This window comes from Coturnix japonica, chromosome 12 (genome assembly GCF_054131305.1).
Source record: "Coturnix japonica strain WE chromosome 12, WE-NBRP24, whole genome shotgun sequence".
NCBI classification, from domain to species: Eukaryota; Metazoa; Chordata; class Aves; order Galliformes; family Phasianidae; genus Coturnix; species Coturnix japonica.
The window spans coordinates 6,172,394-6,234,782 of record NC_140674.1 but is presented as its reverse complement, the minus strand read 5'-3'; the positions used below and the strand labels follow the sequence as shown (position 1 = coordinate 6,234,782).

General features: G+C 36.9%; 3 protein-coding genes across 8 annotated transcripts in view; all 3 read left to right on the top strand.

Moving 5' to 3' along the window:
• Positions 1–2,766: 2,766 nt before the first annotated feature.
• On the top strand, positions 2,767–27,307 carry NMNAT3 (nicotinamide nucleotide adenylyltransferase 3). 6 transcript variants are annotated; one of them, XM_085512844.1, is made up of 8 exons: positions 2,844–2,993; positions 5,149–5,195; positions 7,840–8,001; positions 8,612–8,647; positions 10,375–10,509; positions 19,462–19,645; positions 22,813–22,922; positions 25,925–27,307. In XM_085512844.1, exons 5-8 carry the CDS (start codon positions 10,395–10,397, stop codon positions 26,341–26,343), a joined length of 828 nt encoding a protein of 275 aa, XP_085368970.1. In that variant the 5' UTR covers positions 2,844–2,993; positions 5,149–5,195; positions 7,840–8,001; positions 8,612–8,647; positions 10,375–10,394; the 3' UTR covers positions 26,344–27,307. The 6 variants fall into 6 exon arrangements, with proteins under 6 accessions (XP_015726785.2, XP_015726784.2, XP_015726782.2 ...); XM_015871296.3 differs by lacking the exon at positions 7,840–8,001 and having other exon boundaries at positions 2,843–2,993; XM_015871298.3 differs by lacking the exons at positions 7,840–8,001; positions 8,612–8,647 and having other exon boundaries at positions 2,841–2,993.
• Positions 27,308–27,436: 129 nt separating this feature from the next.
• Positions 27,437–44,035, top strand: RBP1 (retinol binding protein 1). Its single transcript, XM_015871302.3, has 4 exons — positions 27,437–27,958; positions 28,515–28,693; positions 40,071–40,172; positions 43,774–44,035. The coding sequence occupies exons 1-4, from the start codon at positions 27,886–27,888 to the stop codon at positions 43,825–43,827; spliced, it is 408 nt and encodes a 135-aa protein (XP_015726788.1). The 5' UTR covers positions 27,437–27,885; the 3' UTR covers positions 43,828–44,035.
• Positions 44,036–57,587: 13,552 nt separating this feature from the next.
• The window catches only part of RBP2 (retinol binding protein 2), an 11,039-nt gene continuing 6,237 nt past the window's right edge, over positions 57,588–62,389 (top strand). Inside the window, exons 1-2 of the mRNA XM_015871315.3 lie at positions 57,588–57,718; positions 61,923–62,101. Coding sequence (XP_015726801.1) covers positions 57,646–57,718; positions 61,923–62,101 — 252 coding nt within the window. The 5' untranslated portion in view covers positions 57,588–57,645. The remainder of the gene's footprint in view (positions 57,719–61,922; positions 62,102–62,389) is intronic.

The window sequence follows — 62,389 nt, the reverse complement described above, 5'->3', positions numbered from 1 at the left end:
AGTCCTTTTAAGTTGTTTTTTTTCTTGGCTTTCAAATAAAGCTTTGTGTGCTGCCCTGTGCTTTACCTCTGCTCATTCATCTTCTGCAGCTCCAGAGAACTAGAGTATACCAAAGACTGCTTTGCTTTGTTTCTGTACAGCATTTTAGCCTTTTGATTTCCACTGTCTGCCTCAGAAATAATGGATTTGCTAATGTTTGCCTTCAATTCTAATAGCAACCAGTAACAGAATGTCTTCCCTTTACAGGCAGTAAACATTTTCTTCTCCACCCTATTTGTAATTTTTGATGTAATGTTCAAACTAGGGGTAACTGCAGCATTTAAGTAATATAAAAGTTTGAGTATTTACTTCATAGATTAAGCTGAGTGAATGATTGCCTTGTTGTCCAAGCCAAGACTTGAAGCTAATGCTTTCCAATACCATTATGGAGGGTAAAGGTTAATGAACATTTCTCTCATGTTTCTCTTCTCCATCTCTTCCCAACTGATGTTTTTTCTGCCCTGAAATACACATCAGTAAGGGCTAGATGCCAAGAAACAGCAGATTACGCTGACTTGCTGTGCTGCTCTTTTGGCACATTTTACAATTAAAAGGCCTAATTCTACAGCCTTGGTGTGTGCATAACTTATGTAAGGCCCTGGGAGTTTTCTGTCTCAAGAGCTGCAGCTAATGCCAAATTCTGGTAGAGAAGCTGATTCATAGCATCTGGAGCAACTTTGGTTTGGAATTTCATAATCACAGTTCTACACCTAGATGTGAGCATTCCAGCTTATGTTCCACTTCATAGTAATGGGATAGTAACAGAATGGTGGGGTTTCTTCAAACCCCCACAGGAAGGAAACCAGAATTGAAACCCATGGAAACACACCTTGTAATAGAGTGGGATCGACTGTCTTTGAGTAATTGTCAGAACATTGTATGATTTTGTAGCAGTAACTTTTTCTTAATTTACCTGCCAGAAGACAGGATTTAATTAGTTCATCTTTCATAGCTGACTTGGTACTTTCTATGGTTGTTTGTTGTCCCCTTACAGAGCAGCATCTGAATGCTTCTGCTCTTGCACATCTTCTGGCCTGATACTCTTCTCTTTCCCATATAATCTCTTTCACATCCAGGCACTGCAGACACAATATTGCAATTCCTTTGATGTCAGGAGGGCACAGTAGAGAACACAATTAGGATCAGGCCAACTGGTCTTTGCGCTTACCAACAGCAAATTATTCCAGATACACTCAGTTCAGAAAGCATTCTATTTATTAAACAGCCTCTAAAATTAGAAATGGGAAGCTTATGTTCAAAGGCAACAATGAAGAAATGTTTACTTTAACAACTATGACAGCTTGCATCAAAAATGGTGAAGCTCCTCAGCAAGCAGAGTTACCACTGCCATCAGTGCTGCTGCACTAACTGTGTTAACTTGAGTCCTTGCCCTCAGTTTTCAATCTTGATGTACAAGATTTAATCTTAAGATTGATTCTCTTTTTTCCTTTTCTTGTAAATGAAGCACAACGTTTCCCCTTATAGGAAACCTTATTTATTCCCCAAATATATAGCAGTAATTTAAAATATACAAAGAGGAGGTTTTAATGCTAGCTATTCTTGTTTTGAATAAGCATTATATGTTCAGTAGGCTTGCTCAGCAGAAATAAATGATCAATTTTGCTTTGGGATGTCAGCTTTATGAAGTTTTTAACTGGCTTTTTTCTCCCTCAAAGGAAGTTGGGAGAATTAATGTTTCTGTAATGTTGTAGATTTAGCCTTAGAAAGAAAGGCCTGGAAACATTAGAATTTATAAATGCTTTAAAGCAACAGACAGAACACTTTCTATACTTAACTACATTTTTAAGCTTGTGCCTTTCCTGGGGAATCTAATTTATGAATTCAAGCTTCCAAAGTGCGTAGATACATACTCTGCTTCCAGTCACAAGTCAAAGTTCCAAATGCTGAAGCCATCCCTGAGGCAGCATTAGGCAAGGCCAGACAAAGACATGAAGGACAGTTTCTGTTCCCACTGCAGCAGTGAAGTGCTGCCTTTTGCGTGTGTGTTCCAGATAGCAAAGTTTTAAATTCATTCCACAATCCCATAATCTTTTTAAATTTATTTTTACTATATGTCAAGTAAGAGGAGTGTTTGTGCTCCCTATTAACATCGTGGTAATTAGAGATTTTGGGGTAGATTACACAACTAGAGACATTCTGGCATCTTGAGATGCTTGAGATTTTAATATGACTGAGATTTTAGCATTTCCATCCCCAATACACTTAAAGACCTTTGTACCACTGCAGATCTCTGCATTCCTAGAATCACACAATGGCTTGTGTTGAAACAGACACTAAAGACAACCTCTTTACAACTGCTTGCGTTGGGAAGGGCTTCCATCCACATGATCAGACTCCATCCAACCTGACCTTGAGCATGTCTGAGGATGTGGCAGCCACAACCTCTCTGGGCAGCCTGTGCCAGTGCCACACCATGAGGGAAACCATCTCCTCCTAACATCTAGCCTAAGTCTTCCCTATTTCGGTTTAAAAGTATTACTTTTCGGAAAGAGTAGTCAGGCATTGGAATGCACTGCCCAGGGAGGTGGTGGAGTCACCGACCACGGGAGTGTTCAAGAAACGCTTGGATGTGGTGCTGAGGAATATGATTTAGCCAGGAAGTATTGGTAATGGTTGGACTAGATGATCTTCTAGGTCTTTTCCAACCTTGATAATTCTGTGATTCTGTGATTCTGTGAAAAGCATCCTGCCTTGTTCTATCACTATAAGACGGTGTAAAAAGTCGATCTCCCTCCTGTTTATAAGCTCCCTTTAACAGCAACGCCATAAGAACGCACAAACATTTCGGTTGTAACCCGACTTGGTCACCCCGTTGGTGCCAAGCAGCGGCCCGCAGAGCTCTGCTCTCCCTTACAAGCAGGAACGGCGGCGGGCTGCCAACCGCAGGACACGGCGCCGCAGGGACCGCGTGGGCTGCAGCGGCCGGCAGTGCGGTAAGAGCCGAGCTGCGGGTACTGTGCGACCGGGGGCAGCCGGGGCTGGGGGCAACGGGAGCGGCGGGCAGCGATGGGACTGAGCAGCAGCTGCTCCGTGTTAGAGCCGGAGCGGCCCCCGGCACAGCAGGGGATGTGTGTTGCATGTGTTGCATGTGTGAGCGTGCAGCTGATCGGCTCGGGCACTGACAGTACGGCGCTGTCCCTGAAGAATACAGGAACATTACACATCCATGTATTTTATATATGGATATTTAGAACGATAATTAATGCTGATAAATGAGCTTTGCCTTTTGTTTGTTTTTCCCCAAACGCTGTCAGTGAGTTAAAGCAGACGTTTTAATCCCTAGCTTTCCCTCTGTAGCCGTTCTCCTGTCTCCTCTCCTTCAGTCTCCGAGGCTGTCTCCCCTCTCACGCAGCAGCTGGTGTTTGGATTTATAAATGATCCCTGGAGTTGCATTATTCAAAGACGTCAGCAGGCATCGGGCCATGGCATGGCTGTGTGTGTTTTCCTTAAGCTCTGTGGCAATACAGTGTACAGTCAGTTCATTCCTGATCGTTAGTAGCTGCAGTTTAGGACTGGTCACATCGCACAGTTCTAGCAGTAAACTAACTTCGTGCCTTTAACCTCAGAAATGCAAATTGAAGAATTTAGCTTAGGTTTGGTAAGCTAATGAGCACTCAGATGGTCTAGAAATACTTGTGAAGGACTTCGGGGAAGCCCGGAGGTGTCCAAGGGGCACCGAGGGCACAAGGTGACAGTCCTGTCAAAGGCAAATTGGAACTATTTGAGGTTCTGCCTTTTCAGGTACTTTAATGAGATAAATCACATGTCACTGCAGTGATGATTTCTAAGGTCTTATTTTATAAAACGCTTGAGCAACAACTGCAGCATTTGGCAGGGCAGATTGGAGCAGCTGGGGGAAGCTGCCCACCCTGTGGCCCTGAGGCTGCCAGATCTCCAGAGTGATTTCACTGCCTGAGTTTTTCCTGTATTAGTTCCCTGTAATGCATCACTGAAAAATGCTGTAGAAGCCTCTCTATCCACCAAGCATTCTGCATTTTTCTTAGTACTAAGAAAGAAACTAAGAAACAAGCCATGAGGCTTATGCAGATCTCAAAACCCCTAAGAAATGCCATAATGTGTCTGACCAGAGGTCTGTCCAGCACAGTGGGCGTCAATTCCAGAGTGCCACTTTTTTTTCTTTGGTTAGATAGAAATCTCTGTACAGATGGAATATTCTCAGGAGCAAGCAAAGCATTTTGAGTGATAATAAGTCACACACGTTTGTCTGTTTGGTTTGAATTCTTTGACTGTAAAAGGTGAAGCAAGTAGAAACTCTAAATTAATCAACTAATAGATATATAAAGACAACAAGGAATGTGAAATCCTGTGCATAGGAACCATTTACTTAAAACAACTTAATTGCCATGCAGTCCTTGGTGTCACTAGACAAATTCATGTGTTAGTGTAAGAAATGTATGCATTCCTTCTGATGGCTTAAAAATTTGACAGCTTTTTGGTCACTGCAATTTGCTGGGGAAGTTACTGCTCCCACAAAGCAGAAGGGAAAATGGTGACTATCCCAATATTAAGCTTATCTTCTGTTTAAGCACAATAACTCCATACACCACTAGGGACAGCATTCGGTGTGTTTTGGATCCTTTTCACAGATACGTGAAGGGAGAAGAAAAGATGATTTTTGTCAAGTTGCATACGCTGTTGCTGTGGTGAATCCTGCAACAAGCTTGGAGTTGGTTTGGTTTGGAGGTTTCTTTGAAGCCGATTTAGAAAAGGCGACGAGACTTGCAGTTTTTAACTGCAACTCTAATGTGGAGATTGAAATGGAAAACTTCATCTTTTGCATAATGCTGAATATGATCAAAAATCATGTATCCTACCATGTACTTTGTTAATGGTTCTTCAGTGAAAGTCAAGAAATGAAGTACACCCGAGTCACTGGAATTTAATAATTATGTGATCCATTACGTGGCCCTGAAAAAGCCATTTTAGAGGATTTGAGTGTCATATCAAGCTGTGAATAATATTTATAGCCATCTTGTAAAATTCTTCTTGGCTGGGGTGAGTAACTTTTTGATAAGCAAATAAAATATCACCCTATATTATACATTTTTCATTTTTTCTCTTACCCAGATATTTATGTTATCTTCATTACTGAAGTGGAAAGGTTGGATATACAGGTATGTATGGAGGACTGCTTACACAGAAAATACATCCTGGGAACATAGAGACTGTACTAACTTCTGTTATAGCAATGGTTCCCATTAGTAATAGCATGAGAAAAATCTCAGGTACCTGATCATATTTTAAGAGTTATTTGTGTCATATGGTCTGCTGTGATTTTAGTTACCTGGTAAAAATGTACTTTTTTCTCAGACTTTGAGAATGTCTTACAACCATAACATCCTTAGCGTCACCTAGTGTAACTCAGATGGGCTCAGTGCACCTACATAAATTTATATAAAATAACGATGTGACCCCATGAAAGAAAGGATATGAGCAGCTTTGAACTTGTTAAAATCAAAATTTTATATAAATTAGTCTAGATTTGCCCTCACAGGAGGAGATAACACTTTCATCCTCTGCTGAAATTCAGTTTCTTTCTGCTCTTTATAGAAATCTTACCTCAAGGGTGAGCTCGCCTCACAGCATGCACGTATCAGTGTCTTCTCCTCCAGTTTACTAATTTAACAGCTCATGAATCAGACTGCACTGCTCAGCACTCCATTGTGCTTCTGATAATTAATCAGATATGGCTCTAATTAATGATTTTCAGCAGAATTTAACTGTGGTCATCTGTAACGTCATGTGTTATTGATGTATTTTAGGAATATAAGCAATAGGAAAAGAACTTGTAGGATTTTTTTAATGAGAATTATAACCGTTTTTTCCATCATATAATCTATTGCATTGCTTGAATGAGGCTTCCTCATTTGAAGCTATCTGTGCTTCTATGCACAGCTGCATGGTGTGCCATGTTGTTTTCTATGGTGCAGGCAGTACCATAGCAGCTACCGTGTAGTAAGAAGGCATCTGTTTGGCAAAGGTTACTGGGACTATCTCAGGGCGGAGCATGTGCAGCTCTGAATCAGAAGAGTTCACCAGGTGCCAGACAGTTGCTGCAGGAAATGCAAACCTGGTAATTGTCTTCTTTGAGCCCTATTCTTGGAGTAACCCCATTTGTCATTAAAAGCAAAACCTTCACGCTGTCTGTTCAGAGCTGTGCTTGTTTCTATTATTTTTGAGTTTTGAAGACATCAAAGATGGCAAAAGCTGTGTAATGTTTCAGAAGTACGACAAAAGGCAGCGTCTGTCATGGCAGGAGGGAAGCCAAACTGGCAGGAGATGTATTTATAAAATTCACTCATTTTGTGCAAAAAATCAAACATAGTTGTTCCTTAAATCCAGAACTGATCTTAAAGAATATATATTAGTCTCAAACAAACAGATTAGCATACTTGTTCTGCTTGATAAATGTGATGTTAAATGACCTGTTCCCAAGCATTCTATTAAATGTTTCACAATTCTTGAAAGCTGAATATGAGGTCCTGCTGCAGAACTAGCACTGACAGTTATAAAAATGTTTTATCAGTAATGCTCGTACAGCTCAGTCTTGTATCTGATTCTTTAACACATTTTTCACTAATGCCTTATAAATGCATCCAGTTCTGAAATACAGGTTTGTGGATGGGTTTTTCATGGTTTTGTTTGTTTGCTTGTTTTGTTTTGTTTTTCTAATGGGATTTCAGGTGCTTTGACTTGTTTTGAGGTGCACACACAGAGATGGCACTAACACAGCAAGAACTTGAGTAGCAAAGCAGACTGCTAAAACCTTGCTGGTTTTAAGCAGAGTGGAAGCAAGTCACTCTGATCACATGAAGACAGTTCAAAAGCACAAGAGCTGTTATGGTGGAAGATTACAAATGTAAAATATATGTGGTTGTCTGCCCCTTTTCTCAAAGAACTGAAGACTTGAAACTGCTTTGCCGAGTGGTGAATGTCCAGTCAGTACAGAAAGTTACTGCACAATTTGCTATTTCTGCTTTTGGAATATGGGACTTTGGCAGCTACAGCAAATTACGATTGTGGGAGGCTTAACTCTTAAAATCCAAGCAGTTATAAAAAAATTAAAAAAAAAAAATTGATTACTATTATCAAGAGGGAGATCCTAAGTTTCTTTTTAATAATAAACTTGATTTAGTAACACTGCTGCTTTGTAAACTCAATAATAGAATGCTGGAAAGAAATTGATGTGAAACAAAGCACTTGTTCTTGGAAGACTTGTTAGGATTCCTCTTATGGAGCCTGTGCTTAATCAATGTCTAAACATACCAGGAAAGAACACAGCTCACCTGGATCAGACAGAAAACTCATGTCCTAAAATGGCATGTGCATAACAGTGCCTTGTTCCTTGTAATGCAAAAAGTACATTAATCATTTAAAGTAGAGTTACTGGAGTTTCTTCAAAATAAACACTACCTGATCTTTTCTGAGTTTGTTGTGTAGTTGAGGTTTGTGGTGGCTGGTGGTGATTTTTTTCTTTTCCTGTATTCACCTCAGTTTCTGGCTAGGTAGAGTGTTTTGATGCAATAACAATTATAAGTAGAAAAACAATTCCTTTATACAGCTAGTCATTCTCAGGGGGTTGCTGAGATTATTTTTGTAATTATTATGGAGCATTTAACTTGTTTTATCACAGACCTAATAATCAATATTAGGGTGAAACGCAAAGTAGGAATCTACAAATAAGGTCACTTTAATTTTGGTACACATGAAGCCTGGAACAGCCTCTGGAACAGTTGAATTCGGTTTCTTTTCTCACAGTTACAGAAGTGGAAGAGCAGAAATGAAGACCTGATTTCTGCAAGTGTTGAACAATTGCTTTTTCTGCTGATTAACAGCATCACGACATAGAAGAGCTCCTAAAGTTTAGTTACCAAAATCCCTAAGAGACTTGCTTTCTTGGTTGCAACCCAATTTGAGATGGTACAGTCTGTCCTTTCCTTCCTTCCCAATTTACAGATATTATATGTTTTTCATATTTCTTCTTCTCTGTTAGAGGACAAGAGACATACTTGAACTAATTAGTATTTACTTCATCAGAATTACCACAAAAGTAGAACAGTTGAATTATCTGTGTACTTTCGCAAACGTATTTCACATTTCAGCTATGCTTAGGAGCTGCATTAAAATATTATCTTCAAAATAGAGGAGTATTCACTCCAGCTGGAATTCCTTTCCAGTCATCCTTTTTTCTCAGTCTAAAAGAAGAGAGGTACCTAGAATGCTTTCTTGGGAATGCAGCTTTTCACTCTTTCCAGCTTGAGATGATCCATACCTGATAGTCTTCTAAGCCCAGATTTACCTGTTTTGAATAGGCAACCCAGGGAAGAGCAGCTGAACCTGAAAGGCTTCTTTGAAATCTTAAAAGCTGTACTGTACCTGCTGAGTAAGTTAGGATACACTACATAGGGGTACTGGGAATAACAGCGTTGCTGTTTTGATTATTATTCATATTTTTCATTTCCATATAAATATATTTTGGAATGCCTCTTAGCTTATCTCCTGTTTGATCTTTTCCTTTTTATATATATAGGAGCTTCAATCCAACAATCGAAGGCATCTTTTTCAGGTGAGAAAAAAGTGCATAGAATAAAAAGCTGCTTTTAAAGTGAACAACAACCAAAAAATCTTTCAGTTTATAACTTTCAACATGGCCAAGGAAAGCAGTGCAAAGGAAGCATAAACTGCATGTCAGCAGAACAGGGAAGAATGCTGAAACGTTTTAGTAACAGATTGTTTTTCAGTCAATCAGGTATCTTTCTTCCTTTTAAACAGGTTAAAGAAACAAGTCATTCCTAGTAAAACGATGGTGGACTTACTGAATTGCTGGCACCAAGCAAAGAGCACTTTTGAGTTTGGTTTCAGGTTCCTTCTGAATAAGAAGCCTGTAAAGATTGCGTACAGCCTTTGTGTATGAATTTGTTAGTGTCTGGGCAGGGTTAGTAAACCAAGGAAGAGGGACACAGAGCTGCACTGTGTGCTTCCTACAGCTACTATAATTGTAGACCATAACATTGCTGTAAGCTTCTAACGTCTCTCCAGCCACAAGGTGATCTTGCCTGTGGTATATCTTTAGGATGGTAGGGGATATGTGACAAATAAATTAAAAGCGTATGGGGCAGTCTTAATGTGTATCCAGTACTAGGTAATGAAATCTGAGCGCATGCTTCAAGTAATTTTCCCTATGAAAAAAAAAAATTTCTAAGTGCTAACATTTCAGAAGTGAAAATCTCAAAAACTGTTGCTCTGTGCCTTGAATGCTGCAAATAGTACAGTTCTAGTCTTCAGAGTTAAGTCCTGAAATAAATTCTATAAATCAAAATGATCAAATTTGTAACTATTGAGTTTCAGTGTGGCTTTGTTTTAACCATTGTTTTTAAATGCTAAGACTAAAAAAAGGGGGGGAAGAATCAAGGGAATACAAGGGCTTGGATTAGTGCTGTTGGGTGTGTATGTGAAGTTCAAATGCACGGAAATGAAAACACACCTAAAAATCACACTTGCAGATACGTATGTAGGACGTAACTGTTGGAATCATGTCCCATAAACTGTAGACCAGTTGTAAAAATAATTAAGCAAAAAAGTAGTGCTAAGCAGAGTGACTAAAACTGCTTTTGTATTGAGATGACTGAAGTTGGCTAAAATGTATAAAGATTATTTTACAGTTCAAGGATTTCTTCCCACCCATTCTCTATAGATTTTAGTGTTCCCTGTGTAACAGCTATAGCTTCTGTTCCCTATCACTGAGCTGTCACTAGTCTGCCATCCAATGAAAAAACTGTACAGGCAACTGCTAATAAAGTATGTGCAGACTGGCTGCCTGCCCACCTCTGAGGAAACCAGGTTTGGGTGCTGCATGTGGGTTTTTGCCATATGCTGCACAGGTCCCAACTTATTTTAAAAATTAGGAATTTGATTTTGACAGGCCCACAGGTTTTAAAGTTATTAATAGGAGGCTGACAGAAGGTCAGTATGAGGAGTTGCTTCCTGACAAAAACAGGTTAAAAATAAAGTCAAAACCTGACAGTTCTTGATAATAATAGTACATGAATTTCTCAAAATAGTCTGTAGCTATTTCTGTATATACAGAAGAATTTTTTAATTAGTGTCAAAAAACCTGCATTTTTGAGCAATTTCTTTGTGTGTTGTGATGATACAGCAAACCAATCATTTGATACTTTACCAGTGTGTCCAGAATGTGTGGCTCTGAAAAGTGTGCTCCTTTTGTTTTGAGGAATGATGTGAAGACTGCACTTAGTCACGTTTGTCTTTCACTTTATTCTGTTTTTTCTTTAGGGTGCAGTTTCAGTATCTTCATGTCAGTGAAGAGCAGGATACCTCTCATTCTTCTAGCTTGCGGCTCCTTTAACCCCATCACAAATATGCATATGCGTTTATTTGAGCTGGCTAGAGATCACCTGCATCAAACAGGTCAGTAATGGGCTGTTAGGAGTACACAGTGTTTTGCTGTGGACAGGAAGATACTTCTAGTATAGATAAGCTGTAACTCTACAGATGGCTTAATTTTAATTTCATTATTGGTGATTCAATGTGAAACACTTGTGGCACATTCAATATAGAAATTGTAGCACTAAATTTAGAAGAGTAGAATTGTTCATGCAACTGAACTGTAAACTTTATCACCAGTTTCAGAATCATATCATGGGATAGACTGAGTTTTGTGGAAGACTTTAATAGTTTTGAAACTGGAAATAAACATTCTTTCATTTCATCCTTATGTGATGTTACAGTTGGAAGTTTTGACAACTGAGTGAAACTGGAGATACAATGAAATGTTAATTATTCATTATCCATCTTCTCTAAGAGAAACAACTTATCTCCTCTGGCAAAACAATGTCTTTAGCAATGAGATAAGATAGATTTCAGATGACTAGAAAGTTTCAGCAACAAAGGAGAGAAGTGGCTAACACCAGGAACTTAAGCAAGAATAAGAAAAGCTATGGAGGAGCGTTGTGCTCCATGCTTGGTAATGTCTTTATTGTTGACACTTATCTTCCTTCTGGCTGCTAAAGCATATGCATATGGAATTGATTTGAAGGGAATCATAGCTCATTGGAACCTGACAGAGACCTTCCTAGAAAGGTGGTGCAATAGGAACCTGAGAAGGGTGGTAGAAAGGATGACTTGGGAAATGTTGTCCTGTTGGCCTCACTGCAAATCAAGGAAAATCCAGGAGCAGGTCCTGGAAGCTGTACTAAGGCACATGGAAGACAGGAAGGTGATGCATGACAACTAGAGGTATGTCCTGCCTGACCAATGGAGCAGCCTTCTGGGATGGCATAACTTCATCAGTGGACAAAGGAAGAGCCACTGATACCATTTTTCTGGACTTCAGTAAGGGCTTTGACACAAAGCCCTTCTGACTCTAATTTAAAGATATGAATTTGCTTGTTCAGTGGATGAAGGGGCTGTGAGATTGTGTTCAGAGTAATGGCTCAATGTCTGGATGGAGACCAATAATGAGTAGCATCCCTAAGGTCTGAAGAGAAACCAATGCTCTCTAGAAGAGAGTAGGATCTAGAAGGATAAACGGTTTCAAACTAAAAGAGGAGATAATTAAACTGGATATAAGGAAAAAGCTTTCTACAATGAGGGCAATAAGGGCATGGGAACAGGTTGCCCCGAGATTCCTGTAGGTGTTCAAGGCTACACTGGACCAGGTTCTGAGCAACCTGATTCAGCTGTAGGTCTCCCCGCTAATTGCAGGGAAGTTGGACCAGATGAAATTCAAAGGTCCCTTCTATCTCTAACAAATCTATGATAAAAACGAATTGGGTCCTCAAATGTGAAGAGAGGTGGGATGCAGGAGGGAATCTGGTAACCCTCTGGTACAGTTCTGTAGTAAAAGCAGCAGCTGTGTAAACATCATACAGGGTGAAAATACTGACATAATGACATATCTGGCTCTGAGAACTGCCTCTGATGCTCTATTGTCCTGGAAAAGTAAGGTGATCTTGTTTTGAAGGAGTAGAAACAAAGGCTTATGTGCTTGAATTTCCTTTTCCTGCTTTCATTTTATAACTCCTTCAGGTGTCCAGGTGTGTGAAGAGGCAAAAGGAAAGGTGAGACCAACTGTTGATTCTCTTCGTCATATGTTATAATCCAGTCTCTCAGTTATTTCTGAATGCCTGGAAAAAGTAGCTAGCTGAGTATGAGATCAGCTACTGTGAGGAGGTGATGCCCCAGCCTTGATAACATTGCCTACTGCTGGTGCCTCTTCAGTACTTCTGCTCAGCTGCTAGTCAAGCAGAATTGACGACCTATGCAATATTTTGGCTGCAGTTAAGTTCACAATCGAGTTTTCCTGTTCTGAATGACGTGACTACCCCAGCATGCATCCTGACTGACATCTGCAGTAATTCTGCCTGCCAGCATTTTGCCTGTCATTTCAGTTCCAAATGCTGTCTAATCTTATAGTAAGGATGTATGAAAAAATAAGTAGGATACTTCATTGACTTTTTGATACTTTAAGTAGCATCTGCAATTTCATTACTGCATGTCAAGTAATTCATTTTTTGCTATTACCAGTCAATAATTCTTGTAATGCCACCTTCTAATTACAACAGACATGTCTACATGTAAATGATTATCTTTTGTTTTGTATCTGAATTTTGTCTCTAGTCCATATCAGTTTGGTTCTTCACACATCCTCACACATAGCTAAACCTTTCTGAGATTCAATCCTTTGTTTCACCATTTTCTTGAAAGTTACACTGACTGTGCTAAACACCTTTTCAGTCTACGGTAGGTAGGATGCTTTTTTCTTTGAGGGTATGTCTCATACTTGACCATAAAGTCCAAAGTGCTAAAAAATACCAGTGTAAGGTGTTTTTAGAATCTTGTTTGCTGAGTATTAACAGTGGAGAACACACATCACATCAAGTTTCCAGATAAAACAAAAAAGGATGCAGGCCAACAAAGGGAAAGACATTTCTGGCTCTGACAACACAGGTACAAGGGAGAAGTGAAGGTAAATGAGTTACTCTCTGTATGGTAAAGAACTAGTTCTTCTAGTAAAAAACTTCCCCCTAACATCCAACCTAAATCTACCCTCTTTCAACTTAAATCCATTTCCCCTTGTCCTGCTATTATCAGCCCTTTCGAAGAGTTTATTCCCTCCCTTTTGGAGTCTCTCCTGTGAGCCTAGACCATCAGATGGGTGAGGACCTTTACTTTTCCTTTGAAATACCATCCTATCAGCACTAGTCTCTTTTCTATTCCATTCCTGTATTGCCCTTCCACTGTGTTAATTTTTCAGATTGTTACACTTACAGAAATGTGAGGCGTTGGTCGTCAGATGCAGTTCTGGGCAGTACAGTTGAGAAATCTGAGGAGCTACTCATCAGTCTTGGGAGTTCACAAGCTTCTGCTGTTCAAGGGTTGCATCTTGATAAAAGGGACTGATAAGAAGTGGATGAGGTCAGATTGTAACAGCAGCAAGTCAAATAAAGCCTGTGCATTCCTGCTGTTTTCTGCAATGATTCTGATAACCAGAACTTGAAAACAGCACAAAAAAGGGTTTGATCCTACTGTTTGGGTGGTGTGTATAACATCACAGATATGATTGGAATAGGATCAGATCTGCAGTTATTATTTGTTCCACATGCAACTAAATTCAATAGAATTTAGAATTCTTGAATTAAAGGAAACAATTCGTTGTGGGTTTTTTTGGTTTGTTTTCATTACAAGGCTTATAGCAATTTCTCATTAAACAGAGTGGCAGGAATTTGTTAAACGGTACTAGGCTCTGTACTAGAAGGCTGTATGGAGAAATGTACGTGTGGTTTAGCTTCAGTTCCTTCTATGCACTATTTTTGCACCATGCAGAGGTGCAAATCAAAGCAGCTGAAGCATAAGTCTGAATGCATTTAAAGATACACCACATCTCTGAAGAAGACACTCTTAATATGTAAAACTCTGAGTCCTTGTTGATGTGTGTAGTTTAGCTCCTAATCTTTTTTTCTGAATTTAAGAAATGCTTTTATAAGTTTTATAACTTCTCCTGTTGCAGAAGTTTTGGTGTCTTAGTTTAAAATGCAGTGAACTAGGGGGTGGGCATCCCCTGATATTCAGGTTATGCCCTGCATTTGAGGTTCTTCTATAACTAAATGGCAAAAATATACTAAATATAATAAATATACTAAATGGTAAAAGGCAGCATGGATGAACGATTTCAAGATGGGATATCCTATGTGCAGGACTTACAATCCTGCATTAATATTCACAGTATTAGCTTTCTGCTTCCTTTCAGGAGGAAACAGTCATTTGTGAAGCTGTCTAGACACTGCTTTTCTTTGGGTCCAAACACAGTGAACTCTAAGTAGTACTCTGAGGTCTTGAAATGAAATGTTTATTTGAGGTGTGATGTGTGGAGATGATACAGCATTTGTTTGAGGGCTGATCATTGTACATCCCCAGGAACTCTCCTCCAGTAGAGGAGTAACTGAAGTCTCAGTGTATCAGAGAGCAGCTGTCCAACTATAGCAGTGAATGTGCATCTTCAGGCCCTGTTGTTCATGCAACCAGGTGGATATGATAAATGTTTGTCTAGGTACTCCTGTGGCATCTGTCACTACAATCTTTGCACACCTCATCTATTTCAGTGAATGCATCTTTAAGCACTTTGAAGTGGTGAAGGTAAAGTCATCCATTCTATGAAGAGCTATCACAAAGGACTGTCTGTTATTGTTCTCATGTATTTATTGTTTACTTTGACTTTCAGTGCAATGACAGCTAAATTGCTTACCCCTTTGATTTTTCTTTTGTTGAATTCTCCTCACAGAAGGTTACTGAACAAAGTAAAAAGTCTTGACTATTTTCTTTTCTTTTTTCATGCTTGGCAATATCTACATACATGTGAAGGGAAGGTAAGCATAGGATTATATCCTTTCGATGTTTTATCTGTGAACAGTTATGAAAAAGTCATATATGGGGTTTCTTTATCTAGTTATTTGGTGCTTTCTTTTCATTTTTCTGTGCTTCATGGCATCAAAACAAAGATGTTAGACATCCCACCCCAGTTAATTTTAATATATAAGTAAAGCTAATGCTTTGATTTTACTGGAAAAGTTAGAAAGCTTTTTTATTGTGTTTCACTAACATTAATAGTCTGAGAGCTCTGGGAGGATAACTGCTATCTCTTGTGATTTCAAGGAAAACAATTACTATTACTTTGATACAGAATGGTATTATGTGATTTTAATATATGCATACTCAACAGAAGATGGATTAAATAATTCAATTAATCATATTTTGAAATGCAAATGTCTGGTTTTTAGTAAAGAAATTTTAGCTTTACTGTAAGCTATTGTTGCATTTTAGGTGGCTTCAATGAGAGACTAATTATTTTCAATACTTCACTTCTGATATTGTTTTATATCACTATACTGCATTTTGAAATAGCTGCTGTTTTTGTCACAAAGCAGACCTTACTTAATCAGTGATTTGCTTTATGTATTTAATGTTGTGTAAATACTGTGGTAAAATTCAAACTGCTTATCAGACTCATTTTGTTCTTAAATATGTGGGTAATATAGGTCCAATAAAGCATAGAAAACACTAATTTTCTGGGCAAACCTTCAGAACTTTGGACTAAAAATGTGCAGTCCTGCATCATGCAATTGTTCATGTTACTTCTTGAGCATCAGCCACCATTGATCTCTTAATGAACTTGAAGAACCCCCTTCATAGTAAAAACTGGGAGCGGTTAAGCTCAGTCCAAGGGTATTTATAGTACAAATAATCATGCTGATAAGTTCATACAAGCCACTAAACTGTCTTTCTCAACATGACCTGGCAAAAATAGAATTGGGTAGAATGACCCAGTGTATTCTGCTGGATGACACATTTTTAAAATTGGTTGAACCTGAATGTGTGGTTTTTCTGAGCTTTTCTGCCCTGTGCAGCTGCTCTGTTTTTCAGGCGTGCCTACATCGATCTGTGACCTCTGTGATCAAGAGCATTGGTTCTTTCAGCCACTGAGGCTGAATCCTGCCCTTCACACTGGTGGATCATATCAGTCAGCTGTCAGTCCTGAGTTGCTGTTAAGGAAACTGGGGCAGTCTGGGGAAGGGAAGGGAAGAAAAGCCAAGCTCAGAGAGTTTGTTTTGGCTTATGCTTAGATAAGTAATGAGTGAAAATTTCTCAGCTTAAAAATTTTGTATAGGCTGAGATCCGTATGGTCTTTAACATCTATGTACACAGGAAGTGAAAATGTGCATATTTCCAGGCTTTGAGTTGTTTAAACAATGCCACAAATGCTAACAGAAAACCTGTTCTTTTCCTGTTATAGAGTGTAAACTGATAAGGAGTTTCACTGCAGCCTAGAGATGAGATTAGCAATAGTCCATAATAATTTTATGTAAGCCTACATCAGCAAAATTTGTAAAGTTTTGCAGTTTTAACAGGGTTATTAAAATAAATGATTCATCTGCTGTTTTCAGTCATATGAAAGCATAAAATCTTACAGTAAAGCTAACATCAATTCCTTGTAACTATTATATGTTGGCACTGCCTGTTTATATTGGTGTCCTGTAAATCTTAAGTCTTATCCTGTAGACTTTAATTGGGGCAGTTAATTTGATGTAACTAATGAGGCTGGCTAAATGGATTTGTCTAATTCTTAGTTGTAGAAAAAGTAAGAGGCTAAGTTTTGCAGGACGTGTGCAGCAGAGAGTGAAGTTTACAGAAGCTGTTAATGCTAAAACAGTGCTACCTTTAGTAGCATTTCGGGAGAGGAATGAGATAAAAACAATGCTCAGACTGTCCTGTTGCAGCCTGCTCCAGAGGTGATGAAAGGGAGAACGGTGATAGGGTCATTTCTGCTCACTGAGTAGGATAACACCATGAAGCTTCAGAGCTTCCAAGCCTGTCATAGATTTTTGTATGATGCTGAGAGGAAGATGGGTAATGACATAGTTTCATACTTTATCTTCAAAAAATGTTTACCCATATCCATTTAGAAGAGAAACTCTAGCCATGTAATATCTTGTTAAAAGATAAAAATTCTAACAGAGTTAAACTGTGTATGGGAAACAATAAGTTTGCTTAAATCCAATAATAGAAACACCAAGAGTCCTTTAAAGCTCAGAAGGCAAATGCATACAGCATAATTATCTGAAGTCTTCAAATGTTCCTGCTTTAAACTGCCAGTGAAACATGTATACATGCTTATATGGAGACATCTAGACCCCAAAGAACTAAGGTTCTTGAACCCTAGAGAATTTTTCTCATCTAGTCTGTTATTTGTAGCTAACTGTATTTTCATTAATGAGTAGCTTTAAAAATAGATTTTAATTAAACATCAGAACAGGCAATAAAACAAATTTCAAAATGACAATTGATTGCATTCAGGAAGTACGATGTGAAGGTAATTCTGAGTCAAGACAAATTTGAAACTGCCTGGAATGATTGATGGGGCAAGAAAGAAGGTGGCAGAACTTAATGATTTCTTCTTTGTGTGCTGCCAAGATTCAAGCACATCTGAACACATGAACTCTTGAATTACAGAAGAGAACACACTAGAGCCAGTAATTTTGGGCTGTACAGTTGTTGTTTTTTTAGGTTTTAGATTCTCTCATGTTATGCTTGTGTAGAGGTGCATTTTTAATCACCTCTAACTGTTACTGTCCTTGATTTTCAGTACCTGAAGTGTTAGCAGTCTTGCTTTTTTTCCTCATTCAGTTGGTTTCATTTCTAGTGTTGACCAAGCTGATAGAGCATCAGAGGGTCTCATCCCATCCAGTTTATCCAGTTGTAGGCCAAACTTCAGACAGAAATGTTCACAAATCTCAAGGATATGGTAGAGTTGCACTCATTAGCCAGCATGACCACACAATTTTAATTTTTACATTTAATATATATATTTGAAATACAGTGGAGCAATGAGTGTCTGTGGAAATTGGCTAGTGAGGAACTGAGATGTAGAAGATGAAGTCGTATAAGGACCCTAATGGAAGTACTGTAATTGCTTTCCTCTCTAATATGTAATTTATTATAGTGTTGCATCTTAGCAATATATCAGAGAATAATCGTTATTCATATGTCAAGTGGAAATATTTCCTGTTTCAGATTGATTTATTTCTATACACATCTTTGCATGTTCCTGGGAAGTCTTACCTTACTCTCTTGACCATTTTACCTATCCTGAAAGTGTTTTTAAAACAGAGGATGGGTTAGGCTGTCATTTTCATAGGAGACAGGTTAGTAAATCCTATTGGAATTTAATGTTCGTTTTTAAATTTCAGCTCCCTCCTTTTGAAAATTGTATCCCTATTTTAGAAAAATAAATTTGTATTTTTTAATTTAAAAATATTAAATTATCATGTCCTAACATCAAAAACTATGAGTCCAGGGAAGTCATTTTCATTACGGAGCACCAGAGGGAACTTGCTGCATTCTGAGTTTCTTTGCTGAAACAACAGAATTAAAAAACAAACAAACAGACAAACAAACAAACTTGAATATTATATGTATGGTAGTTGTTTAAAATATGTGTGTTGGGGTAGAAGTCCTCCATTTCATTTCTGTTTATTTGAAACACCTCTTCCCTTCTCATGGTTGAAAGGATACAACTTTCATTAATACTTTTTCTCTGATTATTAAGATTACATGTTTCTAGTTTCTTGAGAGAAACCCAGAGTTACAAACTGTAACAAAGAGCTGGTATGAACTTCTATATTAGAATAGTGGAAAAATATAGGAATATTTTCAAATTTAGTTCATGCTGTGAGACAAAAGAGCTGTTTAATGTAATCTCAGCTGATGTTTGGACAATAGATTTCTAAGTAAACTTCAATCCTGTTATCCCACCTTTGTTTTTGAATCATCTTATTTGTATGACTTGTATTAATTACATCTCAATATGCTGTAATTCTTGCTTTAGTGCTCTGAAGAGGGACAGTGATTTTGATTACTAACAAGCAGCAGGCACTTAAGAATGAAGCACTGGTCAGTTAAGTCATCCAGTATTCTGACTGTCTAAAAGCTGTACTGATACAATTATTGAAATACAGAGTTTAATTCTACTTAGCAATTTGGACAGTCTGCAAAAGAAATTATAAGTATCTCTGTTTGCTTGAAAACTGTGTGTTTGCCTCTCCTTTTTCTGTCTAGTAGGATAAATATTTTGGTAGTGTTTGTGAGCAGCTCAGAGGAACAGGAAGGTTGTTTTTCAACTATTTTAAATTGCTATTTTCTTATAAGAAATGACTTACATCAGGTTGTTCATGGCTTTCTGTAACTTTGAAGTTAACCATGCTTTTAGGAAGAGGTTACACTAGGTGAGCTCTTGATATTCCATCTGCTCTAAATTTTCAAAATGCTTATGAATGACAATATGACTGCTCTTTTTCCTTCCAAAAGGAAGATACCAAGTGATTGAAGGCATAATGTCTCCTGTCAGTGATGACTACAGAAAGAAAGGCTTGGTTTCAGCAAAGCATCGGATAGCAATGGCCAAACTGGCACTGGAGACATCTGACTGGATTCGAGTTGATCCATGGGAGACTGAGCAGGAGTCATGGACAGAGACAATAAAAGTGTTAAGGTAATTAAACTGTTTTTTCTTTCTTTATGAATTTCTTGACTGCCAGAAATCAGTCAGGCTGTCAGATCAACGCATGTAATGTGCTCACATAAAACATCCAAGCAAAGCAGAATATATCCGTTTATGGTATCACCTCTTAGGAGGCAAAGTAGTATATTTGTGACAGTGGAAAAATCCGTGTCATTTTTCTTCATAAGGAATGTCCTAATCATTATTTCCCCTTTTTGAGTCTTTCATTTCCTACAGCAAAGCAGACAGGCTTTGCTCACACCAGCACTATACCCCCAAATACAGCTCTTCTGCTCTCTAAGTCATTAGATACTGTGTTGAAAGCCTTTGACAAGAATGGGCCCTGCAAAACTGCAGTCATTAAAAAGGGTTCAGCATGCAGAGCGCTTGGCTCTTGTGTTATTTCTGTAATTTTTAACTCTCTAACCAGGTAATAGAGAGATCTTAATCCAAAATTACAGGAGTTCACAAACAGATCTATTAAGATAGCTAATTCTAGATTAGCTGTCTTGGCAATATTATGCCTACAGGTTTATCTGTTCACACTTGATTAAAAAATTCCTTATAAACTCTAATGTCACATTAAACACAAGTCCATAATGGCTCTTCAAAGTGACTGAGTTTGCAGTTATTGTGCTAGAAGGAAAAATGAAAGAATTTGTCTGAAACCTGCCTTGAAATATATATTTTTTTCCCATAAGCTTTATCTTGGTAACTCATGCAATATGGGGCAAGGTATAAAAGCATAAACTTCCTTTGCTGATTGTCTTTGGAAGCACATGTACTGTGAAAGTCTACAGGTACTGTGAAAGTAGAAGACTTCAGGAAAGCAAGTGTGTTGTAAGAAGTATTAATTAGTTTTCATTTCTGCACACATTTTCTAGCTTGCTTTCTAACTGGAAACAGTGAAAACAGAATTTATTCTAGGGAAAAAGCTTAGCATTAAGGGAAGCAGTACCTTAATGAAATGGCACGGGTAAGGGATTGGGTCTTATGTTGTTACTGTTACACTTGAATATTTTCTGAGAATGCCTTCTGTTACCAGTGCTTTGAATTGTTCACTTCACCAGAACTGTGTGTCCCGAAAGGTAGTCAGGAATGGTGTTTTCCTACAGTACTTCTGAGTGTGAAGAAATGTCACATTCCATCAAAATCTTCGGATTTTGCAGAGACTAACACATATTTTTGGCTCGCAAGAGTTTTAAGTCCCAGAGCTGTATCCCACTTGTGGCAGTGTCATTAGTTGTCTGTTACTTTAAGTGAGTATAAAAATTTTGGAGGCTATCCCAAGGCTGGTTTTTGTTTCTTAAAACAAGAAGAGGTAGCATGATAGAGGTATTTTCTCATTAGCTGCCATGGCTGAATATTCCTAGGCAAGAAAGCAGTATTTGTAATATCTGAAGAACTACAGTCATCCCTCTTGCAATGTAAACTTAATTGCAATAAAGATAGACATTTTTTAATTCCAAATTAATTCATACTGTGTCTTGCCCCACAAGTTCTGCTGAGTTGTGCATGTGATTTAATTACATAGAAACTGAAAGCTTCACACAGACTTCAGAAAATGCTTGGTAAACTGACAGATTGGCTTGTCCTTTTTGATATCTCTTTCAAATAACATAATTCTCCCCACCTCAGCATTTGAAACGCCTGCTGAACAGACCTTTTGGCAGCTAAGATTTTGCATTGCTTGTGCTGTGAGTCCTGCAGTGTGTTCTTTGCCAAAAAATCTTGGTTTTGAATTGAGGCCCAAGAATGTCAGTCCATGATATGAAGTTACTGTGCTTGACTATACATAGCATCAGCCTGTTTACAAGAAGGCAGGATTAAAAATAGAAATGTAGGAAGGCTCAGGCCAAGCTACTGCTACCTACTTTCTCCTGCCATATGTCCCACACCCCTTGTCTATTCAGTTCCCTTAGCATTGGCTGAGCAATGAAAATGACTGCAGGTAATTATGCAGCCTGGCTAGCTGCATATTCTTGGCATTCATGCAAATTATTACTGTGGCTCCAAGTATTTCTGTGATTTGAAGAGTGTATGCTTAAATCACTAAACTAATTCCTTAGGCCAGGCATTCAAAAGGTTATCTATAGTTTTGTACACGTTCTGAATTCAGACAAGTTAAGGGCAAAGCTGTACCCTAATGACCACAGTCTTTGCTGTGATAGAGCTGTATAAGACCTCATAGTCACTTTGGATATGTAAATACTAGGCAGGCATGTGATGCTGGCATGAGTCCTTGGCTGTGCCAATTAATGTGAGCATTACATAAGCATGGCTTATGACAGGGCAATCCAAGGCCTGTTTTACACAGGCAAAGCTATGCTGATTTGAAGGAAGAGAGTGGAGATGTATGGATACAAAACTGGTGCTTGTCGTAAGAAAGGGGCCATTACTATGAGATGATAGTACTAGTACACAGAGGGACACCAAGGGTTTGGAGCAGCAAAAGAATAAAGTGAAACCTGGAACAACTGATGAAAGGATCCTTACACGTCCTCGTGAGCCTGAATTCAGTGAATTAAGAAGCATACTAAGTGTGCAGAAATCTTATGAGAGAACTGTGCAATTTGAGTTTCTCTGAATTGTGATTAATATAAAATATAAGGTGGAAACTCAGGAAATGATTTTGTTTGTTTGTTTGTTTTTGTTTTTGGTGGTTTGTGGTTTTTGTTTGTTTGTTTGTTTGTTTTTTGGTGGAGAATAGGATGAGAGAGAACAGTATTTCCTTCTGAACACTTTCCAAGAGTGTTACAGAAATGTTCTATGTGAGGGGTTGTATTTAATCAATAAATTAAATGCAGTGGTACAAGTGCCATTTCAAGTGTGATTTAATGTGTTTTCAAGCAAAAACCTACACAATGTTTTAAATTCAATGTTTCTATAAAAAATTTCCATAATAGTAGAACTTCAAAAACAAATTGAAAACCAGAATGTCATTACACGGATTGCTCATGAATTCTGCAAAATTTAACTACATTTCTACTAATCTCATAGTAGAAAGAATATAGTGATTTATTATTTTTTTTTTAACACATTGTATTCAAATCCAAAGTGTATAAAAGCAGACTGTTCTTGAATCTGAAAGTGCCAGGTAATCGCTTTGTGCATCTCTGAGAGGATTATCTCACACAAAGCCTTTATTTTACTTGCAGGCACCATTACAATGAGTCAGTCAGACTGCTCCAGTCCAGGAAGGAATGCATGAAAAACAAGCAATTCTCAGAAAGATCTACAGATAATTCAGTTTCTTCACAGAGCTCAGGTTAGTTCATAAAGGTAAGCACAACGTTGTTTAGCATTGAAGACAATGTGACTTTATGGAACTACAATGAATTAATTGGACAGGGCAGCTGGGAGGTTTTGATGGTTGGGGTGGCTGGGGCTACCTGCCAAGAACAAGTTATGCCAGCATGTCTGCTTGTGTAGTTACTTTGTAGTAAATACCACATAATAAGGAGATTTCCACAACTCTCCCGCAATAAGATTTATTTGGGGTTTGTATTACTTTTTGGTTTTATAATACATCACTTGAGCTGTGTGAGAGATATACGCTGTAACTCTCCTGTTTTACAGTATAGAGCGTATTAATAAAGAATATAAATATAGGAATTATTCATAATTGCAGTTGTTACACAATTTACTTTAGTATTTGTCTGCAATACCAATGATCCTAATGCAAGGCTTTTTTAAATTTGCTTTGTTTTCTTAACTGCATTTCTAGATAGAAAAGCTTCACTGGCATCAGACTTATGACAGATTCTGGAAAGTCAGCTTTGGCTTTCCTATTTTACCTGGTTCCCTAACTTCTTTAAAGTATGGGCTGATATATATTAAACTACTCCTTTAGTGCTGTAACACTTGGACATGAATAATCTATTTGTTATTTGTGGTCACACTTAAGTTTCCAAAGTATGGGCGGCTGCAGCGTTAGAGATGGATGAGAAGCAGTCTGTGGTGTTTAGGCAGCAGCTGAATCTTGCCCAGTGGAATTAATGGTCAAAAGTGCAAGTCACATTTTTCCCCTCATCACGCTAAGAAAAATTAGTGTAAAAGTAGATAAGACTATTTTGATTCCCCATCATGTAAAATTTCTCATCTGGGTATTTTCTTTAGCTTTTCAAGTTTTGCAGCATTTTCTGTTCAAACTAGTCTTTTTTTCCTGTTAAGTTTCTTGGGTTAGAATCAATCAGTCATCAGCATAGGTTTTTTCTTTTCTTTTTTCTGAAGTCAAAAACAGAAGCTGGGTGAAAAGAAGGACTGGCAAGAAATAGATCTCCCTGTCTAGAACACAGTGCCTGGATGTTTTTCTTATTTGTTTCTATATGTATTTTACCTGACAGCTATTTCCAGAGAACAATCTGTTACTGTGAACAGGAAGAAGTCCAGCAACCTGTTGCTTCTTTCCTTTTCGGCTTTCAGCACCCTGTCAGACTGAGCCACAATATGGGCTCAGTTATATTCAACACACCATTGAGGAGGAATGGAACAGATTTTCTGTGCTTCCTCTGGAGGCATGCAAAGTGGTGGAGCAAAGGGAAAGATCAAGTGCTATTGAAAACTCCAGAATGGGGTATAGTTTCTTTCTCAAAAATGTGTTGGTTAGCACAGACTTCCTAATGGCAGGCAATTGTCCCCCAGTTTCCCTCCATCACAAAAACTTCTCTACAAAACCACTTGAGGGATCAGGGAAATCTGCTGAATCAGGCTTTTCTCTAGAGTTTGCAGGAAAGATCTCCTATATAAATGAAGCTTTTGCAAAGACCAGGTTGAATTTAATGGTGCAAAATTCCATTACATACTATTTTCCTACTAAATGTATTCTTAATGATTGCCTTGTATGGTGCTGACTCATGATTTTTTTTCCCCCACATACAAAAATCAGGTAATTTTAGTATATGGTGCAAATAAGAAGGTTCATTAAGGACATGTATGGAATGTCTGTTATGGCTTTTTAAACTTAGAGTAACTTACTGATGCTATCTATTCAGAACAATGATGAAACAGAGAAGACTTGGATTTTTTTTCTTTTTTTTTTTTTTTTCAGTATCTGAGCTCTAAATATCAGAAACAGCTAAAACTAGTTTCTTATGGTTATTCTTCTGCTGTAATAGTCTATAATGCCTACAGCTCTCTGTTAAAGTCCCCAGAGAGTTCACACTTCTTCCCCTCTTCTGAAAAATTTGTTATAGGAGAATAAAACTTGGATAGCTGTACTGAAGGAATTAGGTGTTAGGTGTCTGTATTATCACTTGAGTGTTCAATGTTTTGGTTTTTTTCAAAAGTAGCTTACTAACTAGTGTAAGCAATGGCTAAGCAATTCAAATGAAACTGCTGAATTACAAATTGCTTTGGACAGACTTACAAGAGATGGTTAACTGTTTTCTTTTCATTTATTATTGATTTCTCAGCTCCTCAAGTCTTAGTTGGCCAGCTTTGCTGTCATTGTGCAAATGATTTTCCCTGGTGCAATCCAACAGCAGTTGTCCTTCATTAGACCTTGCTCATTCTAGGGTCTGGATTCTTTGAATTTTTTCAACTTTGGCTTATATCCCCAACATTCTTGATTGAGCCGTGCTGATCAAAAAAACAGCAAAAATTTCCCTGATTAAGATATGCCATATCCTGAAATTAAGGCTACAGTACTTATCTAAAAAGAAATGAAGAGCAACTATTTGGTTTTTGCACCCAGATTGTGGAAGCTGCAAATCATTACTTAGCAAAGTGTTCTTAAGGGCCAAAGACATGTTCTTGTTGGCACAGATGTGGAAGTGCCTTTTGTAAAGCTTAGAATCTCTTAATTTAGTTTCTAGCTTAAAGAGGGCTTTTTGTTTTGAATTTCTGCACTGGGCTGAATCGACTGTTATATAAATCCTGTAAGTTTCTGATCATTCATCAGCTATTGGAAGTATAGACATTATTTTGAATTTTCACTCTCTTGTTGCCTGATCTTTATCCTAAAATCATTCTCATGTTTGTTAGTTCCTTGCCCTTTTTAGATTGGTTGTGTAGAGGAATCATTTTCCCCTTTAATGCAGCTTTGAGTGATGATGAAGCAGGTATGGTAATTAATTGTGACCAGACACATAAAAGCCAAGCTAAATGATTCCTTTGACCTTTTGAAGGAAAACTGAAATAAAACATAAATATTTGATATCAAAACAATTCTAAGTTTAATGTCCATTATCGTGTTCCATATTATTATGTTGTATCAGAAGATACAACAGAGCAAGTATAGAAATCTCTTATTTCTTTTTGTCTTTCTAGTTCTACCAGAAGTAAAGCTGCTCTGTGGAGCTGATTTTCTACAGACGTTTCAGACACCCAATCTCTGGAAGAAAGAGCACATCCAAGAAATTGTAGAACAGTTTGGTTTGGTCTGTATAAGCCGTGCTGGCTCTGATCCTGTCCAGTACATCAATGAATCAGAACTTCTAACTAAATTTCAGCACAATATATTTCTAGTGAAAGAATGGATTCAGAATGAAATCAGTTCAACACAGATACGCTATGCCTTGCGCAGAGGATTAAGTGTAAAATACCTCATACCAGATTCTGTCATAGACTACATTGCTTACCATAATATTTACACAGAAGAAAGTGAACGGAAGAACGAAGGCGAATTGCTTCAGCCTCAGAAATTGTATAAAGCAGCAGTAAGGTTGCTAAATGACAAATGTCCATAGTTTGTGGACAGACGTGGCCTTTTCTTCAGGAGAAGTTCATGAAAGATGTTTCTTCTTGATAAGGGGAAAATACATCAGCCCAAAACTTCCTGAGTTCGTGGTGTTTTAATTAATTTTTATGTCTATATTGTGCATCATAAATTCAGCGCAATTGAATACCATAAAAATAGAAATGAGGTTTTAGCAATAAATAATAATCTCAAGTAATATTTAAAGGTTTAACATAGTACTTTCTGGATTTGAAATTCCTTAATCCTATGGAGAGTTAAAGGATGAAGATGTATATTTGTTGTGAAGCAGCAAATTGAAATGCATAGTAACTTCTCTACTGTTCTTCAAAATAAAAATACTTTTAAATGTTGATTTCTTAGGACCCCAAGTAATTTCTTTTTCTAAGGAGTCTAATGTAAGCTACAAGTGGGTTTTTTTGGCAGATTGGAGAGGTTGAAATAAAGCAAGTGCTTAAAAATTAACACACCACTCATCAGTTTTAAGCCTCCTGATTTAAATATGAAAGACAGTCCTTGTCCTGCAACTTGAAGTGGATTTCTTCTCTGATAAGAAGTCTATAGGTAGGATCTATTCCAGAGACAACTGTGGAACATTAATCCTCTTTTTAAGCAGTAAAGAAAAAAAAAAAAAAAATGCTACTGATGTTCTTGGTCACAAATTAGGTACATGAAAATGTAGTTGTTTTCCTTTGATGAATGTAGTGTTTTCTTGCTGCATTTTACATGTCTAGCAATGCAAAATAAAAGGAAAAAAGAAATACCTCTGAAAAACAACCAAAGCCAAACACCAAAACCTAAAAATGGCCATTTTCCCCAAGTAATATTAAAATGCATACACTTTTTCATAGATCAGTCAAGCTCAAATTTGTGTTGTATAAAACATGTAAATCGTCTTTTTCTACAGGTGACTTCGTTTTTGGATGATATGGAAAGGTATTACCAAAGAAAAGAAACCAAAACATTATTTGTTCTAGTTTGAATATAAACCTCAAGTTATTATAAGTCATTCTTTTCAGAAATGTTACTTGGTCTAGGTACAGCCCTTTGTAAAGAAAACCATTAATTCAGCATAATCTTTTAGTAAATGAGTAAGATGGAAAATAATACAGGTCTTGTGCCAAAATGGAGGGGTACTTTGATAATAAAGGCATGAAGCTCAGCATGTACCATTTGAAAGGACATGACAGAAAACATGACATACCTAAGAGACTTATGCTCTTGTATAGCCTTGGCTAATAACCTAAACTAAAGCCATTTAAAAGATCTTATTTCTTAGTGGCTTTAAAAAAATAAGTTGTTATGGTTTTGTTTAAATCAAGTCATCCAGCTGTCAGTAGAAATCTCAGAGGTTCAGCCTTGTGGAAGGATTTAAAGGCAACACTTCAACAATAATCGGATTAGAAGGACTTGCATAGCTACGTGGTCTAAAAACCAGATAAAAGAAACTGGAGTTCAGATGTGCCTCAAAGAAAGGCAGTGAGCTGTAAGGTGCAGAACCTGAGGCTGATTTTGACAATTACCTGAAGTAGGGATGCCTGCAGATTTCAATGGTTACTGGAAAATGATCAGTAATGACAATTTTGAGGAGTATCTCAAAGCACTGGGTAAGGTTGCCTTCATGTTTCTTTAATAAACAATCAATAAATTCAAACTATCTTAATTTTCACATGATTCTATTTTACTTGTGTAGTCATAGAGCATTTTTGTGCAAAACAGTTTCTTCAGGAGCTAAGAATTCTCTGTCAAAATTCTCTTAAGCAGTCTACTTTTTAACATCACGGAGTTTCCATTTGTAGTGACTAAACTACGTAGGTGAAAAAGGTAAATTGCAGACTTCAAATTTAAAACCCAAACACAATTTGGAAAAGAGGTGGTAATGTGCTTGATGCAGTTTTGTGTGTTTGCATGTGATGAAATATGCAAATTGCCAGTATTCCTGTAGAAACACTAGTACCCTTATTAACTCAAATACAAGTAGCAAATCAAGACATGTATGCAATTAACAGAACAAGGCAGTGGACTCTTTCTTCATAAACAAGCTGTCCTTAAAGATCAGGACATTTCATTGTTCACCTCATTTCTCCCAAGAGTTACAAGCCTCTTTCTGTGGTAGATATTTGTGGATTAAAGTAACTCTTTTTTTTTTTTTTTCTTTTTCAGATGTAAATGTTGCTGTAAGAAAAATAGCAAACTTGCTAAAACCTGACAAAGAAATCCTTCAGAATGGAGATCATATGATTATTAAAACGCTAAGCACTTTTAGGAACTACATCATGGAATTTGATGTAGGAAAGGAGTTTGAGGAGGATTTAGCTGGAGTGGATGATCGCAAATGCATGGTAAGAATTAGAACTGTAACAACTGACAAAATAAAAACAAGGCTATTAAGGTTTTGCATAGACCACATTTACAGCCATTTTTTTTTTTTTTTTTTGTGGCTATTTCCAAAATTACACTTCTCAATCTGTTGAGACATGCATGGTTTTTAGCATGCCTTTACATTGATGGAAAGTGATTGTAGTTAGAATCATGACAAAGTTCTAGCAATTAATGAATAGTAACTTCAGTGTTCCCAGTTATTCTGGAATATCTGTTAGTCTGAAAGACATCTGCATTCAGATTTTCAGAATCTCTTCACTGATAAATGCATTACAGCAAAAGAAATCAACTCATTGCAGGGTCAGGTATCCTTCCCCATCTGCAACAATGGTCAGGTGCTTAAAAGCTGTTGCTTTTCTACGTTCATTCCTTTCTGGGTGTATGTGGCAGAGCTGACATGTTAATTAGTTCTTTATATATATATACAGCTGGACATTTTCTTTTGTGTTTGAGAGCATGATGCCTGTGACATCCTACAGTGAAGATGATAAGCAAAAGAAAATTATTTCAGCAGGGAATATAGAAAGTAATACAAAATAGAATTAATAGGTTTCTGTTCTTAGAAAGATGTTTCTGTATGCAGCATACTATTCTCTAACGCTAGACTATGCTGACTTACTTTTGCTCTGTTAATGGCAGGAGAGTGAATGACCCGGAAGAACAGGGGGAAAAAGGGACAGGTGAGCAGTAAGCAAGGTTCTCAACTAATCACTCTTGTACTCCTTCTTACAGAGGGTAAGAGCATGACAGAGTAGAACAGGGGGAAAAAAAAAATGCGGAAAGGTGAAGTGTATGTGCTAAAGGAAAGTGGCCTAATATCATATGATTATCATTTGATTTCTGGAAGGCTCTTCATCAGGATAAAGAAGTCCAGATCTGCTGAACAAATATGAACCTGAAGAAAGTCTTAGACATCCTATACCTGGCAGAATGAAGTAATTTTGCTAGCACATGCCTGCAATGAGTTCTCTCAAACTGTGTCAGACAATATAGGCTGCCTTTCTTGATTTCACTTAGCATTATTTTCTTTATAGTTGCTGGTCACTTGGTTACTGCTGGAAGCTTATCTGAGGTCATTTGGATGGACAAACCTCAGCAGTTTTGTTTTATTCCATCTTTAACCATCACCTTCTTTTCGGCAGCACATTTTTGGATGACTCCATTTTCTTAAAGGACAGTGGTGATATTAGTACTTCTATGATATTATTTATCTTGGAAAGTGAAGACTTTCTGCTTAAGAACATAACATTTCTCTGTTTTGTAAAACCAAGCATTGGAAGAGCTGCCCACTCAGGAGAAAGCACTAATAATGGGCAAGGTGCTGCCAATAAGACAGTTTATATTCCCTGTATTCCAAGCAAGAAATGTTTTTGTTTTCAGGAAAACTTCATTGAACTTAAGGTACTCAGGGCATAATTTGATTTATACTGCTGCAAGGTCAGAATAAACTCCTATTAACATTACATGGCTCATTAAACTGTTTCAAACTGTTATTTCAGCAGGGCTCCTTTAATTCCGCAAATGGAATCCACAATTGTTAATCTGGTTTAGAGTAGGCATTGCAATGAATACTTTGCTGTTAGAAAAAGCATGCACTAGTTTCACTTGGAATTTTGGTAGGGAGTCCTCACAGAATGAGAAGATGCAAAATGAATTGTTTCTTTTTAGTAAGATGGAAGATCAGCAATATATGTCTTTACTGGATCCCCGTGGTTCAGCTCTGTCATTTCTATACCTCCACAAATGTTGTCATTTTCTTTCTAAAAATTACTTCAATTTGAGCATTTGAGCTTCTATCTAAGTATTTTCTCATTTACTACACTGGAAAAAGCTTTGTTCTAAAATAATAACTGATGGGAGATGTCTTTGTGTATATGTGTATATTCTTCTAGTCTTCTCTCAGATCTACCGCTCCCTCTCTCTGCAGTAATATTCCCAGGGAATTCCCAGCTTCTTACTGGGATAAAATCTAAATTTTATGGATTTTAATTCAGAGGGAGTAATTTTCATGTAGTTTTGTGTTTCAGACCTTTTACAAACTACTGGTTCCAAGTAAAGAATGTTTATTCAGTCAACCTCTCTGAGGCTCCAGCAAACAGATTTCCAGTTTTGGATCTGTCTCAGGCTCTCTCAAACTCTGGTTCAGTCTCTGTGCCTAAGCAGAGGAGCTGTTTCTTTTCTTTTTGTTTGTTTGTTTTTGTTTCATACTGCATGCCTTTTTGGCATTACTGCACGTTATCAGTAAGTGATATGTTCAGTGCATTTGTGCCATGATGTCAGATGAGATCTCTAGAATATTTTGTCTTACACATTAAGATGTCATTAACTTCAAATGTCACAGTGCTAGATTCATGTCTACTACCTGAGACTAACTCCAGGCTTTGAGCCATTTACTCACAAAAACACTGCTAACATTCTGAAGGCTTTGTGAGCAGGTTGGTTTTGAATGTGTTCAGCATTCCAGCTTTACATGCATCTGGAAAACTCTGGGAGATAGTAATGTAGTGTGCAAGCAGAAACAATCAGATGAAAACCTGAGAACCTGACTTACCAAACTCCTTTTTAAGTGACAAACTGTTAGTGTTATGTACAATTGCATCTTGCTAAATTTACACAGGGAGCAAATTGGTTATGCAAATTAATTTAAACAGTTAGTGTCTTAGAATTGATCCTTGCACAAAGTGAATTACATTTGTTGTTTGCTAATCTTTTTCTGACATAGGGTATATGCAAGTCATTATTATTATTAATATTTTTTAAGGTTCTTACAGTTTTATTTCAATAACAAAATAACCATTACTAAGAAATAAAACATGATGTACTAACCAGAATGCTTATTCTACTCATCCAAAGCCTGGAATGTGTCTGCCTTTCCCTCTTTGCTCCAATGAGCAAGGATTCAAAATAAACAATTTGAACATTTAAGTTTTGACCCTGACAGCAGCATTCCCTTTGATTTAAAACTTGTCATTGCAATTCTGATTGCTAGGAATGAAGATACTGACAATCACTGAAGCAACGCTTCTAAAAGTCTCATTTTTTATTTTTTTACTATAGTGAACTTCAGTAAGCTTATCAGTCTGGTACAGAACACCCACATTTTAACCAACTTGTCTTTCATAATGATCTGGGCAAGTCTGCAATGGCACAAACACATTTCAGAGTTCTATAGTTATAGATACCCATTATGATATGTCACATGTGGCAGCACCAGAAACAGCTGAGAAATGTTCTATATTGTGCTACCACCATTTTCCTATTAGTTAACTCTGTGAGTTTCTGTTGCTGCTTGGCTTACAGCAGAAATGATTAAATGGGAGGTTAGATTTATAGCTGCTTTTACTGGGTTTAACTGAAGTTGGTATGGGAACAAAAGACTGATAAAGGGTTTAGCATCCTCCCTAGCTACAGGATAGCTAAACACATATAGCCTCTCTCCAGAAACGATATATTGCTATCAGGTCTAGGAATCCTATCACTCCTTTTTCTGATGGAGAATGTTTAATAGATGTTTTCCTGTTGCAGAGACAAAATAAGCCCGCATATTTCGTTTTTGGAGTTCTGTCTCTTTGGAAGATGTTACAGTGAATCCTTATTTCAAATTGATCCCTGAGCTATAATACTATAATAATAACTTGATTTCTTAATTAATTTTCAATACAAATAGAATAATTTGTTAGATTTTGGAAAGAGTGACTGGAATTCATAGAATGATCATAAACAGAACAAACAGCAGTTAATTTCTCTCAATAGATAAATCATCCTAGTAATTAAGGAATGTTTCTGCAGTTTTTTTAGAATATCAGACTTCTCTTTTGTAGATGTTTATCTTTATCATCCTAAGATGCTTTTACATAGACAAGAAAAATTGAGTATCTTAATTAAAACTTAAGGTAGGAGGAAGAGTAATAGGATGTAGGCCATTCATATTTCTGAATCAAATTTTAAGATCATATAGATCTTCAAATAATTTGTACTTTGGAACCTATTAACCAATGTATGTTGATAATGTCTTATTAAAGCAGTCTCTTTCCATTTAAGTTCTTAACTACATTAGTGACCTTATTTGAAGCTGCTTACATTTTCCAGCACACTGCTACTTTGTTCTCAAATATAGTAAGTCAGAGCCAGAACAGTCAAGAATCAGAACAACTGGAAAAAAAAATAATAATAATAAAGCCATAGTGCCAGTTTGCTAGAAGGTAGAGACCTTGTCCTGATGAGTAGCTCTTGGTGATACATCTCTATAATTGCATCTTTCAGGACTTCCATTTACAGTCCGTAGCATGCTGATTCGTGCACTCAGAATCACAGGGGCTGGAAGGGACCTCTAGAGATTTTCTAGTCCATCTCCATTGCTAAAGCAGGTTCAGTAGGGAAGGTTACACAGGAAAGCGTCCAGGCAGGTTTTGAATTTCTCCAGAGGAGACCACAACTTCTATGAGCAGCTTGTTCTGGTGCTTTGTAAGCATCTGAGAAGGTGGAACTTCCCATGTTCTGGTTTGTGCCTGTTGCCCCTTTTCCTGTCACTGAACACTGCTGAAAAGTGCCTGACCCCCATCCTCTTCATTCCTCCCCCACATGTTTATAAAAACTGATAAGATCTCCTCTGTCTTCTCCAGTCTGAACTGTCCCGTGTCTCAGCTTTGCATTTCAGCCACCCAACTTGGTCTGAGCAGGAGCCTTCAGAATTACAACTGTAGTCTACAAAGTCTCACTGAAGCCTGGACTGCCACAACTAAAAACCTCATATCATTGCCCAGCCTTTCAACTGGGTTGCAAACAACTATCCATGAAAAAGATGGGCTGAGTTTGAAAATGAGTGGGCTATAGTAGAAGAGTACAGCAGCTTTCTTACAACTGAAGTGCCTGGCTGCTGCAGATCACATTGAAGCCAGACACTCAGAGCCAGAATCCAGAGCTATTACTCTGTCTTCCCATATGGCAAACCTTCCTGGAATTGTGCAATTCCATCTCGCTGCAGGTGACTGGAATTTCCTAACTCCAAGTACTTAGTTCAGTAAGTCTTTTTTTTTCCCCAAATCTATCAAAACTCAAAAAAAGAAAAAAATAAAATAAAATCTTAATTATGGCAAATATTGCTTAACTGTTATGGACCCTTAAAACTTTAAATCAGTTCTGGCTGTTATGGTCTAACCTACTGAAATTTGCTACAGTTTGTCATAGAGCTTGTAGAGAAGGAGAAAGGAAATTACCCAACTTAGTAAGATTTGCTTCAGAAGTCCTTAAAATGACTGAGGTAAACATGGACCTAAACAAAAAAAATCCACTTTGAAAAAATAATTGCAAGAAGATAGAAGGTTGCTTTAAGTAGCATTGGAAAGTAATTGAATGTTTTAATGACAGATGTATTTTTTGACTCTAGAATCTCCAAACTGTTATGGTGGATGTCTTGTCTAACTTGGGGTTCTTTGAAAAATTACCTATAGTTTTCATTCCTTGATTTGATTTCTACATGTTCCCAGTATTTCTGGATCAGACTTTTCTTAGAAAACTAACTGCACTTAATTAAAGAGCAAAAGAAAAACATGCTTTTTTTTTTTTTTTTTTGCTTGGGTGTGCTTTTTCTCAGTATTTTATCTGTCGACAACCTGCCAGATAGAGATTTGGTGAGATCAAACAAGTTACTGGCTGGAGAGGTGACAGATGCTTAACATAATTGTTGCCCTCCTGTTAGCAATGTAGAGCATGCCTCCTTTGCAAAAGGTCACAGGTAGTGACTATGATGTTAATGAATTCATCTTCACCATTACATTACACTGGCTGTGATATCAACAGTAGTTTATTCCATCAACACTTCAAATGGTGAATATTTTACCTGAGAACTGCTTATGAGCTGTTATTATGTCACCTTGACAGTTCAGGTGAAAAAGTTTTATCTTGAGCATCTAATTAATATCTACTATTATATATTGCTGTGTTTGACTGGAAATTCTAGAATACATTATTTGGAGATGTAGAATACATCTCAATGTGGATTTTCCTGTACCAGCTATCTGATCCAAACAATTGCTTTCCATAGTTTAATTTTTTCCTAAATCATAATTACAGTTGTAAAATGACTAGTCATTCCCATAAGCACAGAATTACTGAGTTGAGACAGAGCATGGATTGTATCACACAGTCTTAGGGCACTGCAGTCATTTTCTGCACTGTAATATAGATACAACACTGTGAAAGGAAGCAGAAGAAAAATGGAAACTGTACTGCTGTGTTTCTCCCAAAGATGGGAAATCAATAACATTTGTGATGAAAGATGGTAGCTGCAATTCATATTTGTAAATGTAGTATGTCAAAAATCTATGTAGCATCAGCAAAAAATGTTCATTGGATACTTAAGGAAAAAAATTGCATTTCATTCGCCTGTAAAATACACCAGATATCTTCAGCTGGACAGCACACAACACAAGCTAGCACATAAGGAACAGCCAATGTGGGAATATGAAACACTGTGCAGTGCCAACATCAAATGTTTATGCAATCTGACATAACTGGGAAATACATATTTTTCTGATAAATGAGTTTGTTTGATGAGTATTACAGTAAATTACACAATTGAGTATATCTGGCTGTAGGTCAGTGTGCCTTACTACCAGAAGCTAGAAGTATTATCTTCTGTAATTTGGCAAGGTTTCACTGCTGTTACTGCCACTTGATCTAGTGCTAGATCAGATTGCCCAGGGCCCCATCCAGCTGGCCTTAAAAACCTCCAGGGACAAGGCATCCACAACCTCTCTGAGCCTCTACAGCACCTCATTGCTATCTCAGTAATGAACTTCCTCCAACATCTAATCTAAATCTCTCTTCCTTTACTTTAAAACCATTTCCCCTTGTTCTATCACTGTCTACCCATGTAAAAAGTTGAATTCCCTCATGTTTATAAACCCTCTTTAAATACTGGAAGGCTGCAATGAGATCTCCTCACAGCCTTCTCCATGCTGAACAGGCTCTGTTCCTTCAGCTTATCTTCACATGAGGGGAGCTCTGTTCCTTGGATCATCCTCATGGTCTTCCTGTGGACCCTCTCCAAAATCTTCACATCCTTCCTGTGTTGGGGGCCCTGGACATGGATGCAGTACTTCAGCTGGGGCCTCACAAAGGTGGAACAGAGAACAATCACCTTCCTTACCCTGCTGGCCACTCTTCTAATGATGGAAACCAGAATAACCTTGGCCTTCTGGACTGTGAGCACACACTGCTGGCTCATATTCACTTTTTCACCAGCCTGAACCCTTAAGTCCTTCTCAGCAGGGCTACTCTCAACGTGTTCTTTTGTCAGCTTGTATACAGTAGAGTTCTTTGTAAAATAATCCATCTCTTTCTAGCAGGCTGAAATACCATCAGTCTTTGGGACCCCTGGCAAAAGACACAACATTGGCCTCTTCTCTCTCTTAATTACAGTGTGTGGTTATATGTCAAGAACTCATTTAATACAAAAAGGGTACAATATTGTTGGTTAGAATTTTTGAGATAAGTCAAATTGAAGAAAGACCATTAAACACAATGTCCACTAATCACATTAATCAACATTTTCTGCTGATGTTTCCTATAGAATTACATATATTTCTCTCAAGATACATCAGCCCTAGGTTGCAGTTTGATCTCTCAGTAAGCAAGCAATGAGGTAAAGAACATAAGCAAGAAATCCTTGATCAGTATTATCCTCTAATTGCTGACTGCATGGTGCTAGTGTTTTTATAGCTCATTGAAATGATATACTGATTAATGACACATAGTACATTTCTTACAAGTTCTATCACGCTGTTCATCTTCGGGTGAAGCAAGGGAAGAACTTAAGCTGCAAGAATAAAGCTTTAAAAGAAAATCAGCATAATACAGAATTTGAAGACCTAAGAGAATTCAATCACCACCTGTTTCAAGTTCTTAATTGCCTGTATTATCTCCCCACCATTTTTTGTTTCTTCCAGACATTTTTTTTCTTTATGCTGCCATTATGTTGTTGTTAACAGGGGAATTTAAAGGGACTCTCTGGAGAATGTGAAAAGTGGTAGGGAATACATAAATAGTTTATTTTCTCACTTAAAATATGAACAGCAGTAGCAGTTATGAACGCAAAAGAAAGTCTACGTTTATAGAGCTACAGTGTTTCTCCCAGTCAGTAGTCACTGAAAAAAATATTCCATATAAACAAAGAAAGGAGCAAGGAGAGTGTCTATGCCAAAAGAAGAACTCTAAGACAATTGTTCTTCTTCTTTACAACAAAAGGACCAATATTTACTGATATTTTTGGAATGTTATTATGTTCTGGCTCAAATATTTGGAAATGCTCTAAGGCAAGTATTGCTGCCTTGCTGCTGGGAAAGGGTAGATTATTGGCAGCAAACAGTGCGCTTACAACAGCCATAACAATTCCAATCTCAACTAATACTTCACTGTCTCGGTAGAGATATTTGGAACTGAAGAACTTACTTTTCCTCTTTGATCTGACTTAAAAGAGAAATTTCTATCTTTTGTATTACTTGGGTCTTATATCAGAATTTAGAATATGACCTACAGAAAGAAAATATAAAAATGCTACCAATTAATCTTACTGTTATGAATCAGTTGTTTCTGCTAACAAAGAAGATAACATTACATTCCTTTGCAATATAATATATTCTGTCCTTGATAACCTTCATAGCAAATACAAAAATCAGAAACTCTATGGTGTCCTCACATCCCATCAGTAGTTATATTTCTGAAAAGGAAGCAAAGGGATAACATCTGGGAATTCTGATAAAATGGCATGGTTAATGGTCTGTGACATTCTAGTCTCTGTAGTTGTCTCTGAATCACCAAAAGCAGTATCTAATCTTGATTAGAAAAAACAAACAACAAAGAGAAAAAGAAGTGTGTTTTCTGAGATGAAAATGTTTTTTAAAACTCTCAGAGGCTGAAAAAGTTCTTTGTGTTGCTACAAACATTTTTCTATTGTCCCCAAGTCTATTAAACCGGTGAAATATCAAAACTAGTAACTTGCACAGTAACTGACTTTGCATGTGAGTAGTTCTAATAATGTTGGATCTGATTTTATCATGGTTTATTGCCTTGGAACTCACATGTAATGGTGCGAAATTTAACTTTACAGCTAATCTAACAATTTATCTATGATTAAGCTAGTGCTTAATGGATAGAAATAAGTACCGCTACTAAGAAAATCTGCATATAGAAATGACTTATTCCCCAGTATCTCTTGCATCTGTAAGTCACTGGCAGAAATAAAGTTCACTTTCTGATATATTCATGGTTTAGAATCATCAGAAAGCCTTTGAGATACTTAGTGTTATTTGTTATCTACTACTCTCCACCTGGATATCCATAGATTCAAAATAGATATGTAAAAGGATATGAACAATGGCAACTACGTTAACTCTCTTAACTACAGCTTTGCCACAATGTGTTGTCCCTCCTTGTATTAGCATTTTAAACATTGAAAGGAGATAGCATTTTTTTAAGTGTTATCTACTACTAGGTTTAAATGCATCATTTTATATGACTGAACAGAAAAAATGCCAATTCATTTTACAAATCAGAGAGATTTTTAGTGAGGACAAATAAGTCTGGCTTTTGTGGAGTTCTTGGAACAGGTCCAGGGGAGGGCCACTAAGATGATCAGAGGCTGAAGCATCTCTCCTATGAGGAAAGGTGGAGGGAACTGGGCTTGTTTAGCTTGGAGAAGGCTGCAGGGAGACCTCATTGTGGCCTTCCAATAATTGAAAGGAGCGTATAAACAGAAGGGGGAACAGCTGCTTACAAGGGTGGATAGTGATGTGGATCATGGTGGAATCTTGAAAAAAAAACTGAGACAGGAGAGGTTTATGTTGGATATTAGGAGGAAGTTTTTCACCCAGAGGGTGGTGACGCACTGGAACATGTTGCCCAAGGAAGTTGTGGATGCCCCATCCCTGGAGGCATTCAAGGCCAGGCTGGATGTGGCTCTGGGCAGCCTGGTCTGCTGGTTGGTGACCCTGCACACAGCAGGGGGTTGAAACTGGATGATCATTGTGGTCCTTTTCAATCCAGGTCATGCTACGATTCTGTGATTCTTAAGAAGCCCTGTATGGTGCAAAGAGACCATACTGAATCACTCATAGTGCCATGCCTACGATCATTTTTGCTGGCACTCTTTCTGGTGATTCATTTTCCATGCTTGTCTACCCTAAAGCTTCCCATGGGTGGAGAATGCTGGCTGTACTCATTTATAGATGGTGGTTATCATGGTTATCATTTAAGAATTAATTGCTTGTGACATGCACAAATTAAATAAATAGGTCTGCATAGTTCTTCAATTCATAGATGAAAAACATAGGGTGGCTTCTTTCCTTAGAAACCACACAGGATGGATGCATTAAGTTTTCCTTTAATGATATATCAGAATTTATCTATATCTGGCTGCTTATACAGGTAGTGGCCTGAAGATTTACACAAGGTAGACAGTAATTCTGTAGCTATTCCTCAGATTAATTTCATTCAAGCTGGTTTTAAAGCAGTGTACTAATATTTGTGCTAAGCTATCCTAATGCAGCACAAATTGCCATTAATCTTTCCTTTCCCTCTACAAAAACTCTTTGTATCTTACAGAGAAGTGAAAAACATACTGTTAATAAAGACTAGCCACAGCAACAAGTGGAAGGATGCACTCTCATACATTTAAGTAATGTTAATAAGTTCTACTGATCTACTCAAGGTAGTGCAGGTATTCATGAAAGTGCTGTGCTACATCTTGCAACACCTTACTGGTATTCTATCAGTCCTGGCTCAACTACTGCTCCAGCTAAACAAAGAAGTATTTACTAATACTTCTTACGACTCTGCTCAATGACAGAAGACAGATGAAGATATGGGGTGGCGGGAAAAAGCCAGTATTTACAAGTCTTTCTTGTATAACTGAGGCTACCAGTAAGTGGGCACTGTGTTCACTTAGATCAGCTGAGCAGTCCTTGTGGTGGAAAAAGACCTGAATGTCAGGTTTTTAGCTATTCTTACAAATACAGTATTAGGCTGTATATCCCTTTTGCTGTTGTATCTGTCAGCAAGGAAAAAGAAGTGCACTCTTACATAATGGTTTTTATGTGATTTTTTTTCTTGCACTTAAATGGCTTTATCTCAACCTCACAGGTTTTGACAGGCAGTTGGGAAGCAACTTGCTCTTGAAGCAAATTTCTTTTCTAATTATCCTAAGTACTACAATACTCCACAATTATTCTTCTGATGAGGTTCATTAGTCTATTATGTTAGAGAGCAGTTTTTCTTTAAGGAAACTAATCAAAATATCATGACATACCACAGTAATGCTGAACGTGCCCATTTTCTTAGACCACAGTTTCTTGGGATGGAGATAAGTTACTTTGTGTACAGAAAGGAGAAAAAGAAGATCGTGGTTGGACTCAGTGGATTGAAGGAGATGAAATGCATCTGGTAAGATCATATAATGGGTACTAAGTGCCATCCTTTTATTTACTGAAATGGCTAGATTTAGTGCTGTGTTATCTTGGCATTCTTTGACATAATTAAGTACTGGTGCTGTATTTGACTTGCTTCTAAAGTAACAATTTAATTTGGCACCATTATTCTTTCAAGTTCCTTACAAAGACTGCCTCGTTTCAAAGCGGTACTGTTTCTGATAATTGTCAGTTCAGACATACCAGTTTGAAATGTTTATGCTGAGGAAACCATTTAACAGAATGGTTCTTGTACACTCTGTGAAATACACAGTATGGGAGCTTGTAAAATTACACACCCAACACTAAGCTGCAAGGGGAAAATGTACCATTGTTCTTTTAAAATAGTTACAGCCCAAACTACATCATAGCCCAGAGAAATAAAAAAGCAATTAAGCTTTTGAAATGTCATGTTCTCTCTGATCACCATTTCCATCTTTCCAAGTTAACAGGATCTGAAAGAAGATGCCTATTCTTTTTTTACATAGCTCTTCATAGCATACTCATCATATAGGATAAAATGCACTCTTCCTGCTGAGATAATAAATCCAACTTTAATTTCATTCCTGTGCTCAGTACTGTTAGCATTCAACACTCTAAATTAATATTCTCTAAATATCCAAATCAGAAACTGTTATAAATGAAATCTTTGCAAAAGTACCCTAAGCCTCTTAATACTAAATAAGAAATAGTAGAGGTCCCAGAAACAAGTATGGAGAAGGAATGTATGTGATAGACCTTGCCATCTGGACTACATACTTGATGTAACCAAGGATGGAAGTAAATTTACAGTTGCAGTCATGGCCTCAACAGAAGTAGAGGTGAAGCAATGAAAATGAGACTGCAGAATTTCCTGTGTATATGTGTCACAGTTTCAAGTGCAACAGGAGAAGGGAGCCCCTTCCTCCTTCTTTCAAGGAAAAGGAAAGAAAAATGATCCAACTAAGAAAGGAGAGATTACAAATTTAGTACAAATGTTAAAAGAATGTTAAGATAATAGTAAGAAAGTGAGTTTCAATTAATAACTCAAATGGGAGAGAGAGGAAGGCTACCATCACTGCTGGAACCTGGAAGTGCCTCATCCTGTCACCTGGAATTAGAGATCATGTGGGGAACTATGGAAGTTCTTGGGAATAGCAGTTTTCTCAGAGTTGGAACTCATATGAAACTGCTAAAGAGCAGAGGGTCAGGAGTACAGCTCCACAGTGCACCGTGCCTCTGCAACTAACAGCCTGCTGCAAGATGAATACTGATAAAAGCAGGACAAAACATTCCCTCATTCTGCACGTAAACACAAGAGCAGTTCCACACTACCTCCCAGATTAACAGCACTTGGTGCTGTGACCCCAAGTCATTTCAGAATCTGCTAGCAAAGAGGTTGCAATTAGCCACGCTGTTTCTGACCTTGAAGCTCAGCTTATTCCTTGCTGCTCTTAACCTGCATAAAGCGATGGCACTAGTTGCTCTCAGATTTCTTTGGCCTCCATTTTGGAAAGTCCAGGTTCTTGTCCCCCTGCAATCTTTCTCTCTTTCTATTTACTACTCCCAACACTTCTTGTTTTTTTCAGTCTAGACTTCTGCTGTCTTTACTCTGACTCATGCACTAGCCAATACAACCTGGCCATGAACCTGCAGGCCAGACCATTTTTTATGCTTAAACCTGTCAAGAGTCATATCTGAGAAGTCATACATTCAGATTCTGGTGCCACTGTTGTCTAGTGCTACTTTAGGTACCCTAACATAACCTGACTGATCTGATGCTTTTGCTTCAAAAGGCTGTGAAGAGAACTATGTCATACCTGCCAGCACATACAGGTATCCATGCACTAACTCACACTTGTACAATTCACCGTGATCTGCCCATCATGTTCCCAAAAGCCTGTACAGTTACTTCATGCAAAAGAAGTAACCAAATATTTTAGAAGCCAGTCCCCAATGTTTTATCACATTTTATATTTCATGAACTTAAAATGATGTCCTCTTTATTCCTCTGAATCCTCATTAATATAACTCTCTCCATTACACATGCAGTGAAATAGTTCCATTTAGTATCTTACTTTTGATCAGCCAAGATTACTGGGCCCTGTACTCCTGAGAGTACTTTGATACAATGGGCAGTTACCTCTAAAAAATTGATACTTCAATGGTTTTATGATGCTATTGAACTTTACACAATGAGCCAAGTGTTAATTTAATTCCTTCCATGGTTCTGTAGAAAGTAGTACCACATCCTTTAGTAGTTTGTCACTTCCTATTTTTACCATTTCAATCTATGATCTGCACTTTGTAGTTCTTTTTCCTCCTTGGATTCTGTTTTATGTGAGTGACTTATTTGACCACTCTCCATTTCCTTTTGAGTTTTATTGCCATTTTCTATTGTATTGATTGCTTCTGCTCTGCAGGCTTTTATCTCTGTCAGCAGATCTCTTTGGACTTACTGCACAGTCTTTCTTTTGGGTTCCCTATACATACAGTGAACAAAACCAGTCCCAACTAAAATCATGGTACCAGTCTGCTTGTTTCATCAATTCATCACAAAGCACCTTTTTACAACAGACTGGTAACACATGCCAATAAGGTTATTGAGCCAGTGTAAGTTCTTCTTAATAGGTCATTTTAACACTTATAAAGAAATGTAAGGAAATGTGCACAACTTCCCAGTTAACTGCACCTCCTATTCCCTCAAAATATTCTGACAAATTTATTTAAGTCTTACCTTGAAATAGGAAGTCCAGACTTTCTGCTGCATCATATATAATCTTTGTCTATACATTCCTTAAGAAGTTCCACCAATTTTCTTCTTCCAGGAAAACCAGTCAGCATCTCCACAAACTCCCACAAAATCTGTGCAAAACAAGTGTAATGTCAACACCTTCAGTAATAGAGAAGATTAAACTGCATCTTCAGTGATGTTAGGTGAACAATAGTAGGTCTCATAAATCAACGTACATTTTTATAAGCAGTTAAATATAACAATTATTAGCATGCAAAGATTTCTTAAAACCTATTATGGGACACAGAAGACCAGTGGGCAGCGTTAGGCATCTAATACGGTCAAGTTCAGTTAAAGCTCACTGCTGTGCTGTGGTTTATAGACCTAGTTCAACTCTTGAATGCAATTAACTGTCCCATCCTACCCATGACCATTGGTTTGCTAGAATGGGCTGTTGGCGCTTTTCTGGGTTTGTAAGTTTGAACTACTGATTATCAACATAAAGGCTCAGAATTTGTTGCTTAGATCCATTCCAAATACCTTGTTTATACATCCAAAATAGCAAATGCTCATTTCAAAGACCTAAGCAGTTGCACACACAAATAATCAATAATGCCTCTGGAACACATTTGGTCTTGTAAGATCTGAGATACCCAAATAACTTCTCTTACTCCACCTTTCTCCAGGAAATAAGCACAAACCAAGTGGTACTATTGGGATTAAAAACAGACTAAATTATGTACAATCTATACAATCTAATTTGATAAGAAATTCCATATTGAAATTAATCTTGACATACCAAAGAATATATAATGCACATGTCCTATGTAAAAGATGTCATTTTAAAATTATTTTTTCTTCCTAGGAAATAAGAGTGTGTGGAGTCAAATGTAAGCAGGTCTTTAAGAAGGTACAGTGAGCCTACTGCTGATACAGAAGTGAAGAACTGCAGAATGTACAGACTTGCCACCAAATCTCCAAGCACTAGTAATGAACATCATCCACAATGAGAGTTAATACAGAGATGAAGATTAAATTAGAACTGTATAGTCAAAAATATTTTTAACAAATTGTTTTGAATAAATAATTGCAAATAAAACCCTATTAAAGTTACTAAACTCTATAAATGGGTGTGTACCATAATTCTTGACTACATCAAAACTGAGGCTGTTTGGTAAAAAACAAGATATTGTAGTTAAAGGACACGTGAGCACATATTTTACTTACAATGAAAATCACCTTTCTATAGCCTTAACAAGGGTCCTTAATGTAATATTGTTTCCAGGCAATGAATTGTTGTAGGGAAGTGAATGAGAACTGCAGTGTGTGACCAACAGGAAACTCTCATCTCACTGAAGCCAGTGAGAATTTTACCACCAGCTCCAATGGAGCAGTACTTTGCTGAAAGTATTCCACCAAAATTGAAGATTTGATTTCTTAAATTAAGTAAGGTTATGGATCAATAATCTGGAAAACAGCAATTACAGAATTATGGCCAAGAGGCGATTCCTTTCTAAATGTCTTAGCCAATGACTGACTATTCGTTTTCTTTCTTATTCTGATGAAACAAACAGTAAGGTTATTGCTAGTAAGTACATAATGGTACTCACACTGTATGAAAGAGATAGCTAACATGGCTTTGTACAATACGATTTTCAGATTTTATTAGGACCCATCACTGTGCTCATACTCTCGTGCAACATACAGAAAAGCACTAACCTAGTACATTGTTCTAAACGTTTTTGTGGGTTTAAGATGTCCACTAATTTAGGAGGCCCCTCATGGAAACAGCACTTCTGTCATACATTTTCTTCTTTTCACCTGTTTTCAACTTAATTTAGCAATAATCATTTAGTGTGATCCTCAACTATTTTATTCATGGTTTCTGTGATTATTCACCACTTGATCTACCCCTGCCATTACAGAAGAAAAATGATTAAAGCACTAAGTCAGGATATAGGATTAGAACCTCAAATGATTAAGGAATAAGACTTGCATAAGACCAAAGAAGATTCAGAAGGATCCTAAACCATACATCTAATGCAGAGGATTGGGTAGAGAATTGAAGCTCTTCATAGTAATATGATCTAGAGAGAAAACAGGATGCTCCCTTAATAACAGGAGAATATTTTTTGAACAAGTTGATGATGTAGTATCTAATGGTGTTACCTGTATAGATGATATTTTCATTTGGAAATTGTGCTTTTTTCTGTTTGACATTAACAAGTCAAAATATACACATTAATTTTAGTGGGTGCAAATATGAGTGTAAAATAATTATCTCAGTATTTGAAGTATAAATAATTGATGTGAGAAAAAAAAATCTAATCAGACCTATACAAAATACGTGTAATACATGTAAGCCTAAGGAGGGCTGTTAATTTTTTATTTTATACATATTAAATATTTTATATTTTTATTCTAGAAATCCAGGATTTCTTAATTGTTAATGAAATGCTTTACACAAACAAAGGAATACATATCAGACTGAAGAGGTAGTTTTGATATTAATTAATAATATGAAATGTCTGGTATTGTGAAACACCTATAATGTCAGTAAAGAGTTTAATCTTCAAATATATTCTGCAGTGATGCATATGTAGTACACCAACCCTTGTGATTTCCACGTACTTTGAGACTATACCACTGTGTTCTCCCAGTCTTTTCTAATCTCTGTCTCAAGCCAGAAGATGCTATCTCAGTATTTAATAAACTTCACCATCTTTTTCTTTCATAAAAATCTCAAGTCATTTTTGAGATCAATGCAAATATTTAGCAAACAGTTGTTTAATAAATATCTCCTTCTGTTTGCTTGAACCTGCTGCCTTCTGTTATCATGTAATTACTTCTAACTTTTGTACTGCAAGAGATATGAAATCGCCATCCCCTGTCTCTGCCATGATGCTCAGATTTCTGTACCCTTGGTAACATGGTGAGATAATCACTCTGGCAGAATCAGAGTCACTAGGATGATTCCAGAGTATAAATTTGAATGTTTTAGTTCCTAGAAGGAGCAGTCTGAATGGCAAATACCATATAACAAGAAGGCGTGTTAGATTTCTAGAGTTTCTTATATGAGATGGAGCAGTAGAGAGTAACAATCCACTAGGATGGCTTGAAAGGTGCATTCCAGGAGATACATCCACTTTCATCAATGCCTATCATCTGATTGACTCCACTATATTAAATTTTGTAAATGGATAGTAAAGCAAAAGAGTTCTTCAGCAGAACATTGACAAAACTTTCCTAGGATGTATCATATTGTGTTGTTTCTTGGACAGAATCATCTGTAATCATGTAAATAATTTATGGCCATTCATCTTCTATTGGTAAAACATTTCCTCTCAGTACCTATGTGCTACTGCTATTTGTACTTCAAGAACATTTTCAACCTCAAAGCAAATGTTTATTTAAGTAATTGACTTCTGTACAGCAAAAATGCACAAAACAGTAGAATTCCTTCAGTATCCTGTGATTTATCAGCAACACATGCAGTCTTCTCTGTATTAATAGCCAAAAGTATCCACACTGAATGGTTAAGCAACATAACTTTTTAGTTCCTTCAACCAGTCCGCCTAAAGATTAAGTTTCTATTCCAAAGAATGAAATTCTATTTCAAGAACCACATTCTTATTATAGTAGGTAAAGAAAGAAGAAAGAAAACAGTATGTGGTTATTGATTCAACAGTAATTTACATAACAAGAGAGCACTTATCTAATTGTGCCGGTTCATACAACATTGTTCTAATGCTCAGCCAATTAAAAAGTCAATATTGTGATAAGAATATTTCAAATTTAAAATACTTCATTTAGATGTTCTGTTAATTGAGGGCTCAAGATTGTAGCAGAAGCCATGTAGCATCGCAGTTAGCTATGTGTTCATAATCATTATAGAGTAGGTAACATTTAGAACTTGTTTATGCATCTGTAGAAATACATCTAGCATGATATCAATAGTAATCTGCAAATATGTATAGTTCTTAAAAATGTTTTTATCAGCATTGTAGGATCGTTTTAACAGCTTTTATGCAACAGCATCACTTCCTTTCTTTCCCCTGCCCTTCAGGATGCACAAAGCAGCATTTCAGAAGTGCAGAAATTAAATATAAGAATAGCAGAGAAAGTAATGCAAAATTTATACTGGAATTTATAATAAAAGGTCCCTCAGGAGGATCCTGATGTTCCCAGCCATTTTTTCACAATTGCTAGTCAGTGTCCTTGCTACATAAAAAGAGATACTTAAAATGCTATGGAGTCACCATTTACATTTTTTTGGGTTTAGAAGCATTGCATATGGGACAAGCTGAAATTTCACATTAAATCAAATGCAACAAGACTTACAGCAGTTCATCACTTCCCTTCTCTAATTCAAAATCAGAATGATTCAATTTATCTTTTCTTACCAAGACACTGATGCTTACTATCCATAACCATTACAGCTTTTAACACTTCTCTCCAGCTGGGCATGTTAAAGAAGTTAACACATTTCAGTAATACTTCTGTGAAATAACTGTGGTCTTTCACTCATCCTGTCAAGAAATATGCTGCCATTCTTGAGGCTGACATTTCTAAGTTTATTTTTGGAGAGGAAAGGGGGAGAACAGCACCTTTTATATATTTTACAGTAACATACCAAAGCACTTATTCAAACACAGCAGCTCCTCCAGACACCAATTTCAGGTACATCAGTGTAGCTCACTGTAATGCAGTTAGTCCTCTCCACTGTCTCACTGATGCCAGCATTCATTAGAAACAGCCAGTCAGTCACTCAGGACAATCCTTAAAGCCACTGCGGTGTTAAAATCCCACTAGCTACAAAACTAGTCATCACTAGCCTTCTTTTCTGACATGTATGCTCAAGTAGTTCAGACATAAACACAGAGACGTTCTCAGGTTCCAAGAGCTGCTCACAAATTACTCTCTGAAAGAATTCTGAAAGATTTACTCGTGAGTTTTAGACTTTTTGTACCTAAGAATCAGCACAAAACTCATAACAGATTTTCACAACACCACAGCAGTGACACATTGTGCTAATTTGGTTAGGTATCTTGAAACCAGTCTCAGACATGGGGGCTGACTGAGGAGCTAGACAAATAAGATCTGCAAGCTACGTTTCACACTGCCCTAAATGATGCAGAAACGGATGACTCATTCCCTGCAAAACAGAAAATAAGTAGAATACCAGAATTTTTCAGCAAAAAACAAAAAAAATTTTATATATATATATCTCCAAGTACTAAAGAGAGATTAAAGTACAAAAGAGCTCCAGCTCTTTAATCTTTAATCAAAAATCTTGCCAGGTGCTTAACTTAAAGTTGAAGTTACTGGGTAATAAGTACCTAATTTGTTTGAATTACACGTGGATATTTTAGGGCAGCCTTTTTCCCTCTTCAACCATACTAATGCTCTGAAAAATGCTTTCCCTCTTTAGCCTGACGCCATACAGCACCTCCCAGTTCAGCTTGTGTAAGTTCAGCTAAATGCCTTCTCAGTTATATATTCCCCCTATGTAAGTCAATGTGATTTAGCACAAAAACAATTGATTTGGGGTTAACCACATTCTCTCATCAGACATTACAGATCTGAAGGAATGTCCAAATTTTGGAGAAGTGGAAGCAAGTGAAAAGTACATCCTCAATTAAAACAAATAACACAGTTATTTCCCACCTTCACGGTGAGAATTTTAAAAATCTTCACCACAACAAAATAATCATCTACATCTTATTGTGACCAAGAACAGTTTTTAGTAACAGAGCTGACCAAAGCTTCTCCACAGTTCTTCTCTTCAGAGAAGCATAAAGGCTGAAGACACTGGGCTGCTTGTATAACAAGGAGAGACTATAACTAAAAAAAAACACATGCTACTAACAAGTGGGCTTTAGCAAGATTCCTTCAAGCAGGCTGTCTTATGTTGCTCACCTGCTGCACAGCAACTATCAGCCTTTTCCCTGCACTGGGAAAGACATGTGTAAGGCAATTAATGGCCCACAGATGGAGCACATCGACTGCATCTGGAGACTAATGGACAAGAGGTTTTGCAGAATTATAATTTGGGATCGCTGCAGCAAGTGGCAGGGAGATGGCTAAAGAAATCACTAGCGTGATGCTGAGACTAGATAGTTTGGAATCAAGTAAGATGCTTCAAATTGATACATTGATTTTATTTTTTTCTGAGAAATGAATCCCAAGAAGAATTCCTGGTATAATGCAGAAGATGTGCCTGCTTGATGTATGTATTCCTTTAATGGAACATCAAAGGGTTATTTACTTTGATAAGTACTGAGAGGAATGGTAAGGTTGTCTCGAGATTATAGGAAAACACCAGAATTTTGTCTGTAATGGCAAAAAGGATGCAGGTCAAAGATTCAGACTGAAAATTGCTGCCTTCTCTGCAGTTTCTTGCCAAACACAAGATGGCAGACTTCTTTTCTCACCCGATCATTCTTCCCTTTAAAAATGCCCGTATAATTCAATATTAAAAATAAAGGTAATAGATATCCACGGTAAAGGGCTCTAATAGTAGGAGCTGCTTTTCTGTGTAGCTCTTCCTGGACTGACTTCAACCTTTTGGGGGTCTATTATGAGTTGTTGTGAAACTCCTGCATTACACAGGACAAAAAAAATAAAAAATAAAAAACTCTGTCTGTGAAAAGCAAAGCAAAAAAAAATTTCCTTTTCTTCATATTCTTTTCCTTTCTGGTTGAAGTGTTCCCTTTTTCCAGAAAGTTCATCCATTTAATGCTGTAGCCATGTCCCAGTTAAGTGCTTATTTACTAATGATTTTATCTCTTTGCAAAAAAGGTACTTTCTGAAATGACTTTCTTTTTCCATTATTTTTTTTCCTTGAATAGACAGCAAAACTCCCTGTAATTACACTTAAGATTTTAGAAGTAGATATCTGCATGTTCAGGTTTAATACAAACACTGACTTACTCTAATTAAATGCCTAAGTTCATTGCACATAAATCACACATCACAAATAAACCTGAAAAGAGATCTGCAAGGTACTGAGCTTTCTACCTCGATATCAAACACAATGCAAACAGCAGACAAAAAGCAGAAAAAGTCACACAGATGCGCTAGCTAGACAAAAGGCAGATTGCTCAGCAGCCTGCATGGTAAGATGAATGAAAGATGTATCAGTGTGAGAAAGAGGAACAATTTGGGGCTGCTTTCCTTAAATCTGAACTTTCAAAGCATCCCGTTACAGACTCAGTCTAATGAGAATTTGTTTAACAGACACTATATAAAAAGCTGTTACAATGCTACGGTGTTTCCTTGAAACTGCAGATATACCTGAATGCCACGCAGTAATGTAACCTTTACTCACATGATGGAAGGATAAGTTGTTGAACAGAGATAGCAAATTAGCCTTCAAAGGCAATGAGCGTATTCCAGGAGGACAGGCATAAAGCAATTTACAGTTGCCCATTAGTAGGCTCTGCTGCCTTCCAGTCACTTTGTACTTTGCTACTGTCTGCGTTACATCACGGCGCTATTTGAATCTTTAACACTGCTTGCTGAAGATGTAGTCTTATTTATGCTTTGTAAGTTAAAAAATACCTGTATTGTAACAACATCCATCCCTTTCCATATTTGTAAGAGAGATCATTAAGCTCATCGGAATGCTAAGCATAGTCTGAATGATGTAAGGACTTCTATCTCATGAGACCGAATCCCACTTACTTCAAGTTTTCTATGAATAGACACAATAGCTTACAATTGCAGAGATTTTGTGTATGGAAACCTGAACTTACAGGAAATGAACAGTAGTACACTCCAGAGTGTGAGGGTCTTGTGGGAATATTTCCCAGCTCAAGCTCTTTTTTTTCAGTGTTGTCACCATGGAGGACAAAACTGGTATGGTACTGACACCACTTTCATCTATGTTTCCATACTGCCCTTTCTGTGCTATAATCTCAGACAATGTGGAAATTTCCATTAGGTGTGCAAACTTATAATGAATATTTCAAATACAGTCCAAAAGGGTCAAGTGGGTAAAATCTTTGAAAACTGGTGCATATACCTTCATTTGCTGTTAATCACAAAGTATTGCACAGTTTCAGGAAGGTATGGTTATTCTGCCTTCTTCATTCAGCTTCCTTAAGCTATCTTTCTGGCAGCATTCTAGGCAAGCTGTTATACAAATTATATAATGGATGACAGATAAAAATAAATTGCTATGTCCATCAATAAGGATTCTTTCTTCTTTCTTTCTTTCCAGGCTAAACCCAGTTAGTACAATAAAAACCTCACTGGTATGCTTCTTACCATTACTAAGATGCTTTTAATGGAAATTTGAAAAATTAACTTTCAAATACAGTACAAGGCATATTCTGTGGCATACCATTAGTGGTCTTAAGTAGACTATATACATGCTTAGAGATCCATCTTGCAGTCTCAAGTATATTGCACTTGCATCTTATTAGCACAGAGTAACTGATTCATTTAACTACATCAGACAATATTTTGATTTCATAAATTACATGTTTTGGGTTGTTTTTTTTTTAATTATGACAATAAATTTCCATCTTAAATGCCATTTCTGTCAAATGTCTGCAACCTAAAGCCAAAAAATCATCACAAGGACAGGCAGGCATGTAAACACCTCTATTACTAAGCTGGGTTATTTTAAAATTAGTTCTAGAACTCATCAGGGAATTAATTTATCAGGGAATTACACGCTGCCTTCATTTCTCAAACAGGATATGATAGAACGAAGCCCGAGTCTTTGCCTCAGCAGGAGTGCTGTTGTGGAGCCAGAGATGCAAGTAGAAAAGAGTAACTATACAGCACTCCAAACAAAATTTATGAGATTTACAACACAGAAAATCCCTTAACCAACAGGGAATAAAGACTTAAACCAAAATTCTAAGAGATATGTGACAACACAGGGTAATAACGTTCAGTTCCCTGGAAGAGAGTTTTCCTTTTGGGTTACTGGCACAGATAGATTTTTTTTTCACTGAAGCCATAAAACTGATTTATGGCAAAGATCTGTCAGAAAGCATTCAGGAAGCAGGCACATTCAGCTTTCTAGTAATGTTTTTAGGACTAGGATAACAGTTCTGTAAATACTATATGCTGGTAGCAAAAAAAAGAAAAGAAAAAAAAAAAAGAAAAGGAAGCAAACTAGCAGATTTACATATTTTTATTAATATATCTTGGTTTAATTTACCTTTAGTGACTTACGTCCTGATGATTATGAAAGAATGGTTTTAATCTTGTTTTAAATGGCTACCAGGAATTCAAAATTGTATACTAATTGCAACACCTGACATGGCTTTATCTGTTCACGTGAACTCTAGAACTTTAAGCAAAATGGGATTATATATTATAAATCTTCCCAGCATGAGATTATACCGGTTATGAGGTGTGTAAAAAGTTGATGTTTAAGGTATTTGGAAGTATCTCTCTAAAGTGCTCTCCAGATGAGGTAATAGAAATATTTCTGCTTGGCAAAATGTTATGCTAATAGATGGAACCTGCATTAAAATGAACAAGCTAAAGGAGATACACAGTTTCTCATCTGAATTATGCTCACAGAAGAATCAAAGAAAAATAAAACACACTGCTATCTATAGATTCTTTCGATTCAAAAGCCATCAATCAGTATTCCAGTTCAATGTCTCAGTAATGCAATCTTTATCTGATGAAGATAAGGAGCGGCAGTTGCAATTACAATACTTCACCGTAGAATAAATGCAATTAAGTAATAGATTACAGTTAGATATATTAATGCATTGCTCATGCAAGGAATTCAGATCTTGAAAAAATCTTTCAAGAGAAGATTTAGGCAGCCTTAATGTCAATGACAAAGCACTCAGACTGGGTATATGCTTTCAATCTACATTAAACTTAGCTCAGGAAGAAGCATGCTTTAATGGATAAAACAAATGATTGTGCTCAATAACTTGCTCTAACTATTGGCTCAGTTCATGACCTTGACCGTACCACACTGCTCTTTAAGTTTCTCTGATTTTATAACAGCTAATGATTTTTACCTGCTCCCTTGAGACCTGTGGTTAGACAACATCGAATAACTGCTAAGTAGAATTAAGCAGAAAATAATTCAGTATTTCTCATTTATTTTGAAAATCAAGGTAAGCTTTAAGGTTGGCTATTTTTTCTCTGTGACACAGTATTCCATAATGCATACCATTTTTTATTTTTTATTGAAGTGAGTTTTCAAGCAGGCAGCATTCACTGGATTATTTCTTACTACCAAATTTAGTATCGTGATCACTAGTGACATTATGAAGTCTCTATGACCAAGCCAAAGTCCTTAATAAGAGAGGATGAAGGCTTCTGATTAATAAAGAGCAAAACATCAGTATTCTAAATTATGGAGCAGAAGGACTAGGAGAGATGAGACTGACTGAAGTCAGAAGATAGACAATCACTGACCAGAAAAGAAAAAATATCCAAAATATCCAAAATATATTATTCTATTTCTAGAAGATTGGATAGAAATGGATTTTTGAATTTGTTTAAATTTCAGTTTAGGTAGACTCTGACAAAATGTGTCAAACTGGCATTACTGAAACTGTGTGTGTTTCCTACCACAGCATTTGCAAGCAAGCCTTATTGTTCGTTATAGTTCTTTCTTGTCCCGTCTAATAGTTGTCAGATGTGAATGTTGCTTCGTCTCCCTTCTTTTTGGCTTCAACAAATGTTTTTTTACTGCAGGTTTCCATTTTGGATGCTAAAAATGAATGTTAAATAATTAACAATAATTAGACAACAACCACACGTGCAATGGAACAAACTTGCTTCATATCTCTTTAGTGTCCTGGACAAACAAAAGTTGGAAGCCAAGACTAACTAACCCAAGGAAGATGAGGTAGGTTTGGTTACAGTTGGTTGCATTGGACCTGGCAAGAAAGCTTATAAGCTAGTATTATGTAAGAAGGCTAGTGCCATCTGTTATCTGGGGACAGTAACCACTAAAAATTAGCCAATGAAATACTGTTTTGCTGAGCCCACTTTGCCAATACCTGTGATTTAGTCCTCTTCTACTGTGCTTATCTCTCCTACTGCTTCTACGATTTCTTAGAAAGTTTTCTGCCCCACAGCTGATTACTGCCTTTACTCGGCTGAATCCTCAAGACCTGCAAGCCACTTTGCATGTTGATAAGAAATAGACTGCCTCCCTTCAATTTGCTTTAGGTGTTATAATGTGACTGTTCCTGCTTGTTCTAAACAGAGCCCCAGGCCTGGTGAGATGGTACTTTTGACCACTTTTGCAGAAGTAGTCATCACTGAATATATTTCAAGTGATTAATTTCCATAAAAATGAAAATAAACATAACTGCACAAGTGCGAACAACTTTAAAAATAATAACAGGTGTCTGAGACGATGCTCCTCCTGTCTGAATCTTTCAGGGGAATTTAGTTGCTGAGAAGTTAAACAGCTTGCTATATTACTAATGTACTGAACAGCAACCAAATAAATAATGTCCAAAGTCCCAGCTGTTGAACATGAAGAGCACAAGGGCTGATCAGCAGAGTACAAGGAGGCATCATTTCTCCTGTAATACATAATGCATATTAGATAATTTAAAAGACAGAGTGGGAAGCATGCTACTATCTCCTCAAAATGCCATGCCAGGAAGTTCACAGAGAAAAATTGTTTGACTAGTAGCCTCTGTTCCTTATATAGTTCTCCTAATAGTGGTTAACCGCATAAGATTGCCCAAGGACAGAGCACCATATGCTTTTCCAGATAACAAGAAGGCTGAACTTTGTTCAGACAAATATATAGGATTTCTCTTCCAGGCAGGCCTCAAGTATCGTGAGAAGTACCTGGAGGCCAATGTTAGCCACGGCTTTCATGACTGCTCATTCATACCATAGAAACAAGATTTGCGCCTTACTTTTCAATCTTGCCAGCTTAGGCTCTTTTTAAGAGCAGTTTTGTTTCAAATTGCCACTTATCAGTATTAAGCTGTAGGACAGAGGCAAGAAAAGCCATCTTCATTTCTTCATTCACAAACTGGAAAAGTTACTCAAGCTTTAACAGTGTACAGTCTCTCGACTTTTCTTGACATTGCTTCATTTCTGAGATCTTATTACATGGCTCTAAAACTTATCCCTGGGTTGAAACCTGACACAAGCTGTGAGCCCAGAGCTTTTCCTTTTAACAGAGATATTGGAAAACCAGAAAAAAGGCACTCAATTCTTCCCATTCTCAACTTTCATTACATGCTGTACATGGTGTGCCGATAGATTTTACTCCTGGTCTTGCAAGGAAAAGGTGTGAGAACATGATTATCATGAAGATTAGGAGAAGATACTTTTTCATTTCCCCAACACATACTCAAGGCATAGGAACAGAATGTTTTACCATTGGGGAGTTTTTTTCTATGCATATCTTTTCCTTATGTATGTAGAGTCTTTCTGTGTTGAGCAATAAACACAGAGCAAAAAGAATTGTTTCTAATTTTACGTGGATAGTGCGTCAAATTGTAAAGCTAATATGTGACATGAGCCAGGTCAGTATAACTGGCAAGGCAAAATCCCAAAAGAACACTATGGATACAGTGGATGAGTGATCTACAGGCTTAGAATTATCCACATGGGGGTTAAAAAACTATCTATTAGTCCTATTTGATTTTAGCAGATGTTTAAATGTAATTGATTCCTAGAGTAAAAATTCTCTTTGTGGATCTTTCGCGAGGCATCATTGAGCTCTGTCATTTCAATACATTATGTTTTATTAATATCCAACCTAGATATCTCCTTGATTGTTTGCTGCCCATAGGCTGGCTGCTTCTTTACATCGGAAAAAAAAATAAATAAATAAAAGCTTAAAAGAGCTATTTCAAGGCTGCGTGTGCTGAAAGAGGTCCAAACAGAGTTTACAAAATACACACACAGAAAAAAAATACATATATTTAAATAAATAATAAGGGATGAACATAAACAAAGCACCCCTGTGAAAACTTATGCAGTTAATGTGTTTATGCTACTAATTAATTGGGACCTTATATATACAGGATGTGCTCATCTCATTGTTTATTTTCTCTAAATGTGCCTAGCTTTGCACATCTACAGATGCAGAACTAGTAGTTCTACTACTAGCTTCTTAAGTATTTTAATAGATGGTAATTGCTGATCATCACGTGACACAGTTTCAGTCTCTTCTGAGTCTTAACAAAATGACCTGAGGAAGCAAACAACTTCAGAGCTAAAATCAACGAGTATATAAAATCTATCATCACGAGCTTCTATCATATACTCCAATTTTATAAGGCAAATGTGTATGTTCTGACTGATTAATTCCTTGTACACCCACCACTAGGCAATAGGTGATAGAAGGTAAAACAATGAGTGTCTTCTTATAAATTGAACACTCTTCAGTGTATTGAAGGAGGGAATAAGTTCCAGTTGGAGAAATAGTGTGGTAAAGCACTTAGAGATCATCATGCATGTGTACAAGGCAACTGATGTTGCTCATACAGCTGATCTTGAGTGTTAGTGAGTGACTAAGCTGGGAACAATAACCTCCATTCCTTGTTTTTAAAAGATATTTTGTTATACAGGTAAAATGCATAAATAATGAGGAGGCATTTAAACACACTGGTGCAATATGTGGAATAAGAAATTAAGTACATAGAGATAGGTAAAGACAAGTCCATTGCATAAATATTACATAATGTCCTGCTGGAACATGGTGAAACAATGTTTTAAGAACTCAGAATTTCAAAGTACTTTGTGCATAACATAATTCATAGAGTATCATCTAGGAATGCAAATGCACATTGGCATTGAGCATTGGAATAGGCTGCCCAGGGAAATGGTAGAATCACTGTCCCTGGAGGTGTGTAAGGAAAGCACAGGTGGAGTATTTAGGGACATAGTTTAGTGGGCAATATTGATTGGTGGATGGTTGGACTAGAGGACCTTAGAGGTCTTTTCCAACATTAATGATCCTATGACTCTCTTCCACACATTCAGATTCTCTGTGCAGACCCTTTCTGAATATTTGCACAATTGTTAGCTGTGCTTTTGCCCACAATAATGTGCTGCTGGATGAAAAATACCTTCCTGACACAAAGTTCTGTGTTTCAAAATAAATCAAGATAAGTTTTAGCATATGACTGGCACTAATTAAGATTTACTTGGATTTATTTTAGTTTCCCAAACTTGCTGTGGAGTTCCTCAAGAATTCTGTTAAATGGAAGTTGGTGTAAGTAAATGTTTTGAAAACCAAAGGAAAGCAGATATATTTTCAACAGAAATATCCACTTTTATGTTCTTCCTTGCATGTGTTACGCATTCAGAAATTCCATCAATTTTAAATGGGAGTTCTGAATCTGTCAGACCTGTAAGGCTTATTCTTCGCATGGAAAAGTGACACGTAGAAAGGAACTGAAAAACAGAACTCACCTTTGAGAACTTTAACTGTGTTGTACAATTTGCCACTGTGTTTAATATATCTCTAAGGTGCCCCGTAATAGCTAGTAGTTCTTTACAAAGGTCACTGTAAAATCATATCCTGTATTACGACGTATTTCAGAAAGTGATCCTTGTCTGCCAGCAAGGCAGACAAACTGAACTTTGTTAATAAAAGCGAAGTTTTCTAAGGTTATCACTCTGACCCTTAAACTGTATTATCTAGAAAACCATAAGCCTTGAAAAAATAAGATATGAAAGGTTTATAAAACATTCTCCTAACAGGTTCTGTTTCCATCCTCACCTTTCTGTCTGAAGTTGGTTTTAAGCTCTTGCCACCATGCCTGCTGATTACAATGGGACGTGGGAAATGGAATCCAATGAGAACTTTGAAGGCTACATGGTTGCATTAGGTAAAGTGAAAAATATTAACTATGTTTTCATTATAAGTAAAATCTTTCTATAAATTGATAAGAAATTTCTTATTTCTGTATTGTGCCTACTGACCTAAGGGTTGATGTCAGTCACATTAGAAATCAAGTATTTGTAATGTACTTGCAATTACAATGATCTTAGCATGTAAGAAAGAGAAGATTGTAGCCAAATATATTGCTCTATATTTAGATTAAAATAAACAAACAGATACATACATAAAATAAATGGCTTTCAGATACAGAAACTCTCTTTTTTTTTTTCCTGGTATATAGTCAGTGTAACAGATCATCCATAACCCGGCTCACTCTGTTAAAGAGGAGCCGGTTATATCCCATACCAGTAAAGCAGCAGTTGTGTTTAGTGCTTAATTAGTATTTTGAACTAGTGGGAATTGGATGTAGCAGTTGCGTGGTACAAACTGTAAGAGCTGAAATGGGCAGATACTTCTGGGAATTTTTATGGGAGTCGTGCTTATACAGCAAGGAGTCTTAGGCCATGGGATCAGCTGAGGATGATTACAAAACTTAAATTTCACTTGGCCACCACCATTGATAGCAACAATATATTCTACATGAGCAAAGAACTGTCCCACTCCTTACACAACTTTCAATTACTATTTTTTAGCTTCTTTAACATTAGAGATCTGATGGCTACAGTTTGTGTATCCACCATATAGGATACTAAGCATATTTTGTAGATGCTGGAATACCAAAACACTATTAACTGACAGCAAGTAATATCCTTGTCACTTCATATAAAGATTAAGTCTGCGTTGTTTGTAGTCTTATTTTTCCACACATATTCAATTTTTGCCATGACTGTGAGAAGGATTTTTGAGAGAAACGTCTTTGTTTGCTTCACCTGTTATTTTCAGTAATAAATTGTCTTTCAGGTATTTTTATTCTCATAAAGATAAAACCTTGTTTTTGCTCCAGGTCATTATGATTATGCATGTAGTGTGCAGAAAATTCTTCCTCGCTAAGGCTGGCAGAGATGTAGATCTTTAATTTGCTAAAAAGAAGTTACAGAATAAATAAAATAGTTCTGATGAATTTCTTCAGTAGATGCTGGATTGGCACTGAAAAATCAGTTACCTTCCTTCTACCATTGCATTAACATGGCTGCATTTCAAAAAGCTGCAAAAAATATGGAAATTAAATTTATACATGCACAAGAAGTATAATTTTTAGAATCAGAAATCTCCTGGCCTTAATACAGCACAGATGAGGGCCACAAAAGATCATTTGTTCTTTACCACTCATGACATCGGTATTACTTAGAAGAGTAATCATTGGAGTTAACTAATCTAACCTAGATTGTAGAAGACTGATTGGCTAAATTAGTACATGACAAAATTAAACATATTTTATTTTTATGTTTACAGTTAATAACCCTCACCGGCCCAACTGTACTTAAGCTCTTCCCATTTTCAGATATTGTCTCACTGTTTTCTGTCTAATGGTCATTGATTTGTATCTTCTGTTCAGCATTTGATCTTCCTCTTACTCTGATTTTTACTGTAGCTGACACCACTCAGAGATATGCTGATAAACAAGAGTTTTTGCAGTTCAAGTAGTTTTCATCAGGAGTTCAGACTTACGGCTTCCTTCTACTTCCTCCAAAAAGCTGTTGAGATGATTTACTGGATATCTAGAGAATTTGCTTGCTCAGACACAAAAAGTTACTTGTAAAGGTGTTGATTACCCAAAAAAAGCAAAAAAATCTGTAGAGCTACATTCCACAAGTCAAGGTAATATGTTTGTTAGGAAGAATAGTGTAACACATCAGGAAATCAGTTAATGATATTTAAAAAAAAACCCTCATATCCAACAATTCTCAATGCCTACACTAGTGATTGACCTCAGGATAACCAGCAGATAACCCAGTCCTGGAAAGCTGAATTAAAAAGAATATGGTAACAAGACAAAAAGCTTATTGACACACTCAATAGCTTAAGACAAAGGAGAAAATACGTGTTAGAATGAAGAATGCAAAGCAGATTTATTTTTCCAGGGAAATCGTTTGATTCACTGCCTACTCCAGACAGATTCAGACGTTGAGATGCCGAACTTTCTGACAAAACTTTCAAAATACTTTCACAGCAAGAACATCAGCAACTGGTTGGGATGGAGAAACAATGTGTACATACACGTCATAATTTCTGGTGTATATATACACATATATGATACATTATACTAGTGACAAACTGCCACTAAGTAAGTGGAAGAAGATAGGGAAAAAAAAAAAATGAAAAAAAAAAAAAACCAATACAAAGATGCGTATGGCTACAGGTGATTCTCAGAATGTGTCCTACATTAACTCATGATCAGTGAAAAGAAATGACATGGAAGGAGTGAAAAGATATTCTTCTGCTCTGTTTCTCCCAATTTTACATGTGGTCGATACTTAAGTATTAAAGCGCTAAGGTTCAAAGCACACTGAGGGCTTTTATAAAAAACTTCATCCATCCTTATAATAAATACATATGTATTTCTGTACTTTAATTAAAGAATAGTTTTGCCCTTTAAGCCAGAAATTTTGCCTTTATCATAAACACATTACAAAGCATTTTAATCTACTATAATAGAACAATATATCATCTTTATTGCTTGTATTGTTCAACATGCAGTTATGAAAACCATGCTTTAATAAAATCTCCCAGTTTTTCTCCAGGAGCTACAAGACTAATATATTAGTCAGAAATTGCGTTTCCTTAGAAGTCTAGACATTTTTTTTCCCACAGAGAGACCTAAATTTTATGCTACCTGGTTATAAATCAGACCCAAAGACACTTTTAATCCACCATAGCAGATAAAATATACCCAAGAAGTCTTGAATATAAATACCGAACAAGAACATTATTCCTCATGTTAAAAAAGTCACTTTTTTTTCTCAAGCCAAACCTCTCACTCAACTCAATTAGTACATCACAAGTAGTATAATGAATCTACCCAAAGAGAAAGGACTCCATTAGTATGTTGCATTGCTGAGCTGACAATGATTAACTCACATGCAGAACTACTAAGGGATGGATAACAAGCCAAAACCATTTTTCAACAACTTTCAGAAACATGTGAGATTATTTCATTTGCATATAGCACTATATTAAGATTCTTTGCCAAGCTGGTCAGAAATATTTACTGCAGATGGTAATGTAGTCGGCAAGAGGTGGATTGTCTGGGGCAAGCTGTCATGATCGTAATAAATATTGTCCTCTCAGTAACTTTCAGTGTATTCAGTTGCTTACATTAAGAAGTTAGTCCACATCAAGAACAAAATAAGGATGTCAAGATCAGGACTGCATTAAATGTTTACAGAATATTAAAAATGAACTGGCAAATGCTGTAGTTTGATACTTATTTGACTTTTGACTTTGAATCACTACTCCTCTAACACCTCACTGCTGTTTATTTGTCTCTTTGCTGTTTAACTACAATGGACAAGATGGGCATTTGTCTGTTTCCTTTTTATTCATTAGTAACATTTTTGTGATTTTTAAACTCAGCTTCTTGTATACTCCCACAGATTATAGCTTCCCTGCAAAAATATCATGCCAAAATCCAAAATGAGTGCGATTGCATGCTCATTCTAATGCATTCGTTTTCTACTAACACACTTATTTTCTGAAAAGGCATCCTATTCTGAGAACAACATTTCAGGAGTGGCCAAAATTTGTAACACTGCAGAATCGATATCAACACCCTCATGTGCCCAAGAGCTACATTATTTATTCATCAGACAGAGAAGAGGGAAGGGCTCTCAAGCATGAGAAGCTAACGGTAGTCCTAGCATCTCATGTGAGTGAAGCCAAAAAAAGAATATGTCTTGTTATATCATCTCTGCAAAGTCTGGAGATTCAGAATTTAAGAAACCAGCATATATTAACTGCTGTTGTTTGCTGTAGTCCTGCTCATAATATTCCCACACACACTCTCTTAATAAGAAAATGTAAAATCAGAAGTTCCTTAAGCTGAAAGTCCTGAAAACAGAAGCTGTTGGTATTTTTGAATGATCCTTTTCTCTGACAATATTGCAGGTAAAGAGGTCATTTGTGGAATTAATTCACCATTAATCAAAATATTATTTTTACAATGCATAAACATAAAAGTTGAACTTTTTGTTATTCTTGGTAACAAAAGTTGGAATTTTCTGTGCAATACTTTCTTTTCTGCTTTTTGACAGACATTGATTTTGCAACTCGTAAGGTTGCAAAACACTTGAAACAAACAAAGGAGATTATTCAAGATGGGGACAACTTTAAAACAAAAACAATGAGTACTTTGAGAAACTATGAACTGAACTACACTGTGGGAGTGGAGTTTGAAGAGCATACCAAAGGACTCGATAACCGGGTGGTTAAGGTACATACTGTCTGATTTCTCTTTAGCCTACAGTCAGTATCAGCAGTAGCAGTTCCAAAAACAGCTGAATATGGTAAAAAAAAAGGGGGGGGGAGGAGGGGGGAAAGTCACAAAAACTTTACAGACACTTAAAGATTTTTACAAAGCAGAATTAGTTTCTGTCGTGAGATAGTTTCCTTTTCTGCTCCAATCATTTATACTTAATACAAAACAGGACGGATGCTCACATAAATGAGGGCAGTCGTTAATTACATGTTTTTTCTAATAGGGGATTTTTTCAGCTTTTCT

What these genes read in the sequence shown, in the direction of transcription:
- NMNAT3 (XM_015871299.3), top strand. Translation starts at nt 10,395, where the DNA reads ATGTCAGTGAAGAGCAGGATACCTCTCATTCTTCTAGCTTGCGGCTCC. An exon ending in GAGACAATAAAAGTGTTAAG is followed by an intron (nt 19,646 to 22,812) that starts GTAATTAAACTG and finishes TTTTACTTGCAG; the next exon opens with GCACCATTACAATGAGTCAG. An exon ending in AGTTTCTTCACAGAGCTCAG is followed by an intron (nt 22,923 to 25,924) that starts GTTAGTTCATAA and finishes TTGTCTTTCTAG; the next exon opens with TTCTACCAGAAGTAAAGCTG.
- RBP1 (XM_015871302.3), top strand. Translation starts at nt 27,886, where the DNA reads ATGCCTGCAGATTTCAATGGTTACTGGAAAATGATCAGTAATGACAAT. An exon ending in GGAGTATCTCAAAGCACTGG is followed by an intron (nt 27,959 to 28,514) that starts GTAAGGTTGCCT and finishes TTTCTTTTTCAG; the next exon opens with ATGTAAATGTTGCTGTAAGA. An exon ending in TGGATGATCGCAAATGCATG is followed by an intron (nt 28,694 to 40,070) that starts GTAAGAATTAGA and finishes CCATTTTCTTAG; the next exon opens with ACCACAGTTTCTTGGGATGG.